Raw genomic sequence first — 68,369 nt, forward strand, 5'->3', positions numbered from 1 at the left:
ACCTCTCGCTCCCGGCGCAGGACACTCTCCCTCTCCCTTTCCAGCAGGTCAGATGACTGGGACTTCTGCAGCCTCAAGGCCGGGGCCCCGGCCACCTCCCAGCCCCAGCCACGGGGAACTTGGGCCTGCTGGGGCTCGTCTGGGGCCCTGAACTGCAGAGGACGCAGGCGGAAGTACTCCCATCTCACAACACCCCTGTTGGCTTGCAGGGATCCCCGAGGAGGCTTCGATGGCTCTTGCTTTGTGCTCAGGGGTTTTCCGGAGGATTCTGAGAGGTGCCTCGGGGACGTCGTGGCCTTTGGTGAAGTCGTAGCCTTGGCCTCCACTGTGGAGAAGCTGCTGGGCTTGCCGAATGCTCCGAAGGCTGAGAATTCTAGCTGGGGGGTCCCGGGGCTCAGGTATGGCTGGTAGGCATCAGGTGGGATACGGTTTACCTTCCTCACTTCTGGAGCTGGGTCAGCCGCACGGGCATCTGGGGCCGGACCGAGGATGGAGTCCGAGCTGAGGGCTCTCCGGAGTCCGGGCTGGGGATTCTCCAAGACCCCGTCGGGTGTGGACGCCCGGCCCACCTGCAGGCCCTCCCGCCGGTGGTCTTCCTCGCGCTGTGTCTCCTGTACCATGTCCCGCTGCACATAGAGGGATGGGCGCCCTCTCTCCCGCCGTGGGGTTGTGATCAGGCTCACCTTGGTCAGCAGTGGCCTGGCTGGGATTTCCACCAGCTCCTGGTGGTCGGTTCCCCGCCGAAGCCCCCGCTGCTTTCGCAGGTCTGCCTCACGCTCCTGAGCCAGTCGGATCTCCCGCTCGATGGGCGTCTCCTTGGGGGTCTCCGGGGACTCCACTGGGGCCAGGGAGCCAGGGTCATCCACAACTTGGACACTGGCCCAGGTGGGCACGGCACGCACCTTGTTCTCTTCCCTGACCACCCCCTTCACCTGGGGCCTGATGGGGACTACGTGCCCGTTGGCCAGGTGGGGCTTGTCGAAGGCCTTGGGGGCCTGGCTGACCCCTGGGGATGTGCCTGCGGGGGCCCCCCTGGCCGGGGAGCTATGAGGGACCTCCTTGTTCGCCTGCTCCAGACTCAGGAACTGCTGTCTCGCTGCCAGGAAGTCAATCTGCTCCCTGTCAACTGCGTTCTCCTCCAGGGGCGTGGACCGAGGTGGGCCGGGGGTCCTGGGGTCTCCGTGGTCAGGGGCGCCCTGGAGTGTGGCCACGGTGCCACTCTTCCTGACTGCCTGGCCCTGGATGACGGCCCAGCGCTCCCGCTCCAGGTCGCATGGCCTCCTGGGGACGGTGTCCCCAGCATCCAGGTGGTACATCTTCATCTCCTCGTCCTCCTCGTCCTCCGGGTGGAGGGTCCGTGTTGAACGTCCCTGGTGGGCATCCCTGGCGCCCAGGCGGTAAACCTTCGAACCCTCATCCTCCCCGTCCTCCGAGTGGAGTCCCCATGGGGACGGCTGGCCAGGGTAGGCATGCACGCTGTAGGACACCCCCCCGCCTCCCCACGCCCTGCTGGGCCTTGTGGTCAGTGGACCATGTCTGCGGCTCATCCTGGCCCCAGCCGCTGGCCTCAGGGCCCGTGCACACCAGATGGTATGTGTAGCTGGTGTCTCCATCCAGCACCAGGCCAGTGGCACGGTGTGTCTGCGGGATGCCCAGGATGGGGTATCTGGTCACACGGTCCATCTTCTCCAGGGTCTTGGCCTCTACCTTCCTCCCGTGGGCTGGAGACCTCTGGGCTCACTGAGGGAGGAGAAGGAAATCATGGCCATCAAGTCAGAGCACCTGGGGAGAGGAACAGTTTCCAGTCCCCCAAAGGGCAAAGTGTCCATCAAATGGCCTTTGTGATTGGTTCAGGGGTGGGTGACACAGTCCAGCCAGTCGCAGCCGCCCATTCTCTAACCTCTGTGATTGGCTCAGGTATGAGGAAGTAACCCAGCCTGGCCAATCAGAGCATCCCACCTTCTGACCTCTGTGATTGGTTCAAGGATGGATAAATGACTCCTCCTGACCAATCAGAGCAGCCCACCCTCTGGCTTCTGTGATTGGTTCCAAGATGGGTAAGTTACCTGGTCCAGCCAGTGAGCGCATTTCACCCTCTGGCCTCTGTAATTGGTTCAGAGATGAGCATGTGACCCAGTCTAGCCAATGACATGAGACCCTGGGACTTTACACTTAATGCGGAAGATGGGAACCTCTTCCCGCTGGTCTTGTTAGGCTGATGGGATGAGACCGTGAATTGCTGGGGGGCAGAAGTGCCCCCCAACGGGTACAGCTTGCTTGAGAGCAAGCCCAACACCAACAAAGCATCCTGAAAACTTTTAAGCTCCCTGATTCCGACCGTACCTGAATCTCTGAACGCCCCTGTTACTACCCCAACAACTCACGTTATATGTATCTAACATTTGCAGCCCAATAAAATCAGGGTGCCCTGCCCACCTTATCTCCCAGAGACACACCCTTGCCATGTGGAGTCCAGCTCAGCCTTGAGTTTTTTGTTTTTGTTTTTGTTTTTTGAGAAAGAGTCTCGCTCTGTCACCCAGGCTGGAGTGCAGTGGTGCCATCCCGGCTCACTGCAACCTCTACCTTCTGGGTTCAAGTGATTCTCCTGCCTCAGCCTCCCAAGTAGCTGGGACTAAAGGTGCACACCCCCACACCCAGATAATTTTTGTGTTTTTAGTAGAGATGGGGTTTCGCCATGTTGACCAGGCTGGTCTTGAACTCCTGACCTTGTGATCCGCCTGCCTCGGCCTCCTTTTTTTTTTTTTTTTTTTTTTTGAGACGGAGTCTTGCTTTGTCGCCCAGGGTGGAGTGCAGTGGCCGGATCTCAGCTCACTGCAAGCTCCGCCTCCCGGGTTTACGCCATTCTCCTGCCTCAGCCTCCCAAGTAGCTGGGACTACAGGCGCCCGCCACCTCGCCCGGCTAGTTTTTTGTATTTTTTGGTAGAGACGGGGTTTCACCGAGTTAGCCAGGATGGTCTCGATCTCCTGACCTCGTGATCCGCCCGTCTCAGCCTCCCAAAGTGCTGGGATTACAGGCTTGAGCCACCGCGCCCGGCTCACTCGGCCTCCTAAAGTGTTGGGATTACAGGCGTGAGCCACCGCACCCAGACTTTTACAATTTTTATTTATTATTTTATTTAGAGACCGAGTTTTGCTCTTGTTGCCAGGCTGGAGTGCAGTGGCGCAATCTCAGCTCACTGCAAACTCCACCTCCCGGGTTCAAGTGAGTCTCATACCTCAGCCTCCCGAGTAGCTAGGATTACAGGCGTCCGCCACCATGCTTGGCTAATTTTTTTTTTTTTTGGATTTTTAGTAGAGATGGGGTTTGGTCATGCTGGCCAGGCTGGTCTCGAACACCCAACCTCAGGTGATCCACCCGCCTCGGCCTCCCAAAGTGCTGGGATTACAGACATGAGCCACCACATCTGGCCATTTTTATTTTTTGAGACTGAGTTTCGCTCTTGTTGCCCAGGCTGGAGTGCAGTGGCGCGATCTTGGCTCACTGCAACCTCCACCTCCTGGGTTCAAGCAATTTTCCTGCCTCAGCCTCCCAAGTAGCTGGGATTACAGGCATGCGCCACCATGCCCAGATAATTTTGTATTTTTAGTAGAGACGGGGTTTCTCGATGTTGGTCAGCCTGGTCTCGAACTCCCGACCTCAGGTGATCCACCCACCTCAGCCTTCCAAAATGCTGGGATTACAGGCGTGAGCCACTGTGCCGGACTGATTTTTATTTTTATTTATTTATTTTTGAGGTGATGTCTCACTCTGTCACCCAGGCTGGAGTACAGTGGCACGATTTCAACTCACTGCAACCTTTGCCTCCCAGGTTCAAACAATTCTCCTACCTCAGCCTCCTGGGGAGCTGGGATTACAGGTGCCTGCCACCACACCCAGCTAATTTTTGTATTTTGAGTAGAGATGAGGTCTCACCATGTTGACCAGGCTGGTCTTGAACTGCTGACCTCAGGTGATCCACCCTCCTTGGCCTCCCAAAGTGCTGGGATTACAGGTGTGAACTATGGTGCCTGGCCTGATTTTTATTTATTTATTTATTTATTTATTTATTTATTAATTATTAGTTTTAAAGACAGGGTCTCCCTCTGTTGCATAGGCTGGAGTGCAGTGGCACAATGTCGGCTTACTGCAACCTCTGCTTCCCAGGTTCAAGCAATTCTCGTGCCTCAGCCTCCTGAGTAGCTGGGATTACAGGCGCCCACCTCCATGCCTCGCTAATTTTTTGTATTTTTAGTAGAGACAGGGTTTCACCATGTTGGCCAGGCTGGTCTCGAACTCCTGACCTCAGGTGATCTGCCCGCCTCAGCCTCCCAGAGTGCTGGGATGACAGGCGTGAGCCACCGCGCCTGGCCTCAGCCTTAATCTTCGAAGCCTCCCTGGGCTGTGCCATGTTTATCTGCGTCTCCTGTGCACAGACCCTTTCCACCCTGAGCTCACTCTGAGACTCCTGGTGCGGGATTTTTCCGTCTGACAATGATAGATGGTCCCTTGCTGAGGGATGTCAAATGGAGAAACTGAGGCCCAGAGAGGAGAAGGACTGACAGCAACTCCAGTTTCCCGGCTCCCACATCCTGGTTCTCCACCCTGCCCTGCCCAACTGGACACCTTGTCCCATCTGAGACACCACCCCCGCCTGGGTATTATCGCCATAAAGCCAGGATGGGCAACGGAACGCCGTGGACCTTGTCCTGCTGGGCCCGGGTGGGGCCGTGGAGCCTGCGGGTGACACCCTGACCCAGTGCCCTCGGGCTCTCGGCCCTCTCCCAAGGGTCCAGGTTGCTTCGGGGCTCAGTTCCAGGAGCCTTCCCGAAGGTCACACACTGCTCGCACGCTTCTGTGGCTCCTGGCATCTGCAGGGCACAGTTCTTACACTGTGCTCCTGGCCTTAGCACAAAACCCCCAATTCTATGGGCACCTCCACCCGAAACCAGATCCTCCTCTTGTACCCCAAACCAGGCCCTCTTCCTCCACCCCAAACCTCGCCCTCCTCCTCCACCTGCAGCTCTCTCTGCCTCGAGGCCCCGTTTCTGCTTCTCCACAGCCTCCTCTGCTGAAGCCCATGGACACCTCCTCCAGGAAGTAGCCCAGATTGCCCCTCCCTCAGAGCCATCATCTGAGCACCTCCTTCATGTCAGGCCTTGTACCGAGCACCCATCTTAGGCATCGTCTTTTTTTTGAGACGGAGTCTCACTCACTCTGCTGACCAGGCTGGAGTGCAGTGATGTGATCTCGGCTCACTGCAACCTCCACCTCCCAGGTTCAAGCAATTCACCTGCCTCAGCCTCCCGAGTAGCTGGGACTACAGGCGCCCGCCACCACACCCGGCTAATTTTTGTATTTTTAGTAGACACGGGTTTCACTATATTGGCCAGGTTGGTCTCGAACTCCTGACCTCAGGTGATCTGCCCGCCTCGGCCTCCCAAAGTGCTGGGGTTACAGGCGTGAGCCACCGCGCCCGGCTGGCATCGTCTTTTATAGGTGAGGAAAGCAAGGCTCACCTGAGGACACAGGGACCTCAAAAGCTTGAGCTTCTCCTGACTTAAAAAAAGCACTGTTGGCCAGGCACAGCAGCTCACGCCTGTAAACCCAGTACTTTGGGAGGCCGAGGTGGGTGGATCACCTGAAGTCAGGAGTTTGAGACTAGCCTGACCAACTTGGTGAATTTTAGTCTCTACTAAAAATACAAAAATTAGCTGGGCATGGTGGTGGGCACCGGTGATCCCAGCTACTTGGTAGGCTGAGGTGGGAGAATCACTTGAACCTGGGAGGCGGAGGTTGCAGTGAGCCGAGATTGTGCCACTGCACTCCAGCCTAGGTGACAGCAAGACCCTGTCTCAAAAGTAAAGCAAACAAACCCCCCAAAAGCAGGACTGTTGCTCCCAGGCCCACCAAGGCTATTATTTCGATCGGTTGCCTTCATACCAACCAGCAGAATTTTTTTTTTAAGAGACAGGGCGGCCGGGCGCGGTGGCTCACACCTGTAATCCCAGCACTTTGGGAGGCCAAGATGGGCGGATCACGAGGTCAGGAGATCGAGACCATCCTGGCTAACATGGTGAAACCCCATCTCTACTAAAAATACAAAAAAAATTAGCCAGGCGTGGTGGCAGGCGCCTGTAGTCCCAGCTACTCGGGAGGCTGAGGCAGGAGAATGGCATGAAACCAGGAGGCGGAGCTTGCAGTGAGCTGAGATGCACCACTGCCCTCCAGCCTGGGCAACAGAGTGAGACTCCGTCTCCAAAAAAAAAAAAAAAAAAAAAAAAGAGAGGGGGGCTTGCTGTGTCGCCCAGGCTGGGGTGCAGTGGCATAATCTTGGCTCACTGCAGCCTTGACCCCCTGGGCTCAAGCAGTCCTCCTGCGTCAACCTCCCTCATAGCTGGGACCACAGGCATACACCACCATGCCTGGCTCGTTTTTTAGTTTTTTGTAAAGATGGGGGTCTCACTATGTTGCCCAGGCTGGTCTGGAACTCCTGGGCTCAAGTGGCCCTCCCGCCTCGGCCTCCCAAAGTTTGCTGGGATTACAGGTGTGAGCCACCATACCTGGCCCCTCGATGTAGTTCCAAAAGAAAAACCCAGCCCCTCTCTGAACTGGAAAGTGGCATCAAACAGCATAAAGTGGAGAGATTGTGGGGAGCTGTGTTTTAACCAACACGCAATGTGTCATGCAGTCTCCCGCACGTATCAAATGTCAGAAACGAAAATAGGGGAAACATTGAAAACCAGGCAGCGTTGGTGAATAAATCCCACACAAACGGAACTGGGCTTTCCTCCCAAAGCGTGACGCACAGACGGCTCCCCTGACCTGAGGCCTCCTCCCCCATGGACGCTGCCTGCCCGGCTCACTGAAGGCCTTGCCTTCTCCCACCCGAAACCGTCAGCCCAGGCCTCGCCCTCTCCTGCTGCGGTCACAGGTCAGCATACTTCCTGCAGCCCAAAGTCTGGAATACAGCAGGCGCCTAATACCGGCTGAGCAAACACCACTCACCCCAGCTGCTCAGACACGGGGGTCAGGCTCACTGCGGAATGCGGATCAGCCCCGTCATGCCTTCTGGCCCTGAAGGGCTGGGCAGGTCCATGCCCTGCACCCTGGGGCTCCCCGAGGAGGGCGGGTACAGGAATGTTTGCCAACTGAGTGGACAGAGGTTTACAGAGCGGGATTTATAACCCACATCAGACGTCAACTCCGGGAGAAAGGGAGCCGTCCGCCCAGCCTAGCGCAGGTGCCGGGTCTTCTGGTGGGGTGGGGTAGGGTGGGGATGAAGGCACAGCATCCTTTGCTCATTCCTCCCCAGTGATTCACTGACGCCAGCAGGTGGGGCCTGGGGTCCGGCTCTTGGGTTCAAGGCCACTGAGCCCACTCCCCGGCTGCCTGTGCCTCCGTGCTACCCCCCCCCCTCCTTTTTTCTGAGACAGAGTCTTGCTGTGTCACCCAGGCTGGAGTGCAGTGGCGCGATCTCCGTTCACTGCAACCTCTGCCTCCCAGGTTCACGCCATTCTCCTGCCTCAGCCTCCCGAGTAGCTGGGACTACAGGTGCCCGCCAGCACACCCTGCTAATTTTTGTATATTTAGTAGAGACGGGGTTTCACCACGTCAGCCAAAAAAACCCTGGATCCACGGTGGCTCTCGTGGCCGGCATTCCCCGCTGGAAAGCCCTTGGGGAGTGGCGCTGCCCCTCCAGGGGAAAAGCCCCAGGACGGAAGATGGCCCTGCAAGGCCCCGCGGTGGTTAAGGACCTCGGCGTCCTGTGACTCCTCCTGCAATATCTTGGAACCGTTTTTGACTCCGGTTTTCGGGAGAGGGAGCTGAGACCCAGAGAGGAGAACCTGCTCATCTGAGGTCACACAGTGATGACACAGCAAGTGTCTGAAGCCAGTGTTCAGACTTTGCTCCAAATCACCTCCTCCTACAGGAAGCCCCCTGAGTTGCTCCTCCCAGCCCCACCCCGCACCCTGCTGATACCAGAATGAAACTGGGTTTGTGGACCCTGGTGCCGCACCTCCTTCCTCATCAGCCAGTTGGCCTCCATCCGAGGGGCAAAGGTTCCCAAGCATGGAGGCCATGCAGCCGGGAGGGGCGGTTCCTCTTCCCATCCCTCAGGGTTGCAGTCATCCCTGAGTCATCTCGTCTCCTTGGGCTCCTGGGCGGAGCTCCACGGCAGACGCTGGGCTGAGTCCCTGCTGGCCGCCCGGCATTCCAGGCTAGAACCTGGCCCCCACTCAAGGACCCAGGCCAAGTCCCCAGCCCCGGCCTGCGGCTGCCTCCACCTGCACTCAGCCACCCCTCCTCCGTGTCCCCAAACCACCACCCCAGCCCCACGGGGGGTGTTTACTGCCCAGAACCTTCCAGTCAGGGGCCCGGCAGGACGGATAAGCATCTCTCCAGAAGCTTCTGGAATTCCCAGAACCACACAGGGGCCCCTTCGACCTCTGACCATGGGGGTGCCAACTCGGCCCCTCCCTCGGAGGGTTCTGGGATTTGGGGTTCAAAAGCCCCAGCAGAGTTCAGGGACAAGGGCCTCTCCTCTCCCAGTGGGTGCCCTTGAGGCCCCAGAGCACCTGGCGGGGGGAGCAGAGGGAAGGCACCCCCGGGAGGCTCCAGGGGCGATGGCCTCTCTGGACCCCAAGTACCCCCAGGTGAGCAGATCCCGCCCACAGACACACAACGCCCCCACGCCAAATGTGGGTCAAACCACCTCACACAGGACCCCCGCCCGGCCTGGCCCGGGGCGCCCCCAGGCTCACCCGCCGGCTCCTGGCTCCACAGCCTGCAGCCTCAGCTCTGGGGCCTGGATGGGCACAGAGGCCTCCCAGCTCCGCCCTGCCCGCCGGGTTGCCAGGGGACAGAGGCACCACCCAGGGAAGGCAGGTGTGCCCCCTCCCCCCAGCCCCACCTGGGCTCAGGAAACAAAGTCCAGAGAAGGAGGAGGGAGAAAGACGATACCAGTCTGGGCGAGGGCGGGTACCGTGCCCGCTGCCCGCTGCCCTTCCGCCCCCAGGGCCTCCACACGGCCCCGAGGAGCCAGAACTCAGCTGAACCTCCCTCGGCTGCCTGGCCCTCCCGCCGCCTCTCAGCACCGCTCAGAGAGGGTCAGCAGGTGCCCAGGGTCACACAGCAGCTCAGCGGCGACAATGGCCTGTGTCTCCCGGAGGCTCGGAGGGGCTGAGTCCCGATCCCATCCGTGCCTTCCGGCCCAGCCCACCCCTTGGGGCAACTCCCCTAGACGGCCTCCTTCTTGCATAAACCAGGCTCGGCAGACTCTGGAGGCAGACTCTCGGTGTAGTCTGGGTTCTGATCCCACCTGACGTCTCTTGGCCCTGTTTTCTCCTCTGGGACATGGGGGAACATCACGTCCAGGCTCCCTCACGGCTGCTGGGGGGAATTCCCCAGACCCCATCCACATAAAAATAAAAAACTGTACGAGGGGGCTGGGTGCGGTGACTCATGCCTGTAATCCCAGCACTTTGGGAGGCCGAGGTGGGCGGATCACCTGAGGTCAGGAGTTCGAGACCAGCCTGGCCAACATGGTGAAACCCCGTCTCTACTAAAAATACAAAAATTAGCCAGGCGTGGTGGCGGGCACCTATAGTCCCAGCTACTCAGGAGGCTGAGGCAGGAGAATCGCTTGAACCCAGGAGGTGGAGGTTGCAGTGAGCCTAGATCACGCCACTGCACTCCAGGCTGAGCAACAAGAGTGAAACTCCAACTCAAAAGAAAAAAAAAAAAAGAACCGCACGAGGCCATCAAAAGACGCAGGCCCCCCTGAGAGATGGGGACGTGGAGCTCTCAAGGCGCCCGTGGTCCTCCTGGATTCTTGATCAAGGCGCAGAGGCCTTGCGGGGACTGTGGGGAGCCCAGCATCTGTGGGGAAGTCAGGCCACTGGGCCTAGCGCCGTCTATGAGGGCGGCGAACACGGCCGAGCGGGCGGGGGACCCAGTTCCCCAGCCTGGGGCTCTGTCCTGACCTACCCGCTGGCTGCTTGTGGAGCCGCTCTGAACCTCGGTCTCTTCTTCCAGTAAAAAGGCCCCAGCTCTGAATCCAGCAGGGCTGCTGGATAGGGACGCTTTGTTTGTTTTTTTTTTTTTTTTGAGATGGACTCTCGCTCTTGTCGCCCAGGCTGGAATGCAGTGGCCCGATCTCAGCTCACTGCAACCTCCCCTGTTCAAGCGATTCTCCTGCCTCAGCCTCAGGAGATTACAGGCACCCGCCCCCACGTGCAGCTAATTTTGTATTTTTAGTAGAGACGGGGTTTTGCCATGTTGGCCAGGCTGGTCTCGAACTCCTGGCCTCAGGTGATCCGCCCGCCTCGGCAGCCCAAAGTGCTGGGATTACCAGTGTGAGCCACTGTGCCCGGCCAGGATGGGGGTGTTTAAGGACAGATCTGGATAAAGGACCCACCCCAAAGGACAGCATGTCACCTAATGCTGCTGGGTGTGTGAAAGCCCAGGGTGTGCGGCCTCCCACCGCTGCCCCCCACCACCGCCTCCCACGACCCCTTCATGTCCTTTCCTCCCTGGCTTGTAGATGGGGAAACTGAGGCACAGAATGCGTAAAATCGCGCCCCAGGAATGGCCCGGGGTTAGGCTGCAATTGGAACCTGAGTTCCCTCATTGATGCCCTCCACCATACTCACCACCTCACTGGGGAAAACTGAGGCCTCAACAGGGTGGAGGCTGGCAGAGGCTGGATCCCCCATGAGCTGGGGGCACTGTGGAGACGTCCCACACCCAGGCTGAGGCTGGCCTCCCACTCAGGGCTCCGAAGGCCTATTTTATTTTATTTGAGACAGTCTCGCTCTGCCGCCCAGGCTGGAGTGCAGTGGCCGGATCGCAGCTCACTGCAGCCTCCACCTCCCGGGTTCACGCCATTCTCCTGCCTCAGCCTCCCGAGTAGCTGGGACTACAGGCGCCCGCCACCGCGCCCGGCTAGTTTTTTGTATTCTTGGTAGAGATGGGGTTTCAATATGTGGCCAGGCTGGTCTCGATCTCTTGACCTTGTGATCCGCCCACCACGGCCTCCCAAAGTACTAGGATTGCAGGTGTGAGCCACCGTGCCCGGCCATGAAGGCTTATTTTACAGATGGAAAAATTGAGGCCCAGAGGAGGAGGCAGGGACTTCTCCAAGACCTCAGTGGGAGACAGAGCGGGGCTGGGGTGGGGGACACCTTCCCCTGAGTACGACGCTGGTCTCCACAGACACCTCCTCCCCAGGCCTCCCGTGTATTTCCCAGGGGCCGGCTTCTCTGCAGAGCTTGTAGGTGTCCAGGGGACCCTCTGTCATCACCCAGGGGCTGTGAGCCCAGTAAAGGGAGGAACCAAAGGACAGGATGGGGCGGCCGCAGAACCCAAGGGCTCCCCAGGAAGCCAGGCCTGCCCCCCACATCAGCCCCTTACCGCCAGGCCTTACCTGCACAGTGGGGATTCCAACTCCTCCCACCACCACCCCTCGGCGCCCAGGGGGAGCCCAGCAGATGAGCAGGTGCAGGCAGGTGAAGCCAGCTCACCGGAACCCTGTTCAGCCTCCCCTTTATGGCTCAAAGGCCGGCAGGCCCCACCCCCTGGCCTGGTCACGCCTTCCTCGCCGGGTTGAAAGCCAAGAACTCTAGGAACTGGGGCTGTTCACGCTGTTTATTTGCTTCTCTGGGAAAATCAAGAACATCGGGGACCTCGTCACACACCAAAAGCAGAGGGGGCAGCAAGGGCACTTCAGCGAAGGCTCGCGGCTCGAGGGACTCGGGCAGACTCGAGGGAGGAGGAGGGGGTCCCACGGCTGACGCCCAGGTCACCCCCGAGAGGGCCTCTCCTCCCAGCCACCCAGGAGCAGAGCGGAGGCAGGGACCCAGGCTCCCATCCGAGGTGGCCCCTGTACCTGGAGGTGGCCTGAGCACTGGGCACCAGGCTGGAGGCCCCTTGGGGAGGGACCAAGTTGGGGCCTGGTTGTCCAAAGCCAACGCGTGAGAAGGTGTCTGTGAGAATGTGCACGAATGTGCCTCTGGGGACAAGTGTAGCTGCCCCCAGGAGCGAAGCCCCTTGCCACTTCCAGTAAGAGGGGGCTGGGGGCAGGCTCACATTGGTCTGGGTGGCAAATGAGGGTCCCCTGCTCCAACCAAGAGGCTTCCTGTTCCAGGCTGTGTCCCTCTCTCCACTGCCCAGACATGCTCCAAGCCCAGCAGAGCTGGCAGGTGGGGCCTGATCTCTGGGGTGTGGTTGGGAAGACCCAGGACCCTCGTCCAGGCAGGTTGGAGAAGAGGCCGGGGGCGGCCCCTGGGGTCCCCAAATTAGCACCAGGAGGAAGGAGGGCCCAGTGGGGGCGGGAGCTCGGGACAAGGAGTGGCTCACTCAGTCCCTGCCCCGTGCAGGGGACAGGTCGATGACCCCTGGTTCGCCCCCTCTAGAAGACAGCCCAGGGTTTGCCGGCCCCTCCCGGGTGGGGGCATGTCCCCGGGTTCCCCCTCCCCCAGACTCCGCTGTCCACTGGTTGGGCCCATACAGGGCATGGGGGGCACAGCGGAGGGGCCTGTCCTCCACCCAACACTTTGAGCCCCAAAGAGGCACGGCCTCACCCCAACTGCCTGAGATTGGGGGGCCAGCGCCTTGGCTAGGGAACCCCGTGGAGCCCCACATCCCGCCCCCGGCTCCCGGGGCCCTCTCTGGTAGGGTGTCCCCTCAGAGAAAGGCACAGGCGGGAGGCCCAGAGGGTGGCAGGCTGGCCTGGGCCACGTGGAGGCCGCGGGTCCCACCCGCCAGGACCCCGGTGGGCGCGAGCCGCGTCTGTGAAGCTGCCGTGACATGGGAGGGTCCTCGTCTCGGGAAAAGCGGGTCTGTCCTGTCTCTCTCCTACCAGGCACGAGTGCACGGCTCTGGTTTCGGGGGGAGCGTTGGGGCGTGGTGACGGGTGGGGGGCCCCCGTCCCTCTTTCCAGTGAAAGAAAACTCAGAAGGAACATGTAACAACACGCCAAGTCCTGGACCCGTGAGGCCGTGGGTGGAGGGTGGGCAGGCGCCGGGAGGGGCCGGGCTGGTGGGTGTCTGTGGTGTGGGGTGGGGGCCGGGGTCTCAGGGGCCGGCTCACATGATCAAGCAGCATTTGCAACGCTGCTTCTTCATGTCGAGGTCCTGGGGGTCGCTGGTGGTGGCCTCGGGCCCGGCCTGATTCTCTTCCCTGGAGCCAGCCTCTGTGGGAGGCTCGGCGGCACTGCCGTTGGGCGGCGCGGGCTCCTTGGGCTCGGCCGCGTCTTCGATGACCACCAGCTCTGCCGTGATGGTGTCTTGAAGGCCCAGCACCTTCTTGGTCTCGGCCTCATCCTCTACGTTCTGGTAACCCATGAAGATCATTGTGACCGGGGGCTCCTGGCCGGGCTGGATCCCCGGTGGGCCGGACGTGGCCTCGCCTGGCTGTGCCTGCACGCCGGTGATCTCTCGTCTGGAGGGTGTGGTCCGGGCTGCCTCTTCCCCAGCGCCCCGGGTGTCTGCCGCCCCGGCCGTGGACCCTGCCTCGCTCAGTGTGACCTCGTCTGCTTTGTGGATGAGTTCGTCCACCTCAGAGGAGCTCAGGGGGTGGATCCCGTTCTCGGCCGTGCCGTCCACAGCATGGACCACTGTACAAGGAGACACAGAGAGTGACCTGGCTCGAGGCAGGAGGGAAACCTGGGCAAGGCTCGTATCCTCCTCGAGGCTAAACAGGAAATCACAAACTAGATTACACCTTCAGAACTGACAATTAAAACCCCTGTTGGCATCTGCAGATGCAGCCAAAGCGGTACAATGAGGAAAAAAAAATTTTTTTTTGAGATGGAGTCTCTGTCGCCAGGCTGGAGTGCAGTGGTGCAATCTCGGCTCACTGCAAGCTCCACCTCCTGGGTTCAAGTGATTCTCCTACCTCAGCCTCCCAAGTAGCTGGGACTACAGGCGCCCGCCACCATGCCCGGCTAATTTTGTATTTTTAGTAGAGACAGGGTGTCTCCATGTTGGCCAGGCTGTTCTCGAACTCCCGACCTTAGGTGATCCACCTGTCTCGGCCTCCCAAAGTGCTGGGATTATAGGTGTGAGCCACTGCACCCAGTCGATGATGAGGAAAATTTATAGGCACAAAAGTATTTATTAGGAACCAAGAAAGAGTGGAAAGGAATGAATTAGGATTTTTAAAAATTTTCTGAGATGGAGTTGCCCAGGCTGGAGTGCAGTGGTACAATCTCAGCTCACCACAACCTCTGCCTCCCTAGTTCAAGCAATTCTCCTGCCTCAGCCTCCTGAGTAGCTGGGATTACAGGCGTGAGCCAACATGCTTGGCTCATTTTTTGTATTTTTAGTAGAGACAGGCTGGTCTCAAACTCCTGACCTCAAGTGATCTGCCCACCTCCCCCTCCCAAAATGCTGGGATGACAGGCGTGAGCCACCGTGCCCGGGCTGTAATTCCATATCCTTTAGCCAGCTAGCTCCCATGTGATCACCCTGAAAAGTAAAGGTTCTTTTCCATCGTAAAGATAGCAAAAATGAAAGTTCAAAGAAGGGGCACGACTGGGCCAAGGTCACAGAGCTAAACCCCTGTTCCTTCCCCGCGTCGAGGCCTGTTTCTCTTATACAAGACAGGATCACCCACCCTGGGGAACTGGAGGTTACACGTTACAGGGATTCTTTTTCTTTCTTTTCTTTTTTCTTTATTTGAGACGAGTCTTGTTCTGTCGCCCAGGCTGGAGTGCAGCGGTGCAATCTCGGCTCACTGCAACCTCCACCTCCCTAGTTCACGCAATTCTCCTGCCTCAGCCTCCTGAGTAGCTGGGATTACAGGCGCCCGCCACCACATCCGGCTAATTTTGTGTGTATTATTTTTAGTAGAGACGGGGTTTCACTATGTTGGCCAGACTGGTCTCAAACTCCTGATCTTGTGATCCACCCGCCTCGGCCTCCCAAAGTGCTGGGATTACAGGCATGAGCCACTGCACCCAGTGTTTTTTTTTTTTTTTGAGACAGGGTTTTGCTCTTGCTAACCAGGCTGGAGTGCAGTGGTGCGATCTCAGTTCACTGCAACCTCCACCTCCCAGGTTCAAGCAATCCTCCTGCCTCAGTCTCTAGGGTAGCTGGGATTACAGGTACCTGCCACTACACCCAGCTGATCCTTGTATGTTTAGTAGAGATGGGGTTTCACCACGTTGGCCAGGCTGGTCTCGAACTCCAGACCTCAGGTGATCTGCCTGCCTTGGCTTCCCAAGGTGCTGGGATTACAGGTGTGAGCCACCATGCCCGGCCTTTACAGGGATTCTGATTTTTTCCATCTATGGGTGTATTTGATTGACCTTAAATTAACATTTTCATTCATTTTAACTCGAGTTAAAGTTTCATTCATTTCTTTTTTGTATTCTAGGAACTGCCTTAAAGGCTACGCATTTTCCTCTGAGTTCTGCTTTGGCTGTATCCTACGAGCTAGATGTTACTCACTTTCAAGTGTAAATAGTTTTTAATTCCCAGTTTGATTGATTGCCATGGGAAGCCACAATTTACTTAGGAGGGTGTTTTTAAATTTCAGGGAGTAGAGGAAGACAGAGCAGAAGATACAAACTCTGTAACAGTCCTAAAACCTCCTTGGCAGCCTGGGTCATGGTGGTCACTTTCTGACAGTGTTCCGTGTTTGAAAAGAACGTGTATTCTCCACTGGTAGCATTTTATATATATAATCACTCTTGCTAAATGTGCTTGCCAAGTCTTTCCAAATTTCCTTATCTGTGTCTGACTTGACACTTTTTGAGCTCTGTTGGACTCTCCAAGGGCCAGAGTTCAGCACCCCACGACTCCCTGCTATGATCTGATGCCAACCCTAGCTCAGAGCCCTGCAAATTCCTTCTAGAATCATGTCTGCCTGGGCCACGCTGGGAGTTGGAAGGGACGCAATGGGGGGCCCCAGGGACTCGCCTCCTCCCGGCCAAGGGTCAGGGCTCCCGTTCCTGGCTACAGGTCAGAAAGAAAGTGTTCTCCACTTTCAGTTTTGAAGTCCCCAGGGAGGGGAGTCCATGCTTCAAGGCCTCTCAGTGACTTTGGGCTGGAGGCCCGGAGGGTGGGGTGTGTCTGGATCAGGCGAAACTGGATTCAGTGTCTCCCACTGGCCGCTGTCCCAAGACAGGAATCGGAGCCCTCGGCTGCCATGGAAACAGATCACCTGCCCGTGGCTAAGCAACCAGTGTCCAGCCTGGCAGGTCTGGAATCCCCACGGGCCAGGCTGAGGAGGTTGGAGTGACCGGGAGTGAGGACCTCGTCTGGAAGACGAGGCATGGGGACTTCCCAAGGCCACACAGCTGGGGAGGGCTGGAGCTGAGATGCCGCCAGGGCCACACCCCAAGGCCACCCCAGAGCTGGGCTGTGCGGGCCCCTCTGACAGCATCTGGGGCACTGCAGAGGCCAAGGTGCCTGAGAACAGAAGGCTTTGGGAATGCAAACCACAGGGAGGCCCCTGTTCACGGCACCAGGACACCACGAGAATGGGCTACAGGCGTTGGTGAGGACGTGGGGAAACTGGACCCTTGTCTGTGACCTATGGGAACGGGACGGTGCAGCCGCCGTGGCAAATGGCAGGTCCTCACTGAGCTCAACACAGTCACCTCAGGACCCAGACGTTCGCTCCCAGGTGTACACCCAAAGGCCTCGGAAGCAGGGGCGGAAACAAATACTTGCACACAGATTTCCCAGCATGCTACTCACAGTAGCCAAAGGGTAGCAACAGCCCGAATGTCTACAGATGGAAGAAGGTCCACCCAACCCGTGGAATAGTATTCAGCCATGAAAAGGAGCCAGCTCCAACCCAGACCACAGTGCCGATGCACCTTGGGGATGTCACGCCAGACACAGAAGGCCACGTGCAGTGTGTGACCCCATTTCTTTTCTTTTTTTTTTTTTTGAGACACAGTTTCACTCGTCACCCAGGCTGGAGCGCAGTGGCACGATCACGGCTCACTGCAACCTCCGCCTCCCGGGTTCAAGTGATTCTCCTGCTTCAGCCTCCCAAGTATCTGGGATTACAGGCGTGTGCCCCCACATCCAGCTACTTTTTGTATTTTTAGCAGAGACGGGGTTTCTCCATGTTGGCCAGGCTGGTCTTGAATTCCTGACCTCAGTTGATCCACCCACCTCGGCCTCCCAAAGTGCTGGGATTACAGACGTGAGCCACCGTACCCGGCCGTGTGATCCCATTTCTATGAAATGTCGAGGACAGGCCAATCCAGAGAGACAGGAGGGGATGTGTGGGCGCCAGTGCTGGGGAGGGGACGGGGGGTGACAGCTGATGGGGACGCGGCTTCTGTCCTGTTTTTTTTGGGACAAGGTCTTGGTGTGTTGCCCAGGCTGAGTGCAGGGGTGCCATCTCAGCTCATTGCAGTGTCCCGGGCCCAGGTGAGTCTCCCAAAAAGGTGGAATTTTATGGTCTGCGAATTATATCTCACGAAGAAAAAGAGGCCGGGTGTGGTGACTCATGCCTGTGGTCTCAGCATTTTGGGAGGCTGAGGCAGGAGGATCACTTGAGCCCAGGAGCTGGAGGCTGCAGGGAGCCGCGATGGCGCTGTAGCACTGCGGCCCGGCCGACAGAGTGAAACTCTTCCTCCAGAAAATAAATCAATAAAAAGAAAAGAGAGAGAATGAGACTGGGGTTTTGTGTGGAGCTTCCCTCCTCCTCCCAGGATCCCTGGCATCTCCCACAGCGTGTCTGCCTCTTGACCGGGAAGAGCCCTTAAAACCACATCAGACCTCAGCACCGTCGGGACCCAACCCACCCAAGGCTTCCCAAAGCCCTCAGGACACGGCCCTGCCTGTCCCTGTCCCCCTGCCTCCAGGCAAAGTACCCTTCTCCTGCATGAGACCAGTTCCTCAACTCCCCGATCAACCTGGTTCCCCTCACCCCTGCAGCCCGGCTCCCCTCACCCCTGCAGCCCGGCTCCCCTCACCCCTGCAGCCCAGCACCCCTCACCCCTGCAGCTCAGTTCCCCTCACCCCTGCAGCCCAGTTCTCCTCACCCCTGCAGCCCATCACCCCTCACTCCTGTAGCCCGTCTCCCCTCACCCCTGCAGCTCAGTTCCCCTCACCCCTGCAGCCCATCTCCCTTTCCTCTTGCAACCCGTCTCCCTTCACCCCCGCAGACTGACTCCTCTCACCCCTGCAGCCTGTCTCCTCTCACCCCTGCACACTGGTTCCTCTCACCCCAGGAGCCCGGCTCCCCTCACCCCTCCAGTCCAGCAAACTCCATCCTACTTCAGGGCCTTTGCAGGGGCTGCGGCTCTGCCAGGTTTGGTTCCCATGCACTGAGTGCCTCTGATGAGCGCCTGCTTGCCTCCTCTGGGAAGCCTCCCCACACCCCATCCTCGTCCTGTGAGACCCTCTCACAGCCCCCTGGATGTGCATTTTCTGTAGCTTTTATCACACTAGCAATTCTTTTTTTCTTTTTCTTTTTATATTGTTAAGAGACAGGGTCTCACTCTGTTGCCCAGGCTGGAGTGCAGTGTTGTGATCATGGCTCACTACAGCCTCAACCTCCTGGGCCCAAGGGATCCTCCCATCTCAGCCTCCCAAGTAGCTGGGACCACAGGCACGCACCACCATGCCAGGGTATTTTTTTTTTTTTTTTTTTGGTAGAGACGGGGCCTTGCTATGCTGCCCAGGCTGGTCTCAAACTTCTGGGCTCAAGCAATCCTCCTGCCTCAGCCTCCCAAAGTGCTGGGACTAAAGGCGTGAACCCCTGTGCTAGCAGTAATTTAAATGAATTCTTTTGAGCTCCAAATGGAAGGGCCTGGGTTGCCACCCGGCGAGGACAGAAGCTGAATCTACCTCCAGATTTCCCTCCAGAGCCCGGCTGGGTACCTGGCACCCGGCTCAGCTTTCAGGAGTGGACGAATGATTGGGCAGTGGGCGTGGGGCTGAACGACCTCCGAGCCCAGCCGTGGGCCGCAGGGGGGTGAGGCCCTGGCCTGAAAGCGTCATCTGCTTCAGGTCCCAACTCTGGGGCGACGCTGGGCCCATGTGCCAGGAGCACACTCGTTCAGGGTTCCGGCCCGGGCGGAGGGAGGGCAGGGGCCGGGGTGCTCATACCTTTGGTTTCGTCCTCGTAGACTTTGATGCCCTGAGGGAGCGGCTGCCGAGGGAGCAGCGTGGTGCTGGACAGCACCCTGGTCTCCCCTGTCACCTTGTCCTTCTCCACAGTGATCTCAACCGAGTACATGGCTGGCACGAGAGTCACGGGGTTACGCCACAGCCCGCCCGCCCCCGCGCCCCCCGCCGGGCTGCGGCCAAGCCAGGGAGGGGGAGCCAGCAGCACAGAGCCAAGCAGCGATGGGGCAGGAGGAGCTGGGGATGCCAGGGCACCTTCTCCACGCGGCCCTCCCCAGTTCTACATCCCTCCATAGCTCCCCAGTACCCGGGGCGACCAGTCTGAACACCTCTGCTTGGCGTTCGAGGCCCCATCCTGCTGTCCACCCAGATGGTCCTCATCCCTGTCCTCTGCAGTGTCCTCTGTTTGGCCACCAAACTCTTTTTCAAGCTCAGGTTCCAGCCCAGCCCATCTGGAAAGGCTTCACTGTTCCCAGATCGTTTTAATTTTTTTGAGATGGAGCCTCACTCTGTCGCCCAGGCTGGAGCGCGGTGGTGTGATCTAGGTTCACCTCCCGGGTTAAAGCGATTCTCCTGCCTCAGCCTCCTGAGTAGCTGGGATTACAGGTGTGCACCACCACGCCTGGCTAATTTTTGTATTTTTAGTAGAGACCGGGTTTCTCTATGTTGGTCAGGCTGGTCTCAAACTCCTGACCTCAGGTGATCCGCCTGCCTTGGCCTCCCAAGTGCTGGGATTACAGGCGTGGGCCACCACGCCTGGCCTATTATTTAAATCGATAGAGGGTCTCCCTCTGTAGGCCAGGCTGGAGTGCGGTGCCACGATCACAGCTCACTGCAGTCAGGACCTTCCTGGCTCAAGTCATTCTCCCACCTCAGCCTCCTGGGTAGCTGGGACCACAGGTGTGTGCCACCACGCCCGGCTAATTTATCTTTTCTGGAAATGGGGGTCTCACTATATTGCCCAGGCTGGTCTCAAACTCCTGGGCTCAAGCAATCCTCCCACCTCGGCCTCCCAAAGCGCTGGGATTATAGACGTGAGCCCTCAAGCCCCGCCATTCCTGGTTTCTCAGAGGGGCAGGTGAGTCTCAGGGAGACCCTGCCTTGCCTGGGGTCATGGCCAAGATTGGGGCTCAGTCTGCAGACTCACAGTCCCCAGCCCGACCTCTGCCCCGCCCCAACCACCCAAACTCCCAGGACTCAACGTCTCCTTCCAGCTGACCACCTTTTTTTTTTTTTTTTTTTTTTTGAGACGGAGTCTCACTCTGTCGCCCAGGCTGGAGTGCAGTGGCCGGATCTCAGCTCACTGCAAGCTCCGCCTCCCGGGTTCACGCCACTCTCCTGCCTCAGCCTCCCAAGTAGCTGGGACTACAGGCGCCCACCACCTCGCCCGGCTAGTTTTTTGTATTTTTTAGTAGAGACGGGGTTTCACCGTGTTAGCCAGGATGGTCTCGATCTCCTGACCTCGTGATCCGCCCGCCTCGGCCTCCCAAAGTGCTGGGATTACAGGCTTGAGCCACTGCGCCCGGCTGCCTCCTTCTAGCTGACTCTTGGATGTGCCATCATCTATTCAGACTCAGAGAATGAAGGAGACCCTCGAGAGATAGCTGAACATTGCTACTCATCAGGGCCCTAACTCCACACTCAGCTCCCCGTCCCCTGCTCTGTAAAAGTGATTCCCACAGAAGCCACACAGAGCCTGCATCCTAACAGCGACTGGTGGCTGCCCGCCACCCCAGGCCTGCTCGACGATGCTGAGCACCGGGGGTCATCAAGCACCTCCCAGAGATCCTGCCCTGCAGTGGGAGCTGAACAGGGCTGCCAGGACAACTGGCCTGACCCGTGACACTGCACCCCAGGTGTGGCCCGGCCTCAGGGCCTCTGCACGGGCTGTTCCCAATGCCTGGCACACCCTTCCCCCAGATAGCTGCGTGACCTGCTCCCTCGCCACTTCTGAGAGCCCGTCGGTCCCCACTGTGGGCAGCCCTGCCATCGCCCAGCCCCTCAGCCCCCACAGCCACCTCGTTTCCCTCCTCCCACCCCACCTCGACGCTCAGGCCCAGCTGCGGCCCTGGACTCTGCTCCGGGGACCTCGTCCAGGCACCAGGCTCCAATCTCCTGCACGTCCATCCCCACCAGGACCTCGGCCTGGATTCAGCCTCTATCCACAGAAGCCCCACGCTCACATTCCATAACACCACTCCCCCTCTGCCCCTACGCCTGCCCCTACGCCTGCCCCGACCCTGGCTCTTCCCACCCGCTGGGGGCAGCTCAGTCCTCCCTGACTTTTTTTTTTTGAGACAAAGTTTTGCTCTTGTTGCCCAGGCTGGAGTGCAGGGGTCTGATCTCGGCTTGCTGCAACCTCTGCCTCCTGGGTTCAACCGATTCTCCTGTCTACGGCTCCCAAGCAACTGGGATTACAGGCGCCCGCCACCGTGCCCAGCTAATTTTTTGTATTTCTAGTAGAGAAGGGGTTTCACTGTGTTAGCCAGGATGGTCTCGATCTCCTGACCTCATGATCCGTCCGCCTCGGCCTCCCAAAGTGCTGGGATGACAGGCATGAGCCACTGCACCCGGCCAGTCCTCCCTGCCTCTTATCCCCACGCCCCGTTTGTTTCTCCTCAAACCCTGGGGGCTCCACCTTCAGAACACAGGGAACCGCCCACTGCTCGCCCCTCCACGGCCCATCCCAGCCTCCTTCCCCAGCAGCCCTGTCCCTCCGCCTGGCACTGTCCACGGTCTGTTCTCCCTGCAGTCACCAGAGGGCGTGAGTGACCACGGAGTCGGGGCGGTCCCGGCTTTGCCTACAGCCCCCCATGGTTCCCGCCTCTCTCCGGGAAAAAGCCCAGGTCCTCTCCCATCCCACCACAAGACCCTGAACAACCTCTCCATCATCTCCCCTCCGCCCTCTCCCCCTCCTCACGCTGCTCCAGCCACACCGGCCTCCTGGCTGTTCCTCTAACACCCCAGGCGCTGTCCTGCCCCGGGGCCTTTGTACTGGCCGTGCCCTCTGCCTGGAACATCTTCCTCCAGATAGCTGCCTGCCTTGCTCCCCCGGCACCTTCGGGTCTTTACTCAGACGTCACCTCTTTTTTTTTTTTTTTTTTTTTTTGAGACGGAGTCTCGCTCTGTCGCCCAGGCTGGAGTGCAGTGGCCGGATCTCAGCTCACTGCAAGCTCCGCCTCTCGGGTTCACGCCATTCTCCCGCCTCAGCCTCCCGAGTAGCTGGGACTACAGGCGCCTGCCATCTCGCCCGGCTAGTTTTTTTGTATTTTTTTAGTAGAGACGGGGTTTCACCGGGTTAGCCAGGATGGTCTCGATCTCCTGACCTCGTGATCCGCCCGTCTCGGCCTCCCAAAGTGCTGGGATTACAGGCTTGAGCCACCGCGCCCGGCCCAGACGTCACCTCTTAAATGTTGTACGCTCCCCTCCCAAGCCCTGTGGTTCAAATCCTCCTTCCTCCAGCTCAATGTCCTTGGCCTCACTTTTCTACTGTAGCAGAGGCTGTGGCCCTCATTAGAACACCTGCTCCCCTAATGCCTGGCACACAGCAGGCGCTTGATAAGCATGTCCAGTGAAGGGACGACTGTTTCAACCCTATATCCCTGCACAGCCTCAGCCCTCCACCCCAGACAGCTAGTCCAGAGCTGCCCACACTGTTGAGCAGGTTGCGCACTGCACAAAGTCAGTGGCCGTGGGGACCAGTGGGGGACCTGGTCCTCGGTGTCTGCCAGGGCTGGTCTCACTGGCACAGAGGCCTACAGGCACCACCTGCTCTGACACATTAATGCCTCTGTCTGCTGCATCCTGGGGCAACCCCCACCCTGGACCGTGCTGGAGACCTGGGCCTCTGGGTGGCTCTCCTTCCTTCCAGCCCTGTCCTGTCCTGGTCAGCCACCCCAGAGTCCTTTTTCACCTCCCTGCCTTGCTGCTTTTTCTAAGACAGGGTCTTGCTCCTGTCGCCCAGGCTGGAGCGCAGTGAGACGATCTCAGCTCACTACAAACTCTGCCTCCTGGGTTCAAGCATTTCCCCTGCCTCAGCCTCCCGAGTAGCTGGGATTACAGGCGTGCACCACCACGCCCGGCTAATTTTTGTATTTTAGCAGAGACCGGGTATCATGTTGGCCAGGCTGGTTTTGAACTCCTGACTTCAGGCAATCCACCCACCCCGGCCTCCTAAAGTGCTGGGGTTACAGGTGTGAGCCACCACGCCGGGCCCTCTGTCTTGCTCCTATGCTGTTCCAGCTCACTCACACCGCAGCGGTTTTGCTGACTGCAATGATTTTCCATTACTGGGCTCCTGTCCTGTGCCAGGCCCCAGAATGGCGTACCGAGGTTCCACCCCTCTGGCAGGTGGAGAAATTCAAGACACCGGCACCACGTGGCATACCAGGGGTTCGAGCCTGACTTGAGCACCGTGTGGCACTCGGCGTCAACCCCGAGCTTCCCCTGCTTCTTCGAAGCACAGCAGTGCTGGGGACCTGGCTTGGTTGCCTCCAGGGACGGGGCGCTCACTCTCCCGGGGCAGCCGGTCCTACTGCCCAAGGACCGGAGCAGGTAAGATTTGCAGCGAGCGTGTTCAGGCGTGTTCAGGCGTGAGCACCACCCCCCGTGGGCCCCAGGAGGGAGCCGTGAGGTTAGGGTGGAATGAAAGCCGTGGGGTTGCGTCGGTTAGAGCCGCCATGCGTGGGGCCCGTCTTCTCAGGGAAGCATGGGCCGGCGTGGGACGAGGACACAAAGCACAGGGGGCCCCACCCCAGGCTCAGAGCCTCGGCCGTGGTCCAGCCGCCACCCCTACAACCACAGCCCCGCCAGACGCTCCGGAGAGCAGGTCGGTGTCGCCCCCCACCCCACCCGGCCCTCCAGGACCGAGACTTGACCCGATGGCGGCTGGATCTGGGGCCCAGAGCCTGGGGGACCAACCCACCTGCCTTCATCATGGGGGAGCCGTCAACCGTCCTCACGGGCGTGTTGGAGACTCGCTTGTCTGCACAGGAGGGGAGGTGGAGAGAGAGACGCGGGTTAGAGGAGAGGCCACGCGGACCCCCCAGACAGCCCAACACCCCCTCACACAAGTGCATCCGGACCCCCACATGCACCGGGGCCCCTGACCCCACCCAGACCCCACACAGACACAGGCACCTGGGCCCCCTAGACCCCCAGACCCCACACAGACACAGGTACCTGGGCCCCCTAGATCCCCAGACCCCACACAGATACAGGTACCTGGGACCCCTAGACCCTCGGACCCCACACAGACCCAGGCACCTGGGCCCCCCGACACCCAGACCCCGCACAGACACAGGCACCCGGACCCCTCCAGACCCCTAGAAAATCCCACAGCCACCCCCACAGTTCAATCCTCATCCTCAGTCCAGTGATTTTCACAAAATCCCTGAGAGGCCTGCCTAGATTTTTTTAGTGATTAATTTTTAATTCTACAGTAAGACAAGGAGACACTAACTTATGAATAATTAACACACAAACCAGGCCAGAGGCACTTCAGACGCCAGCGTCAACCCTGGCTGCTGGCTGTCCAGCTATCGATATGGAAGCGGACACCTTCCGTGAAATGCATTTTATAGACAGGGTCTTGCTCTGTCGCCCAGGCTGGGGTGCAGTGGTGCGATCACAGCTGACCGCCGTCTCAACCTCCTGGGCTCAAGCGATCCTCCCACCTCAGCCTCCCCAGCAGCTGGGACTACAGGCGCGCAACACACCCGGCTAATTTTTTTTTTTTTTTTTTTTTTTTTTTTGAGACGGAGTCTTGCTCTGTAGCCCGGGCTGGAGCGCAGTGGCCGGATCTCAGCTCACTGCAAGCTCTGCCTCCCGGGTTTACGCCATTCTCCTGCCTCAGCCTCCCGAGTAGCTGGGACTACAGGCGCCCGCCACCTCGCCCGGCTAGTTTTTTGTATTTTTAGTAGAGACGGGGTTTCACCGTGTTAGCCAGGATGGTCTCGATCTCCTGACCTCGTGATCCGCCCGTCTCGGCCTCCCAAAGTGCTGGGATTACAGGCTTGAGCCACCGCGCCCGGCAGCCACCGCGCCCGGCTAATTTTTTTGTATTTTTAGTAGAGATGGGGTTTCACTATGTTGGCCAGGCTGGTCTTGAACTCCTGACCTCAAGGGATCCACCTGTCTCAGCCATCCAGAGGGCTGGGGTCACAGGCCTGAGCCACTGGGCCCGGCTGGCAGCTAATTTTTTTATGTTTGGCAGAGACAGGGTCTCTCTGTGTTGCCCAGGCTGTTCTTGAACTCCTGGGTTCAAGCGATCCTCCTGCCTCAGCCTCCCAACGTGCTAGGATTACAGGCATGAGCCACCACACCCGGCTAATTGTTTTTATATTTTTTCACTAGACACTGAGTTTCACCATGTTGGCCAGGCTGGTCTCGAACTCCTGACCTCAGGTGATCCACCCGCCTTGGCCTCCCAAAGCGCTGGGATCACAGGCCTGAGGCCCCCCGAGCACCTGCTACTTTGTAGCTGCACTCCCCGCCCTGCCATCCCCTCTCTGGCCACCAGAGAGCGCCCAGGCCCCACGAGTTCCTTCCAGAAGCCCTACCTTTGGGTGTGCCCACCGGGGTCTGCAAGAAAGGAGAGAGAGGGGTCAGGGGTGTCAGCATCCCCGGGAAGAGGAAGGGGAGCCCCGGGGTCAGGAGCCTGGGAAGGGCTGGCACAGTGGGTGAGGTCACATGCGCCCGCTTCTCATCCCATCCTCTTGGGACTCTGGCCAGAAACGCGGAGGTCATCTTTCTTTTTTCTTTTTTTTAAGACGGAGTTTTGCTCTTGTCGACCAGGCTGGAGTGCAACGGGGCAATCTTGGCTCACTGCAGCCTCCGCCTCCTGGGTTCAAGCGATTCTCGTGCCTCAGCCTCCCCAGTAGCTGGGATTACAGGCCTGCGTCATCACACGCGGCTAATTTTGTATTTTTAGTAGAGATGGGGTTTCTCCACGTTGGCCAGGCTGTTTCGATTCCCTGACCTCAGGTGATCCACCCACCTCGGCCTCCCAAAGTGCCGGGATTACAGGCATGAGCCACCCCTCATTTCTCATTTCTTTTCCCCTCCCCTCATGCCCCCGCATCAGCGGCTCCCGCAGGCCGCCCTGAATCCAGCTGGCTCCTCCATGCCCCTTCAGTCCGGTCTTGAACTCCTGCTCTCAAGTGATCCTCCTGCCTTGGCCTCCTGGGAGCCACTGCGTGAGGCCCAGGGTCTAGCATCTCCTGCCTGAGCCGGTTCTACCCTGCGTGGTCAGACCCTGCACACAGGCCCCTCTCCCTGAACGGTGCCCAGGCCTCCCTGGTCTTCCTGCTGTTTCTGGGACACACTCTTGACTCACGGCCGTGGTGTCTGATGTTCCCTCACTCCACTCTTCCCCATCACGTCACCGGGTGTGCCCCTCAGGAAGGCAGGGACCGTGCACGTGCACTGCTGGGCCTCCCACGCCAGCTCAATCACCCTTCAGGGAAAAAAGTGCCTGGAGAACTCCTATTCAACCTTCAAAACCCACTTCCTTGGCCAGGCGCAGTGGTTCATGCCTGTAATCCCAGCACTTTGGGAGGCTGAGGTGGGCAGATCACCTGAGGTCAGGAGTTCAAGACCAGTGTGACCAACATGGCGAAACCCCGTCTCTACTAAAAACTAAAATTAGCCAGGCGTGGTGGCGCGTGCCTGTAATCCCAGATACTTGAGAGGCTGAGGCAGGAGAATCACTTGAACCCGGGAGGCAGAGGTTGCAGTGAGCCAAGATCATGCCATTGCACTCCAGCCTGGGTAACAAGAGTGAAACTCTGTCTCAAAAAAAAAGCCACAAAGAAAATACCCCACGTCCTCCAGGACGCCCGCCCAGCCCTCCCACGAATGAGGAACTTCCTTGGGGATTCCACAGCGCCTTGGGCTTCCCACCTCTTCTGAATAATTAACACACAAACCAGGCCAGAGGCACTTCAGACGCCAGCGTCAACCCTGGCTGGTGGGCTTGACCACCCTCCCTGGGTGGTTCTTGACTCATGGCCATCTTCCCACCTGACATGAGCTCAGTGAGGTCCGGGACTGTGCCCAGAACCAGGTCTTTTTTATTTGTTTTTGAGACAGGATCTCGCTCTGTCGCCCAAGCTGGAGTGTCGTGGCGGGATCTCGGCTCACTGCAACCTCTGCCTCCAGAGTTCAAGCGATTCTCAGCCTCCTGACCAGCTGAGATCACAGGTGCCCGCCACGACATCCGGTGAATTTTTGTATTTTTAGTAGATACGGGGTTTCATCATGTTGGTCAGGTTGGTCTTGTTGAACTCCTGACCTCAAATGATGTGCCCGCCTCTGCCTCCCAAAGTGCTGGGATTACAGGCGTGAGCTGCCAAGCCCGGCCAAGGGTCTGTTTTTTTTTTTTTTTTTTGAGATGGAATCTTGCTCTGTCGCCCAGGCTGGAGGGCAGTGGCCGGATCTCAGCTCACTGCAAGCTCCGCCTCCCGGGTTCCCGCCATTCTTCTGCCTCAGCCTCCCGAGTAGCTGGGACTACAGGCGCCCGCCACCTCGCCCGGCTAATATTTTGTATTTTTAGTGGAGACGGGGTTTCACCATGTTAGCCAGGATGGTCTCGATCTCCTGACCTCGTGATCTGCCCGTCTTGGCCTCCCAAAGTGCTGGGATTACAGGCGTGAGCTGCCAAGCCCAGCCGAGGGTCTGGTTTTAACATAGTCTGGCTTAGATGGCAGATGCCAGATTCAACAGCTGAGACCACTAAGGACCACTCAGCTGTGGGGCATCGAGCCAGCCTCTCCACCTCTGTGGGCCGGGGGTTTTACTCCCATCAAACGGAGATGCTGTTCCCATGGGAACGGCTTGCTGGAGGCTCAGCCACACGAAACAATGCAGGGGTTCAACAGAAACCATGACAACCCCAGCCCGGCCAGCAGAGGGAGACCCCGTTTCTACCAAAAAGACAGAAATTAGCCGGGCGTGGTGGCGTGCACCCGTGGTCCCAGCTACTCGGGAGGCGGAGGCAGGAGAATTGCTTGAACCTGGGAGGCGGAGGTTGCGAGATCGCACCACTGCACTCCCGCCTGGGCAACGGAACGAGACTCTGTCTCAAAAACCAACAAAAACAAAAACCAAAAAACACTATGGCCAAAGCCATCAGCACCCACCAGCACCGGGTCTCCTGCCGTTCCCTGAGCCCTCCGATGCCCCCAGTGGTGGTTGCTCCCATTACTCCCCCGTCTTACAGATGGGGAAACCGAGGCCCAGCAAGGCGAAACCACGTGTCCCGGCTCACACAGCCGGGAAGTGGCTCCGGTGAGCTTGAAATCGAGGGCCTGCCTCTAGTCTGTGCCTGTCCCCTCAGCCGCCCTGACATGGAAGAGCTGGGGTCTCGCTCTGGGGCCAGCGGGAGTGGGGGCCTGGGGATCCGCCCCCCGGTCACCCCCTTACCTGCTGTGAATTCATCACCACCTCTGTCTTGCGCTCCTCCTTGGCTGGACTCGGGGCCGGGGCCCGGACCGGGCTCGGGGCCACCGCGTTCTCCTTGGCCGCGGCTGGGGCGGAGTCTCCATGCTCCAGCACCTCAATTTCCTTCTCCAACCTGGGGAGAGGGTGTGCGTGAGGGTGACTCCTGTATGCCCCGCAGGGTTCTGGGCACCTTTTGTACGACAGCTCCCAAATTTCTTCTTTTTGAGACAGATTCTCGCTCTTTTGCCCAGGCTGGAGTGCAGTAGCTTGATCTTGGCTCACTGCAACCTCCACCTCCCGGGTTTAAGGGATTCTCCTGCCTCAGCCTCCCGAGTAGCTGGGATGACAGGCATGCACCACTACACCCGACTAATCTTTGTATTTTTAGTAGAAATGGGGTTTCACCATGTTGGCCAGGCTGGTCTTGAACTCCTGACCTCAGGTGATCCGCCCGCCTCGTCCTCCCAAAGTGCTGGGATTACAGGTGTGAGCCACCACGCCCGGCCCAGCTCTCCCAGGCAACCCCATGGTGTTCATGGTGGGGGAAACTGAGGCACGGAGTGCAAAAGCCTCACAGCCAGCAGGTAGCAGAGGTGGAATTCAAACCAGGGCTGGCTCCCCGTGTCCCCAGACCCCCGGACTGTGCTGTTTATGTCACTATCTGTATCAAACGAACTCTCCTTTCCCGCTCAAAGTTGTGTATTTTAACAGGAAACTTTATCTCACCGGGAAACTGGAAAAACCATGTCACTTTCCAAGTGTTAGAAGATAACGGGACAAATAGATCCAGGAAAACAAAACCGGGATATGAAATCCCAGCCCCGGGCTTTGGCAAGGGCGGGCGGCACTCACAGCAGCTCAGCCCCAGCCCCAGGACAGGGCAGATGGAGGCTGAGTCCGTAGGTCTAACAAGGTGGGCTCAGGCTGGCAGGCTGGACACAGAGCCAGACCCGCATCCCCCGCTGCACTGGAAGAGGGGTCCAGCCCACAGTCAGCCTGGAGGGCTTCCTGCAGGAGGTGTCTGGGCAGAGCCCGAGCTGGCAGAAGGTAGTGGAGACCCAGAGCAGCTCAGTTTCAGCACCTGAGAAGTGGGTTTCCCCGGGGAGGGGTGAAGCCGAGGCCTCTGAAAGCAAACTAGGCCTCAAGCCAGGTCTTCACCCTCCATCGAGGGGCCTGAGCCTGCGCCCACTAGGGCTGCGTGAAAAGAATCCCAACGTGCCCAGCCCCCATGGCCAGTAACTCCCACTGCCTTCGCCCAGGTGTCTGACCGTCCACCTCTCTGCAAACAGGGCCAGGCCCGTCTCAGCCCCACCTGTCTGAACATCCCGTTCAGCCCAGGGACACAGCTGGTGCTTAATGTTTGCTGGAATTAAGATGCACAGTGGGGCCGGTTGCGGTGGCTCACGCCTGTAATTCCAGCACTTTGGGAGGCCAAAGCGGGCAGATGACCTAAGGTCAGGAGTTCGAGACCTGCCTGACCAACATGGAGAAACTCTGTTTCTACTAAAAATGCAAAATTAGCCAGGGGTGGTGGCGGGCACCTGTAGTCCCAGCTACTTGGGAGGCTGAGGAAGGAGAATCGCTTGAATCCAGGAGGCGGAGGTTGCAGTGAGCAGTGATCATGCCACTGCACTCCAGCCTTGGTGACAGAGCAAGACTCCATCTCAAAAAAAGAAAAAAAAAAAAAAAAGACACACCGTGGGATTTTTGCCTCCCTGGTCCATAGGTAAGGAAACTGAGGCCCAGGAAGTCAGTAACACTCAGCTCATTCCAAGGCCCCAAACCCACCAGAACTGCCCCACCCTGTCCATACCTTCCATTTTTCTTTTTTCTTTTTTTTTAGATGGAGTCTCGCTCTATCTCCCAGGCTGCGAGATCTTGGCTCAAGGCAACCTCCGCCTCCCGGGTTCAAGCGATTCTCCTGCCTCAGCCTCTCGAGTAGCTGGGATTACAGGCGCCTGCCACCACGCCTAGCTAATTTTTGTATTTTTAGTAGAGACGGGGTTTCACCATGTTGGCCAGGCTGGTCTCAAATTTCTGACCTCAGGTGATCCACCCACCTTGGCCTCCTAGAGTGCTGGGATTACAGGTGTGAGCCCCCACCCATGCCCAGCATGTCCACGCCTTTATTGATGTTTTATTTATTTATTTATTTATTTATTTATTTATTTATTTGTTTGTTTGTTTATTTACTGAGACAGAGTCTTGCTCTGTCGCCCAGGCTGGAGTGCAGTGACGTGATCTCGGCTCACTGCAAGCTCCGCCTCCCGGGTTTACGCCATTCTCCTGCCTCAGCCTCCCGAGTAGCTGGGACTACAGGCGCCCGACACCATGCCTGGAGTGTATTTTTAGTAGAGACGGGGTTTCATCGTGTTAGCCAGGATAGTCTCGATCTCCTGACCTCGTGATCCACCCACCTCGGCTTCCCAAAGTGCTGGAATTACAGGCTTGAGCCACTGCGCCCGGCTTATTTATTTTTATTGAGACTGCTGTTGCCCAGGCTGGAGTGCAGTGGTGTAATCTCGGCTCGCTGCAACCTTTGCTTCCCGGGTTCAAGCCAGTCTCCTGCCTCAGCCTCCCGAGTAGCTGGGATTACAGGTGCCCGCCACCACGCCCGGCTAATTTTATATTTTTAATAGAGACGGGGTTTCTCCAGGCTGGTCTCAAGCTCCTGATCTCAAGTGATCCTACCTGCTCGGCTTCCCAAGTGCTGGGATTACAGGCGTGAGCCACTGTGCCCGGCCTGTCCATGCCTTTGAACGCCCTGCCAGGGAGGGAAGTCCATCCCGAACACCCCCAACATGCTTTCTTCAAAGCAAATGGGCAGAACTGGGCAGGGAGGGGCCCCCACGGGGGTCAGAACCCAGCGTCCAGGCAGGGCCTGCGAGGTCCGAGTGACCCGGCCGGCCGGCCTCCCGCCTCTGGGCCCTTCCCTGGCCAGGGCAGACTCTGGAATCCTGGTTGTCACTTCCCTCCGCCCTGACCCTGCTGCCCCGAGCAGAGCCTGGGCCTCCCGCCCGCCGGAAACTCCAGGCCTTTGGTCCCAGCCCCCACAGGGATGGCCCCTTTCCCTATCCTGTCCCCATCCTGCCCCCGCCCGGGCTTCCTGCGGGCCCAGCTGCTCTGTGTCCCTGTTCGCACCGAGGGAGAGCTCGCCCGCCAGCTGGGCTGGCGCCAGGAAGCCCCCGGGGAGGCCAGTGCCGGCAACACCCAGCCCCAGGGACCCGCCAGCTCCATCCCGTATCCCTGGCTCGAATGGGGGCGGCGGGAGGGGAAAGGGGTGACTCCCTGCCCGAGGTCACGCAGCCAGCCTCTGCCCCCAGTAAGCTGCCCCAGGCCCAGGTGGATGCCCCGGCCTGCCCCGGCCCACGTCCCCCTCAAAGCACGTTGGGTCCTGGCCTGCCCCGTTCACACATCCCCCTCAAAGCACACAGACGACTCTTCCCACACCCTCCCGGGAGCCTGTGGTCCCCGAGGCCCCTTCAAGCCGGTCGCACCCACGCTGTGGCCCTCACCTGGACACCGAGTCCTCCAGCAGCCCCCGAGGCCCCTTCAAGCTGGTCGCACCCACGCTGTGGCCCTCACCTGGACACCGAGTCCTCCAGCAGCCGTGTCTTCTGCTCATCCTCCTGCATCTGCCTCCTCAGGTCCTCGTCCCCCTCCGAGGCCGAGGACGGCGTCCCCTCCAGCAGCCAGCGCTCCCGCAGTGCCTTGGACTGGGCAGCAGGGGTCCAGGTCAGAGTCGGGGGCAGGACCAGGGTCAGGGTTGGGGTCAGGATTAAGATCGAGGTCAGGATCAGGGTCAGAATCAAGGTCGGGGTTGGGGTCAGGACCAAGGTTGGGGTCAGGGTTATGGTTGGGGTCAGGTCAGGGTCAGAGTCAGAACTGAGGTCAGGGTCAGGGTTGGGGTCAGGGTTGGCGTCGGGGTCAGGGTTAGGTTTGGGGTCAGGGTTGGCGTCGGGGTCAGGGTTGAGGTCAGGGTCAGGTTTGGGGTCGGGGTCAGGGTTGGGGTCGGGGTCAGGGTTGGGCAGGGGTCCGGGGCTGGGTCACCTCCGCCTCACTGCCACCCACGCTCCCTAACCCTGGGTCCCGGCCCCGCCCGTACCTTCAGGTGCTGCAGCTGCCTCCGCTCGTCCTCCAGCTGCCGGCGCTTATTCTCGATCTCCGCCTGCCGCTTCCGCTTCTCCTGTGGGGAGAGCCGGGTGAGGTCGGGGCTGGGCCTGGGGGCCCTGGAGACCCCCCAACACCCGCGCAAGGCTCTGCCCAGCCCGACCCTGCTTCCTCTGTCCGTGGATCCGCGTGGCCCACTGGCTCCCAGGTGACAGCGGTTCGCACCACTGTACTCCAGCCCGGGGCCGCAGCGCGAGACCCTGTCTTGAAAAGGAATGATTGGCCGGGCGCGGCGGCTCACGCCTGTCATCCTAACACTTTGGGAGGCCGAGGCAGGAGGATCACTTGAGTTCAGGACTTCAAGACCAGCCTGGCCAACATGGAAAAACCCCATCTCTACCAAAAATACAAAAGTTAGCCGGGCGTGGTGGCGCGTGCCTGTCATCCCAGCTACTCGAGAGGCTGAGGCAAGAGAATGACTTGAAGCTGGGAAACAGGCCACATCCCGGGAGGGTTGGGCCACGGAGAGGGTCTTCAGACCCCAAGGGGGTCTTCTTGGGCTGGAGACCACCAAGACGGCACCAGAGCACATCTGTGCTCCCCCCACCAAAGCTTATCTTCCTGCAGGACGAGGGCAAGGCTCCAAGGAAGGCCAGGCTCAGTTTCCCCGCTGACCCATCAGGCAGAGGGAGGCCGGGGGTCCAGGAGCTACACACTCAGGGGGTCTCCGCTTCCATTCTCTGCAGGTTAGCAGGACTCAAGCTGCCCAAATAACTCACCATCCCCCATGCCCAGGTTCCAGGTCCTAGAACAGGTCCAGGGCCCGAGACCCCGGGTCCCCCCACCTCCCCACCCCGACCACACCGTCTGCGGGGACTCACTGCGATGGCCTGCAGCCGCTCCTGCTGGGACGTGGTCTCTGCCACCAGGACCCTGTGGGAGGGAGATAAGGTCAAGCTCTGGTTCACGGAGCTGGGCCGCCCGTCAAACGTGGTTCAAATCCCAGCTCTGCCTCTTCCCCTAGGGGTAACCAGGGCAAATGATTTCATCTCTGAACCCCAGTTTCCCCTTCTGTAAAGTGGGACCTTCCCTGTCCCCTCAGCAGCCAGGACAGGAGGGGACGAGGCTCTGCCTAGTGACCAGGAAGGGTTTGGGGAGAAGGGGACATTGAGGCAGGGCCGCCAAGGATGCACAGGCATTCACCAGGCATCAAAGGCCAGAGAAGGGTGTTTCAGGAAGAAGGAAGTGTATTACCTCCTGGCACAGACCAGAAGACGGAGCGGGACAGTCCTCTCCGTACCCTCCTGCCCACCTAGACCCAGGAGGGGCAAATAGGGTGAAAGACCCACCAGCCCCACCTCCTAAGCCTGGGCTTGCAAAAGCCCAGAGAGGGAGATAAGCCTCTTGAGGACACACAGCAAAGAAACCAAGTCCGGATTCAACCCCAGACTCGCTCTCATCCAATCGTTGTTGTTTGTTTTTTTGAGACGGAGTCTCGCTCTGTCGCCCAGGCTGGAGTGCAGAGGTGCGATCTCAGCTCACTGCAGCCTTCGCTTCCCAGGTTCAAGCGATTCTCCTGCCTCAGCCTCCTGGGTAGCTGGGATTACAGGCACCTACCACCATGCCCAGCTAATTTTTGTTTTTTGTTTTTTTGAGACAGAGTCTCGCTCTGGTGCCCAGGCTGGAGAGCAGTGGCATGATCCCCACTCACTGCAAACTCTGCCGCCTCCCGGGTTCCCACCATTCTCCTGCCTCAGCCTCCCTAGAAACTGGGACTACAGGCGCCGCCACCACGACCGGCTAATTTTTTTGTATTTTTAGTAGAGACAGGGTTTCACCATGTTTGCCAGGATGGTCTTGATCTCTTGACCTCATGATCTGCCCGCCTTGGCCTCCCAAAGCGTTGGGATGACAGGCGTGAGCCACCGCGCCCGACCAGTTTTTGTTTTTTTAATAAAGACGGGGTTTCACCATGTTGGCCAGGCTGGTCTCGAACTCCTGACCTCAGGTGATCCACCTGCCTGGGCCTCCCAAAGTGTTGGGATTACAGGCGTGAGCCACCCTGCCGGGCCCAATCATTGTCTTTTGACAAGAGCCCACCGAGTGCTGCTGTAGCCTCACTTCCCAGGGCTGGTATGCAGTAGGCACTTAACAAATATCGGGGCAGCTGAGGCAGGCAGATCACTTGAGGTCAGGAGTTCAAGACCAGCCTGGCCAACATGGTAAAACCCCGTCTCTACCAAAAATACAAAAATTAGCTGGGCATGGAGGCTGAGGCACAAGAATTGCTCCCAGCTACCCAGGAGGCTGAGGTGGGAGAATTGCTTGAACCTGGGAGGTCGAGGCTGCATTGAGCCAAGATCACGCCACTGCACTCCAGCCTGGGTAACAGAGTTAGACCCTGTCACAAATCAAAACAAAACCAGAACCACAGCTGCTCACGCCTGTAGTTTTAGCACTTTGGGAGGCCAAGGTGGGAGGATTTCTCCAGCCCAGGAGTTTGAGACCAGCCTAGGCAATCTGGTAAGACCCCATCTCTACCAAAAATAAAAAAAATAAATTATCCAGGTGTGGCGGTGTGCGCCTGTAGTCCCAGCCACTCGGGAGGCTAAGGCGGGAGGATCGCTTGAGCCTGGGAGGTCCAGGGGGCAGTGAACTGTGATCCCACCACTGTACTCCAGCCTGGGCAGCAGCACGAGACTCTGTCTCAAAAAATGAATGAATGAATTGCCGGGCGCGGTGGCTCACGCTTGTAATCCCAACACTTTGGGAGGCCGAGGTGGGCCAATCACCTGAGGTCAGGAGTTCTAGATCAGCCAGGCCAACGTGGTGAAATCCCGTGTCTACTAAAAATACAAAAATTAGCCGGGCGTGGTGGCGGGTGCCTGTAATCCCAGCTATTCGGAGGCCGAGACAGGAGAATCGCTTGAACCCGGGAAGTGTTGGAGCGAGCTGAGATCGCACCACTGCACTCCAGCCTGGGAGACAGAGCGAGACTCTGCCTCAAACAAACGAACGAAATGAATGAATGAATGAATGAATGAATGAATGAATGAATGAATACCAGTGCTGCCGGACACACCTGAAGGGACAGGGCTTCCCGCCTCAAAGATACAGGACCCTTTGCAGTGTGGGAAGGAGATCCAGGAACCGAAGCCCTCGCCACCCCCACCAGGCACCCACCACACGCTCACTCGCCCCGAAGGAACCGAGGAATTCCGTGGTTCTCTGACCTCCCCACAGCAACCTCACCCTGCAGCTCCAAAAGCTGCGGCAGAATCCCCCTCCTCACCCCTCTGCAGGCCCACGGTCCACACCCCGAGTTCAGGGTACCCCGCCCCCCTGCTTTCTCGCTTCCCCTCCCACCTCCCAGAAGAGGAGCTTTGCCACCCAACCCCTCCCGTCCCTGGTCTGCGGGCCCTTGGAGAGCTCCTCGTAGCAGGTGCTTAGTAAAATGCAAGGAGCAGGCCGGGCGCGGTGGCTCACGCCTGTAATCCCAGCACTTCGGGAGGCTGAGGCAGGCGGATCACCTGAGGTCAGAAGTTCGAGACCAGCCTGGCCAGCATGATGAAACCCTGCCTCTACCAAAAATATAAAAATTAGCCGATCGTGATGGCAGGCACCTGTAAAATGAGCTACTCAGCCGGGCGCGGTGGCTCACGCCTGTAATCCCAGCACTTTGGGAGGCCAAGGCGGGCAGATCACGAGGTCAGGAGATCAAGACCATCCTGGCTAACATGGTGAAACCCCGTCTCTACTAAAAAATACAAAAAATTAGCCGGGCGAGGTGGCGGGCGCCTATAGTCCCAGCTACTGGGGAGGCTGAGGCAGGAGAATGGCGGGAACCCGGGAGGCGGAGCTTGCAGTGAGCTGAGATCCGGCCACAGCACTCCAGCCTGGGCGACAGAGCGAGACTCCGAGACTCCGTCTCAAAAAACAAACAAACAAACAAACAAACAAACAAACAAACAAAAGAACAGCTACTTGAGCTAAGGCAGGAGAATTGATTGAACCCAGGAGGCAGCTGCAGTGAGCAGAGATCACGCCACTGCCCTCCAGCCAGGGCAACAAAACGAGACTCCATCAAAGGAAAACAAACACAACAAAAACGCAAGCAGCACCGAAGCCCTAGACTGGGGCTGGGCTCAGCCTTGACTGCCAGCGACCCTCAGGCTTCCAGAGCTGGTGCAGTGAGGCAGGGAGAGGACGGCAGGGGTTGGCGGTGGGTGTCCCAGACTCAAGTAGGGGATTTCTGGAGAATTGGCCCCATGTCCCGAACAATGCCAGGGCTCTGGGCAGCATCCACAGGGGGAGGCCGGGGCTGACAGGCAGGGCCTGGCAGGAACCAGGGCTGTGGGGGTGGGAGACAGGTTACCCCAGTCCCCCGTCTTATCTTCCCAGAGACTGAAATTACAGCCCGCCCTTCATGCCCGCCGCCACCCACAGCCCTCTCAGCCTGGTGTCAGGGCCCAGAGAAGAGCCTCCGAAGAGCCCCCATGCCTCTCTGGGCCTCAGTTTCCCCATCCGCACAAACACGGAGGCACAGATACCTGCAGCTCCAAGGCCTCCTATGACGTCCCCCTTGTGCTGCCGTCCCCTCCCCCTGTTCAGCAGAGAAAATGAAACTGCACAGTGCACTGGCTCACCACCCAGCCCCGGCCCTGGAGGCTGCTCTGGGTCAAGACCTCCCTGGAGCCCGAGGCACCCCGCCTGCCTACCCCACTCGGGTTTGGTTTCCTGGCCCTGCTGAGGCCTGTGAAGTTGTCCAGCTCCCATGCCCCAGAGGTGACCCCACCGGCTCCTCCCTTCCTGGCAGGTGACACCTACCCTTCCCAGTGCCTCCCAGGGGCCCAGGAGCACGAGCTGCGCTCTCTGGCTTCCCCTTCTCCCTCCTCAGGGAGGCTGGGTTCAGCTGCGTCCACCGGGTGGGGTTCAGGAAAGGCTTGATCCAGCTTTCTGGCTTGGGGTCCTTCCTGAATGGCCAGATCAGCTGGAGTTCTGAGTCAGTCCCACATCAATGGGTGAAGCAGGCAGTGAACCATCCACTGTGCATTCGCCTGAGGCCCGGGCCCTTGCTTCCTGCCCACCCCACATTCCCCACCCAAGCCCAGGCATCTAGTGTTCCCTGACAACTCCCTGCTCTCTCACAGCTCCCTCTCCACCTGCCAGCCAGAGGCAGCTTCTCAAAAAGAGAATCAGACCCTAGGCCAGGTGTGGTGGCTCAAGCCTGTAATACCAGCACTTTGGGAGGCCAAGGCCAGTGGATTGCTTGAGCCCAGGAGTTCGAGACCAGCCTGGACAACATAGCAAGATCCTGTCTCCACATAAATAAATAAATGCATGCCAGGAGTGGCGGTGTGTCCCTGTGGTCCCAGCTACTTGGGAGGCTGAGGTGGGAGGGTCACTTGAGCCCAGGAGGTTGAGGCTGGGTTCAGCTGTGATTGTGCCACTGTCTCTGGCCTGGGTGATAGAGCAAGACCTTGCCTCAAAAATAAAAATTTAACGCCGGGCGCGGTGACTCATGCCTGTAATCCCAGCACTTTGGGAGGCTGAGGCGGGTGGATCTCGAGGTCAGGAGATCAAGACCATCCTGGCTAACATGGTGAAACCCCATCTCTACTAAAAATACAAAAAATTAGCCAGGTGTGGTGGCGGGCGCCTGTAGTCCCAGCTACTCGGGAGGCTGAGGCAGGAGAATGGCGTGAACTCGGGAGGCGGAACTTGCAATGAGCTGGGATCGTGCCATTGCACTCCAGCCTGGGTGACAGAGCAAGATTCCGTCTCAAAAAATAAATAAATAAATAAAATAAAAATAAATAAATATTTTAAAAAATGGGCCAGGCACAGTGGCTTACACCTAGAATCGAGCACTTTGGGAGGTCAAGGTGGGTGGATCACCTGAGGTTGGGAGTTCGAGACCAGCCTGACCAACATGGAGAAACCCTGTCTCTACTAAAAATACAAAATTAGCCGGGTGTGGTGGTGGGCACCTGTAATCCCAGCTACTCAGGAGGCCAAGGCAGGAGAATCGCTTGAACCCGGGAGGCGGAGGTTGCGGTGAGCCAAGATCACTCCATTGCACTCTAGCCTGGGCAACACAACAGAAACTCCGTCTCAAAAAACAAAACAAAAAAATTTTTTTAAATTTTTGAAAAGAAGGCCAAGTACGGTGGCTCATGCCTGTAATCCTAGCACTTCGGGAGGCCAAGGTGGGTGGGTCACTTGAGGTCAAGAGTTCGAGACCAGCCTGGCCAACATGGCAAAACTCTATCTCTACTAAAAATACAAAAATTAGCTGGGGGTGGGGGCGCGTGCTTGTAATCTCAGCTACTTGGGAGGCTGAGGCAGGAGAATTCCTTGAACCCAGGAGGCGGACGTTGTAGTCAGCCCAGATAGTGCCACTGCACTCCAGCCTGTTCATCAGAGTGAAACCCTATCTTAAAATAATCATAAATCAGACCCTGTCCTCCTCCTGCTCTAGACGCTCCTTGGCTCCCACCAGCCCTTGAAGGAACCCCCAGGTCGGCCCCTTCACTTCCCCCTTGGTCGGTCTGTTCCTGCAGGGTCTCCCTGGCTGTGCACAAGCCCCTCTACCCCAGGGCCTCTAGCACACGGTTCCCCCTGCCCGGCACCCTCTTCCCATGGCTGTAAGCCGCGTCCAGGGAGGGCACAGGCACAGACGGGAACAACCGACCAACCCCGGGCCACCCGACAGTCCTGGTTTCCAGCTGTAAGCGGGCTCGGGGCCAACCCGGAGGGAGCAGAGCTGGGGCAGGAGGTCTGCAAAACGGCGGGACCCCTGGGTCCCAGGATCAGGCTGGACGCCGCCCGCCCAGGGCCCGTCCCCATCCGTCCCCATCCGGCAGGCAGGTGGCCGCTCGGACCAGACCCGGGGACAGAGTGTGGCTGTGTGGCCGCCTCCCAGGCTGGAGACAAGGCGGTAGTGTCTGTCCTCGGGCAGCTTGTCCCTGCCGGGCCGGCCAGGGCGGGGAATGTCAGGCGGGCGGGCAGGGGACGCGCGGGAAGCAGCCTCAGGGCGCAGGCCCCTCCCCAGGAGAAACAGGATGCGCCCCCCTCGCCCCTCCCCAGTCACAGGCGCTCCCCTCGCCCCTCCCCAGGCCCAGACACCTCCCTCGTTCCTCCCCCTTCCCCAGGCCCGGGCGCCCCCCTCGCCCCTCCCTAGGCCCGGGCGCCCCCCTCACCCCTTCCCAGAACACGCAGGATGCGTCCCCCTTGCCCCCCCCAGGCCCCTGCGCCCCCCTTACCCCTTCCCAGAACACGCAGGATGCGCCCCTCTCGCCCCTCCCCAGGCCCGGGCGCACCCCTCACCCCTTCCCAGAACACGCAGGATGCGCCCCCCTCGCCCCTCCCCAGGCCCGGGCACCTCACTCGCTCCTCCCCCCTCCCCAGGCCCGGGCGCCCCCCCTCGCCCCTCCCCAGGCCCAGACACCTCCCTCGTTCCTCCCCCTTCCCCAGGCCAGGGCGCCCCCCTCGCCCCTTCCCAGTCACAGGCGCTCCCCTCGCCCCTCCCCAGGCCCAGACACCTCCCTCGTTCCTCCCCCTTCCCCAGGCCCGGGCGCCCCCCTCGCCCCTCCCCAGGCCCGGGCGCCCCCCTCACCCCTTCCCTGAACACGCAGGATGCGCCCCCCTTGCCCCCCCAGGCCCGTGCGCCCCCCTCACCCCTTCCCAGAACACGCAGGATGCGCCCCTCTCGCCCCTCCCCAGGCCCGGGCGCACCCTTCGCCCCTTCCCAGAACACGCAGGATGCGCCCCCCTCGCCCCTCCCCAAGCCCGGGCGCCGCCGCCCCGGGTGATGGATGGCGGGGCCCGCGGGAGGCGGTCGCCGTGGCAACCGCGCGGTCCCCATGGCAACGCCGAGGCCCGGCGCGCGGGGGTGGGGCCGGCGCAGCATCTCCCGCCCCCGCCCCTTGGGGGGGTTGGGGGGGCCCGAGGCTTCGGGCCTGGGGCGGCCTAGAGGGGCGGGAGGGGTCGGGCATTCCCCCCCCCCCGCGCTGCGGCTGGGGGAGGGGAGAGGGGTCCCGTCTGGGCGTCCGGGGGGCGCCCGCCCAGGAAGGGGCTTCCATCCGGGAGGGGTGTGGACCCGCCCCCGACGCCGGGTAGCCAAGGTCAGGCCGACAGAACGCTCCACGTCACAGATCCGAAAAACCAAGCGAAATAGGACCACGACTCACGGATCAAAACGGCCACAAACCGAGAACGCCTCCCCCGGCGCTCACTCCCTCCTGCGGCCCAGTTCGCAGATGGGGAAACTGAGGAAACGGCCACAAACCGAGAACGCCTCCCCCGGCGCTCACTCCCTCCTGCGGTCGGGTCCGCCCCATTTCACCGACGGGGAAACAGGCCGAGCAGGGCGGTCTGCAGATGGCCTTCGCCAGGCGTTCATCCTCCTGCGGGCGGGGCCCGCCAGGCGCGGGGGAGTCTCGTTCCCGTTTGATCAGCGAGGCCGGGACCAGGACCCCGGAGCAGGGGCTTCCCGGGGTCGGCGGGACGGCGGAGGCTCAGGCTCCCCTGGGCTCACGGAGGGAAGCAGAGGTCAGATCACAAAAGGTCTTACATGCTGGGCGGAGGAGCTGAGTCCGGGGCAAAGGCGTGGAAAGGCTCGGGGCGGCGGCGGTCCTGGTGCTGCCGGGGGTCCCGGGGCAGGTGCTGGGTCTCGGAGCTTCCCTGGCTCCCGGCAGCCGCGAAGAGCCCCTGGAGCGCCACACCCCCCGCCCGACGCCCACCCCGGCGCGCACAGGCCTCCCGTCCCCGCGATGCTTTTTACGGCGCGTGGCGGTGTGGGCGGCTCGGGGCCCGGCGAGGGCGTCGTCTGGAGCGCGTGAGATAATCCGGCTCCAGGAGATGAGCTACTGAGGCCCAAACCCCACGAGAGAGCCCCGCAGAGGCCTCCGCGATGCGGGGCGTTGGTGCTGGAAGGGTCCAGAGAGGTTACGCAACGGCCAAGGTCACCCAGCGAGCAGGGCGGGCCCCGTCTGGGGCGGGAGGGGCGTGTGTGGGATGGGGGCGTCGCACTTGTCCTTCCAGAACCCACGCCCGGGCAGCTCCAGCCAGAACGAGGGGGTCCCTGCCCGGGCAGGCGCCGAGCCCAGCGCCGGGAACATTCCTGCTGCTAATTGAAAGGAAAGAGCTGACGGTGACCTTGGCCATGGTGGGGGGTGGGGGAGTCACGCGGGGCTGCGAGGTGTGGGGTGAAGGGGGAGCAGGGCGGCCCCTTCCCCCACTGGGCAGGGGATGGAGTTCGGGGAGTCTGGACCCCAGCTGCTTCCCGGTCCAGGTGATACTCGGTCCTCAGAGCCTGTGTCTGCCCTGAGCGCTGGCGCCCCCGGCCCTGCTTCCTCCACCGCCCTGCCCTGCTCCAAGCCCTAGTGTCAGCCCCTCGCTCTTCATCAGCTCCCAGCTTCCCCTTTCCCTTCTCCACTGCCAAGATCAGATCCAGCACAGCCACCTCCTCCAGGCAGCCTTCCAGGAAGGAACCTCCTCCCAGCCCTCCCAGGACACAGCACGGAGACCAGCCCTGTCTCTGGGGCACCAAGAACCCTAAATGGGTCAAGGCAGAGACGCATCACCCCGTGGGGAGAGGAGAAGACGGAGGTCAAAGCAGGCCACAGATGCACAGAGGCAGACCTGTTGCCTATTAACCTGGGGTAGGAAGGGAGAAAAGCTGGACCCTGCCCAGGCCCTCACAGGAAGATGGGGCAGTGAGGCGTGAACCAGGCCTTCCCTGGCTTTCGGCAGGGTCTCAGGGCAAACCCTGCTGCAGGGACCCCATGGTCCCTCCCCACCCGACAGCACTGCAGCCACACTGCTGAGACACCCCACAGAGCTCCCGCCGCAGGGCCACGGCGCTGGCTGCACCCCGGCCTGGTGCACAGTCACCCAGACCTCCACAGGCCTCACGCCCAAGGCCTTTCTGCAGACGTCACCTCCTCATTTAGGCCTCTTCCGGCCTAATTTTCAGCCCCAAGCACCCCCTGCAGCCATCTCCACCCGGATCACTTTACTTATCTTTTTCTTTTTTTTGAGATGGACTCTCCCTCTGTCGCCCAGGCTGGAGTGAGGTGGCACGATCTCGGCCCACTGCAACCTCCGCCTCCCGGGTTCAAGTGATTCTCCTGCCTCAGCCTCCTGAGCAGCTGGGATTACAGGAGCCCACCACCACGCCCAGCTAATTTTTGTATTTTTAGTAGAGACAGGGTTTCATCATGTTGGCAGGGCTGGTCTTGAACTCCTGACCTCAGGTGATTCACCCGCCTCGGCCTCCCAAAGCGCTGGGATTACAGGTGTGATCTTGTCTTCCCACCAGGACAGCAACTGTGCCATTTTTGTCCCTGCCGCATCCCTGGGACCAGGCATACAGTAGGTGCTCAGTAAATGCTCGCTGCCCCAGGGAGTCAATGAGGGTCTTTCCATCTTCAGAGGAAGCCCCCAGCCCCCCCTCTTCTCACGCTCCCGCCACTCCCAGGGCCACCTGTCATCTGATCACTTCCTCTTCTTTTTAAAGGAACTCACTGTCACGATTTCTGTAAAGCAGGACCCGGACTCCTCAGTGTGAACGGAGCAGAAGCTCCAACCACCTCGGGCGGGGGAACCACAGATTCACAGATAAACCAACCCGGGTGTCCATCCACAGATGCTTTGGTAAACGCAACGTGGCTGTCCACACACTGAAACACGACTCAGCCGTGAACAGGAGCGAGGCTCTGGCCCAGGCCACGACGCAGATGCACCTTGAGGACGTCACGCTCAGTGAGAGACGCCAGACACACAAGGCCGCGCAGTGTGTGATCCCTTGTCTATGAAATGTCCAGGACCTGCTGATCCAGAGACAGGAAGGGGATTGGCTCCCCGGGGGCCGGGGAAGGGGATGGGAGGGGACACCTAATGGGAACAGGGTTTGTTTTGGGGGTGATGAAAGCGTTCTAAAATTGCGGTGAAAGATACACAACCCTGCTGGGCGTGGTGGCTCACACTGGAATCCCAGCACTTTGGGAGGCCAAGGCAGGTGGATCACAAGGTCAAGAGATCGAGACCATCCTGGTCAATATGGTGAAACCCCGTCTCTACTAAAAATACAAAAATTAGCCGGGCGTGGTGGCATGTGCACCTGTAATTTCAGCTACCCAGGAGGCTGAGGCAGGAGAATGGCTTGAACCCGGGAGGTGGAGGTTGCAGTGAGCCAGGATGACACCACTGCACTCCAGCCTGGGTGACAGAGAGAGACTCCATCTCAAAAAAAAAAGAAAGAAAGATATACAACCATCAGCATACTAAAAACGACTGAGCTGTACACTTTAAACAGCCAGACTGTGTGGCATGTGAATTATATTTTAATAAAGCTGTTAAGAATTATATACATAGAGACGTGTGTATACATATCTGTGTGCGTGTGTAATGGGAATGCCAGCCTTCTCAACAAGGGCCAGGCCAGGGCAGGGGCTGAGGTCCTTCTCAATCCCCATGGGGTGTTGAAGCCCCTGCTGGTCCTGCCCTGAGACTTTCCATGGTTGGAAGCATTTGAATACAAACCGATGAGGACATCAGCTTCTTGCTCCCTGATGGGGTTCCTGAAGCACCCCAGGCCTCTGTCCCGCCCTGGCCTTCAGGGTCCCACATCACTGCCTCCATTGCCCACAGCCTCTGCCCACCCAGGCGGGGCTCCCAGGCCTGTCCCTGTCCCACCACCAGTGTTGACCATGCAGTGCCTCCCGCTCAGCGGGTCTCACTTTGGTCCTAATCTAAGTCTTTTTTTTTTTTTTTTTTTTTGAGAGAGAGAGTCTCGCTCTGTCACCCAGGCTGGAGTGTAGTGGCACAATCTTGGCTCACTGCAACCTCCGCCTCCTGGGTTCAAGCGATTCCCCTGCCTCTTTCTCCCAAGTAGCTGGGACTACAGGCGCCCACCACCACGCCTGGCTAATTTTTGTTATTTTTAGTAGAGACAGGGTTTCACCATGTTGGCCAGGCTGGTCTCCAACACCTGACCTCAAGTGATCCACCTGCCTCAGCCTCCCAAAGTGCTGGGATTACAGGTGTGAACCACCGCGACTGGCCCTAATCTAAGTCTTGCTCATCCCAAGGCCTAGCTCCTCTGGCTGGCTCCCCTTTCCTCTCCCCACCCAGTCCAGGCTCTGTCCCAGCTCTGACTGTCCCTGAATTCCTGTTTAAAACCCTGGGGCAGGAGACAGCCACTCTGGCCTGATTTTACACTCCTCAGACACCAAGACGTCCACTCAGCCATCCTCCCAGAGGGCCCCCTCCATCCCCTCATGTATCCAGGGTCCAGGCCACCTCTCCCTGGCCAGGGTGCCCTGTCCCTGTGGGCATCGCTGACCACACACAGTTCTGGAATCCTGTGTTTGCCCTCCTAGACATAGGGTCCTGCTCCCTCTGCCTCTGCCATTTCTCTCCATGCGGCCCCAGTGGCCACAATCAAGGCTTGGCCATGACTTGCTCCTCCCTGGTCTCACCCCTCAGCTGCCAGAGTCTTTTTTTAATGACCAGGTCAGCCATTGCTCCTCCCCTGCCCACACACTATCCATGACTCCCCCTCCTGGCACTCAAGGCCCAGCAAGAACAAACACCAAAGAGTATTCTCTTCTTCCAACGCTTTCCCACCTCGTCCCTCCACAAGGTGCATCCTTCTGCCTGCCTGGATGAACCCTGAAACATCCTTCTCAGAAAAGGTTCACGGACTGGATCAGGAAGCCCTTCTCACACTTCAGGAAGACCCTCTATGGCCTTCCAGACCCTTCTGATCCTGCACAGCACGAGGATGGTGAGGAGGGAGCATTTGTTCGATAAACAAATGCCAGGTTTCCTAAATCAAGAAAGGATGAGAAGAAACAGGGGCCCACACTCAGAAAAAGGTGATACAATTTTTTTTTTTTTGAGACAGTCTCGCTCTGTCGCCCAGGCTGGAGTGCAACGGTGCAATCTTGGCTCACCAAAATCTCTGCCTCCCGGGTTCAAGCAATTCTCCTGCCTCAGCCTCCCGAGTAGCTGGGACTACAGGCGCCCGCCACCACACCCGGCTAATGTTTTGTATTTTTAGTAGAGACGGGATTTCACCGTGTTAGCCAGGATGGTCTCGATCTCCTGACCTTGTGATCCTCCCGCCTTGGCCTCCCAAAGTTCTGGCATTACAGGCATGAGCTACCGCGCCCAGCGGAGATGAAGCTTTTTTTTTTTTTTTTTTTTTGAGACGGAGTCTTGCTCTGTCGCCCGGGCTGGAGTGCAGTGGCCGGATCTCAGCTCGCTGCAAGCTCCGCCTCCCAGGTTTACGCCATTCTCCTGCCTCAGCCTCCCGAGTAGCGAGGACTACAGGCGCCCGCCACCTCGCCCGGCTAGTTTTTTTTGTGTTTTTAGTAGAGACGGGGTTTCACCGTGTTAGCCAGGATGGTCTCGATCTCCTGACCTCGTGATCCACCCGTGTCGGCCTCCCAAAGTGCTGGGATTACAGGCTTGAGCCACCGCGCCCGGCCGGAGATGAAGCTTTTAAAGAACATCAGGTTGGGTGCAGTGGCTCACACGTGTATAATCCCAGCACTTTGGGAGGCTGAGGTGGGAGGACTGCTTAAGCCCAGGAGTTTGAGACCAGCCTGGGCAACACAGGGAGACCCTGTCTCTACAAAAACAAAACAAAATAATTAGCTGGGTGTGGTGGTGGCACCTGTCGTCCCAGCTACTCAAGATGCTGGGTGCAGGATCACGTGAGCCCGGGATGTTGAGGCTGCAGTGAGCTATGATCACACCTCTGCACTCCAGCCTGGGGGAAACAGGGAGACTCAGTCTAATAAAAAGAAGGCCAGGCACAGTGGCTCATGTCTGTAATCCCAGCAGCTTGGGAGGCTGAGGCGGGAGGATCACAAGGTCAGGAGATGAAGACCATCCTGGCTAACACGGTGAAATCCTGTCTCTACTAAAAACACACAAAAAAAATTAGCTGGGCGAGGTGGCGGGCGCCTGTATTCCCAGCTACTCGGGAGGCTAAGGCAGGAGAATGGCGTGAACCTTGGAGGCAGAGCTTGCAGTGAGCCGAGATCACGCCACTGTACTCCAGCCTGGGCGACAGAGCGAGACTCCATCTCAAAAAAAAAAAAAAAGAAGGCCAGGTGCGGTGGCTCACGCATTTAATCCCAGCACTTTGGGAGGCTGAGGAGGGCATATCACGAGGTGAGGAGATTGAGACCATCCTGGCTAACACAGTGAAACCCCATCTCTACTAAAAATACAAGAGTTAGCTGGGCGTGGTGGTGTGCGCCTGTAGTCTCAGCTACTCAGGAGGCTAAGGCAGGAGAATCACTTGAACCAGGGAGGCAGACATTGCAGTGAGCTGAGATCGCGCCACTGTACTCCAGCCTAGGCGACAGAGCAAGACGCCGTCTCAAAAATGAAAGAAAAAGAGAGAGAGACAAAGAAAGGAAGGAAGGAAAGGAAGGAAGGAAAGGAAGGAAAGGAAGGAAAGGAAGGAAGGAAGGAAGGAAGCAAGGAAGGAAGGAAGGGAGGGCATGGTGGCTCATGCCTGTAATCCCAGCACTTTGTGAGGCCGAGGCAGACAGATCACTTGAGGCCAGGAGTTCGAGGCCAGCCCGGCCAACATGGTGAAATCCTGTCTCTACTAAGAAACATACAAAAAATTAGCCAGGCGTGGTGGCGCGTGCCTGGAGTCCCAGCCGCTTGAGAGGCTGAGGCATGAGAATCGTGTGAACCCAGGAGGCAGAGGTTGTAATGAGCCGAGATAGCACCACTGTGCTCCAGCCTGGGTGACAGCGAGACTCCGTCTCAAACAAACAAACAAACAAACAAAAAGAACATAAGCCCATTTCCAAGCTTCAAAATCCGAGGCCCTTGAGAACGAACCTGGCTAAGGGGGTAGAGGCAGAGATGCCCCCACTGTGTGGTGCTCAGAGGGTACAGGCCCATAAAACACCTGCCACTCCTCTAACCCTGCCTCCCCCAAGAATGGCAGTCACATCCCCATTCGCCAGATGAGAATAGTGAGGCCCAGAGGAGACTGACATGCCAGGGCGCGACGGGGAGTCGGGACACCCCCTCTCCACACTCCTCTCCCAAATCACAGAACAGCGTGGGTGGGCTCAGAAGCAGGGCAGGTGCCCCAGGAGCCAAGACCACTGACAAGGCCAACTTCTGTGTTTCTCAGTAAACACACCACGATCGAAAGCCGACACCAGGATGTCTGATATCCAGAACCATGCCCCACAAGACCACAACCCCCAGACACAGGTACCAAAAACCCTCCCCCATCCCCAACCTCGGCGGCTTAGAGGGAGCATGCTCGGACCACCCAGCAGCGAACTCCCATCCACGCCTCTGCAGCTGTGTGTCCTTACACGTGCCACTGGACCGCCCTGTACCTCAGTTTCCCTCTCGCACAGGGCTTCCGTAAGGATCAAGGGAGCGGCTGTGCACGGTGCCTCACACCTGTAATCCCAGCATTTTGGGAGGCCCAGGTGGGCGGATCACCTGCGGTCAGAAGTTTGAGACCCGCCTGCCCAACATGGCAAAACCTCATCTCTACTAAAAATACAGAGGTTAGCTGGGCGTGTTAGCGGGAGCCTGTAGTCCCAGCTACTCAGGAGGCTGAGTCAGGAGAATCGCTTGAACCCAGGAAGTGGAGGTTGCAGTGAGCTGAGATCGCACCACTGCACTTCAGCCTGGTCGACAGAAAGAGACTCTGTCTCAAAAAACAAAAAAAAGTCAGGCATGGTGGCTCACGCCTGTAATCCCAGCATTTTGGGAGGCCAAGGCGGGCGGATCACATGGTCAGGAGATGAGACCATCCTGGCTAACACGGTGAAACCCCATCTCTACTAAAAATACAAAAAATTAGCCAGGCATGATGGCATGAACCTGTAATCACAGCTACTCGGGAGGCTGAGGCAGGAGAATCACTTGAACCCGGGAGGCAGATGTTGCAGTGAGCCGAGATTGCGCCACTGCGCTCCAGCCTGGGCGACAGAGCAAGACTCTGTCTCAAAAAAAAGGATCAAGGGTCAAGGGAGTTTTCACACATAAAGCACTCGGAACAGGGCCGTGGAAAAAGCAAGTGCCGGCCGGGCGCGTGGCTCACGTCGTCATCCCAGCACTTTGGGGAGGCCCAGGCGGGCGGATCACCTGAGGTCAGGAGTTCAAGACCATCCTGGGCAACATGGTGAAACCCTGCCTCTACTAAAAATACAAAAATTAGCTGGGCGTGGTGGTGGGCGCCTGTAGTCATGGCTACTCGGGAGGCTGAGGCAGGAGAATTGCTTGAACCCAGGAGGCGGAGGTTGCAGTGACTGGAGATCCTACCGCTGCACTCCAGCGTGGACAACAGAGAGATACTCTGTCTCCAAAAGAAAAAAAAAAAAAAAAAGCATCAAAGGAATTCACACGTAGAGCACTCAGAACAGGGCTGTGGAAAAGGTAGGTACCCACTTAATGGCTGCTGAGTGAACAAATCACATAAATTATGCCTACACTTCTCAAACCGCCTTCCCGTGCAATGACGCGCACCTGTCGTCGAAGCTACTTGGGAGGTTGAGGCCAGGAAGTCCCTTGAGGCCAGGAGTTCCAGACCGGCCTGGGCAACATGGAAAAAAGAAAGAAACCACGTTCCCAAGTTCCACTGCCTCCCGGACAGTATCTGTCTATTCCTTGTCTTCAAAGCCACTCAAATTTAAATCAGATCACCTTGTTTTAGAAAGAAACATTATACTGTGATCAAGACTGAGCAAACCAGAACCACAAGCCACGTCCATAAACAAGAAAACACGGAGGAAGAAACAGATACAATGAAAATAAAAGCTTGCTATTAAATTCAATTATCACTAGATACTGTTACCTTTTAACAGGCTCTGCCTCTCAATAAAAAGGGGGATTAGCAAGTGTGAAGGAGCATTAAGGACCCAGTCAGCACCCAACACGGAGAATTTCCTCTTGAAAATTTCCAGGTCTGTGAGCAGGGAGGAGTCTGGGCTGGTCTTGATCATCTGTCCAGGCCCAGGTCTGTTCTCCTCCCCATTCTGGGGGTTTGAGCCTTGCCTTTACCCAGGACGGGGCTGTGCGTGCTGGAGAATGGCTGCTCCAAGCCCAATTATCTTTATTTTACCAGCCAGACCATGTGTCACTCAGGGGCCACACAAACCTTCCCAGACCACAGAGATTCTCCCCAACTCCTTCCCGGACGGTGTCCTCACCCCAGCACCCTGGCAGCATCAGCCCTGTGGTTAGCAACCCGCTAGTTTTCCTTAAACCCTCACCTTAACAAAAAAATTACTTAACCTGTTCTTGAATGACATTTACAATTCTTTAAATTCTTAAATTCATTTGTGAAACTTTCCAGCGAGACAGGCACCACCATAAACCACAGCCAGCTCCGTGTCTTCGACTGGAAAATCTGTGGATAGGGAGGAGGCAAGCCACCACGTTCTAGCCGACGGGGCCTTCGTGCCTGAAGCCCGCTCGGGAGAAGAACGAAGGGGCAGGTGTCCAAGACGGGCCAGCACCAGATGGGCCTGTCCCCACCCATTGTCAGCCCGGGAACCGGGGAGAGAGGCGTCCTCGCATGGCGGCTCACAGCCGGTTAACGCTGGGTGCCTGTCCCATATGTGTGTCCCCAAAAGCAGTGATGACCCAATGGGGACCTGTGGGCCACCTCTGACGCAGGACGGAGAAGTCGTGGGCAGAGCAGAAGGCATCGAGCCCCCCACCACCAGGCGCTGTGTGACCGGGTGGGGGGGCAGCAGCTCCTTTCTGGGCCTCAGTATCCCCCGTGGGAAAACGAAGGGGTGACAGGATGGAAACAATGGGCCCGACCTGGAGTGTTCCCTGACACCCCTCCTCTGGGTGGGAGATCTCCGTAGTCCTCCTAGGCAGCCCCCTCCCCACAGCCACACCCTTCCCAGGCCTGGCTGTGGGAGGCCCAGAGGCTCCCCCGGGGCCTGGAGAGCAGGGCAAATAAACAAGGCTGCGGGGTGGGGGTGTGGACCAGGCAAGTCTGGGCCCTGGCTCCCCTGAGCCCCTGGCTGAGCTCCCGGGGCGGGGTGACTGGGAGCGGGGTCAGGCCTTTGTCTGGGTTTTCAAAGGCGGAGGACACTGGGTGTCTCGCTTTCCCAGGGAGGGAGGGAGGCAGCAGCCCCCACCCAGCCGCGGGCGTGGCGGGTCAGGGGTGAGTCCCCCGGGGAAAGTTGGCGGCTTAGAAAACACGCCCAGTGGGAAGGGCAGGGGGCCACAGGCGGCCTCCAGATCCGGTCTTGTGTCCTCCGGTTGGGGTGGGGACCCGGGCCCCAGCAGGGCAGTTGGCCCCCCTGTCCTGAAGTGGGCAGGTGGGTGACCCCAGGAGGCGCCTCCTGACCCCTGCCCGTGCAGTGCCCACCTGTGGGAGTGAGGGGCAGGGGGGCACCCGAGCACCGGGAGGAGGGGACCGGTCCCCGAAATGACCATGCGCCCTCGCTTGGTACCTGCTGTGCAAAGGAACCCTCCACTGCCCAGCACTCCCGACCCCACACAGGCGCAGGCATGCGGGGGTCCAGGGATCCCAGCCCGGGGCCAGCCCACTCCTGGAGCTACACCATTGGAGCCCCAGCTCCGAGACACTTCCCCGAGAGGGCATCCGACCCACGCGCCCCGCTGGAAAGCGCCGGTTCCTCTCCCCTCTCACACATCCCGGAAACCCGGGAAGCCGAGGGCAGCCCCTCTCCCTCCAGCGGTAACTCGGGACCTGGGCAGTGGCGGGGGGCTCGGGACACCCCTGGAGGCCTTTGGGAAGGGCGGGGGTGGGGGAGGACCGGCCCGCGCGCGCGTCCAGGGCGCCAGGAGCGGTGCGCTCAGGCTGGGGCGGGGGAAGGGTGCGTGAGCGCGAGGCCGGACCGCTGCAATCCGGGGAGGGGTCGCTCCATCTCCCCGGGGCCACCCACAGGTGGCCGAGAGCCGAGGCTCGCCCTGGAGACGCGGGCGGGGCGCGGGCGGAGACTCGAGCCTCCCCCTCCCCGAGTCCTGGACTGGCCCGAGTCGCCGCTGCCCGGGTCCCCCCGCGCCGGTGGGTGGGCAGCCGGGGTCGGGGAGCGGGGAGGCCTCCCGGCAGGCGCGGCCCAGCCCGAGTCTCTTCCCGGCTGAGCTGCGGCCCCAGCAGCTCCGCGCCGCCTCCTGCTCCTCGCGGGGGCCGCGACGCCCCCAGTGGGGGCGCGAGAGAGGGGGCCACCCCCTCCCCGGCTCCCGGCGCTCCGGACCCCCAGCCCCGCGACCCGAGCGCGCCTACTCACTCCATCTCCCCGCCGAGGTCCGGGTGGGTCCGCGGTGCCGGGCGGGGGCGGGCGCGGGAGGCGCGCGGGGGAGGGGAGGGGGACGCGGACGGGCGGGGGCCGGGGAGGGCTAAGGCCTGGCGGCCGGGGCTGCGCGGCGCGGGGGCGGCGGCACCGGCTCGGGCATCGCCCCGCGCAAAGCGGCTGTTTATTGTCCGGGCGGCGGCGGGCGCGGGGGGTGGGCTGGGCGCGCGCGTCTCCGGCGCGCTCCCCTCTCCCTCCCGCCCGCCCCGCTCCCCGCCCCGCTCCCCGCCCCGCTCCCCTCCCACCTCCCCGCGCTGCGAGCGGGCGCTGCGCCTCCTGCCGGCCGTGCCGCCGCCCCCCCGCCTCGCGCGCCCCGCGCGCCCCGCCCTGGGGCACCCCTGAGAAGGGCCTAGGTCTGGGCGCGGCGCTGGGACCCGGCTGTCACCAAGTCCCGCCCCTCCCCAGCTCCCGGGCCCGAGCCGGGACCCTCGAGAAGTCAGACAACAAGCAAAGGCCTTTCCCGAGAGCCCAGGCGCCGAGGGGGACACATATTTCAGGGCGAGCGAGGGGATCAGGGGGTCCTGACATCTCCCTGCACCCCAGGCCCCGCCCGCAGGGTCCCCAGGCCTCCTTTGCGGGAGTATCTGGTGGAGGGCTCTGTGCCTGCAGAGGCCGGCGGTTGGGATGGAGACAACCGCAGGTACTGATGTGTCTGGGCCCCGGCTGGAAGCTGAGCCTGGTCCGGGGCTGGAAGTAGGCCGATGAATTTAATCGGCCCCAGGGCTCCCATGGCACACTCAGTGAAGGCCCAGAGACCAGACGACCAGAGTGAGTGAGAGGGACGATGGAGGATCAGGGAGAGCTCAGGCTTTGTCCTCAGAGCACTGGGGAGGCACAGCAGGAGACAGGCAGGACCCGTCTTCCCCAACATGTAGGTCGTGGGCCCAGCTTCCCGGTTTCCCATGAGAACACCGCAGCCCAGCCCCAGCACACCTACTCCTGGGGGTCCAGGGTGGGCAGGAAGGAAAGATTCTTCCAAACTCCTTAGTTTTCTTATAAAACGGTTCTCCTCTGTCGATGTTTGCTGAATGGCTGTAGATTTAAAGGAAAGTAACCCTGGATGAGCTGTGGAGAAGCATGTACCCCAGACTGAAGAGGGCCATCAACACCTTTTCCATAGTCCTCTCTTTTTACAGTGAATGTGTATTCCTTTTAGCATTTAAGACAATAAATTAGCAAAGGTAAACAAAGGAAAGATCCTATGGAATATCAGGGGTCCTGGGTCTGATTCTCAGCTCACCCACCTCCAAGCTGTGTGACCCTGGGTCTGTTTCTTAACCTCTCGGAGCGTCATTTCCCGCCCCCCACTTAGGACTGTGGGAGGGTTAACTGAGTGAGTACACACAAAGGGCTTGGCACAGGGCCCAGCACACACTCGCTCAGGGCTTGGCAAACTTTTTCTGTAAAGGGCCAGAGAGTAAATATTTTCAGCATTGCAGGCCACAGTCTCTGCGGCAATGACTGTGCTCTGCCATTGCAGTGAGAAAGTAGCCAGAGGCAATATGTAAAACCATGGGCACGGTTAGGTGCCTATAAAACTTTATTTACAAAAACAGGTAGTGGGCCAGAGCTGATCCGAGGGCCATAGTTGACTGACTCCTAAACTAGGCACCCAATAAAACTGACCTGTGAATCATTTCTTCACTGCCCCTTGGCCTCTGTGTTCTTTTAGTCCAAAGTGATTTATTGAACATCTACTGTATGCCTGGCACCGTTAGTCACCTGTGATGCAGAAGTTCTGTTTTTGCGGCCAGGCGCAGTGGCTCACGCCTATAATCCCAGCACTTTGGGAGGCTGAGGCGGGTGGATCACGAGGTCAAAAGTTTGAGACCAGCCTGGCTAACATGGCAAACCCCTTCTTTCTTTTTTTTGGGGGGGAGGGGTGGGGGACAGAGTTTCACTCTTGTTGCCTAGGTCGGAGTGCAATGGCGCGATCTCAGCTCACTGCAACCTCCATCTCCTCGGTTCAAGCGATTCTCCTGCCTCAGCCTCCCCAGTAGCTGGGATTACAGGCATGTGCCACCACGCCCGGCTACTTTTGTATTTTTAGTAGAGATGGGGTTTCTCCATGTTGGTCAGGCTGGTCTCAAACTCCTGACCTCAGGTGATCGCCCCGCCTCAGCCTCCCAAAGTGCTGGGATTACAGAATGAGCCATCGCGCCCAGGCGGTGAAACCCCTTCTCTACTAAAATACAAAAGTTAGCTGGGCATGGTTGTGTGCACCTGTAATCCCAGTTACTCGGGAGGCTGAGGCAGGAGAATGGCTTGAACCCGGGAGGCAAAAGTTGCAGTGAGCAGAGATTGCGCCACTGCACTCCAACCTGGGCAACAGAACAAGACTCCATCTCAAAAAAAAAAAAAAAAAAAAAAAAAGAAGTTCCATCCTTGGAGAAACAGTGTTTTTTGTTCCCTACATAAATGATTCAGGGTGAATGAAGTGACTCTTACCTGTAATCCCAACACTTCAGGAGACTGAAGCAGGAGGATCACTTGAATCCAGGAGTTCAAGACCCTGGGCTACATAGTGAGACTCCCATTTCTACAAAAGGTTAAAAATTAGTTGGGCATGGGCCGGGCGCGGTGGCTCAAGCCTGTAATCCCAGCACTTTGGGAGGCCGAGGCGGGTGGATCACGAGGTCAGGAGATCGAGACCATCCTGGCTAACACAGTGAAACCCCGTCTGTACTAAAAAATACAAAAAAAAATTAGCCGGGCGTGGTGGCGGGCGCCTGTAGTCCCAGCTACTGGGAGGCTGAGGCCGGAGAATGGCGTAAACCCGGGAAGCGGAGCTTGCAGTGAGCCGAGATCTGGCCACTACACTCCAGCCTGGGTGACACAGCAAGACTCCGTCTCAAAAAAAAAAAAAAAAAAAAAAAAAAAAAAAAAAAAATTAGTTGGGCATGGTGGTGTGCGCCTGTAGTCCCAGCTACTTGGGAAGCTAAGGTGGGAGGATCGCATGAGCCTCCAATGAGCTGTGATCATGCCACTGCACTCCAGCCTGGGCAACAGAGCCAGACCCCGGCTCAAAATAAAATAAATGATTCAGGGCCAGGCACAGTGGCTTACACCTGTAATCCCAGCACTTTGGAGGCTGAGAAGGGAGGATCACTTGATCCCAGGACTTTGAGATCAGTCTGGGCATCATAGCAAGACCCCATCTCTACAAAAAATTTTTAAAAATTAGCCAGGTGAGGTGTCATGCCCCTGTAGTTCCAGTTTCTCACAGGCTGAGGTAGGAAGATCAGTTGAACCCGGGAGATCGAGGCTGCAGTGAGCTGTGATAGCACCACTGCACCCCAGCCTGGGTGACAGAGCCAGACCCTATCTCAAAAATGAAATTTAAAAAAATTAAAAATAAATGATTCAGGATTTGAAGGTGGTGGATGCATTTTGTGTAAAAATAAGAGGACGTGGAGGAGGCCGTGGGGAGGCAAAGGGACTGCTGGGATCATTTCTCCCACCATCCCAGCTGTAAACCTCCAGGGCTCACACCTCCCTCCAAGCAAAAGCCAAAGTTCTGCTGGCACTCTCAAGGCCCAGCACGAAAAACACGCGCCGCCCACACCTCCAGACTCAAGCACACGGAGGTCTGGAGGTGGGGAGGGAGGCATTCCGGGTGGCCGGAACGGCCTGGGCAAAGGTGTGGAGGTAGGACAAGGTGGGGTGTGGAGGTGGGACAAGGTGAGGTGTGCAGTGGACCCGAGAGAAGCTGCCTCGAGTTGACCTCCACACCCTCACTTCCACCGCCTCACTGCGCTCACCCACCCACAGGCACTGCAGCGCCCATCCGCGTCCTGGGGGGAGCAGTCACTGCACTAAGGCTCAATCCCCTGCACCTCGGACGCCCCTCCCAGCTCCCGAAGCAATGTCGGCCCCGCCCCCAGGACGCTGGCCCCGCCCCTGAACCTCGGACCCGCCTCCCGGACAATCTCGGCTCCGCACCCCGCCCCTGGCTCCGCCCTCTGCACCCTGGTCCCGCCTCTTAGCAGCCTAGGCCATCTCGGCCCCGCCCCGGCCCCGCCCCATGCCCCATGCCCCCGCCCCCGACATCGGCCCCACCTCCCAGCATCCCCGGCAATGTCGGCCCCGCCCCCTGCGCCTCGGCTCCGCCTCCCAGGCAATGTCGGCCCCGCCCCTGCACCTCGGCCCCGCCTCCAGGCTTCCAGTGTTGTTGGCCCGATCCCTTCCTGGACTCAGGGACAGGGGAGGATTGAGGTTTCCCGGAGGGCGCCCCTGCCCTTCCTACTTCCCTAGAGCTCCACCCCAGGGCTCCGCCCCCCACACTCCCCCACTCCTGGCAGATCTGGCCACCCTCTGGAGGCTTGGACAACCGGAAGCTCTAGGGGGGCCCCAAAACCTCACTCCGCCCCTGTCCCTGAGTCAGAGAACCCCTCGCCTCTCCCCAGTCGTGACTTTAGCTGAGGCCTTGGGGCCCCCACCGCAACCCTGAGCCGTGTCACCTCCAGGTCTCCCCACCTCCTCTCCCCACTCCACTCTTTCTCCAAAGAAATATGCCCTGGCCTGCCCCAGCTCAAACACCATCTATGGCTCCCCAGTGCCCTGCAGCCCCACAAGGCAGAGCTGAGACCAGACAATCCCGTCTCTTCCCTGTTCACCTCTCCTTGCCCCACAACCAGCTTGGGCTTCAACCGTCCGGACACCTGCTGTTAGACGCCTTGTGTGTTCCTCTGGGAAGAACTTCCCCAGCTTCCCCATTGTCGCTGGGTTCCCTCGGTACCTTTTTTATTTTTGGTTTTTTGAATAAGGGTCTCACTCTGTCACCCAAGCTGGAGTGCAGTGACATGATCTTGGCTCACTGCAGCCTCGACTTCCCACATCAGGTAATCCTCCCACCCCAGCCTCCTGGGTATCTGGGACTGCAGGCATGCACCACCACACATGGCAATTTTTTTTTTTTTTTTTAAGATAGACTCTTGCTCTGTCGCCCAGGCTGGAGTGCGGTGGTACAATCTTGGCTCACTGCAACCTCCACCTCCTGGGTTTAAGCCATCCTTCCACCTTAGCCTCCCGAGTAGCTGGGATTACAGGCGCCCACCACCACGTCTGGCTAATTTTTGTATTTTTAGTAGAGACGGGGTTTCACCATGTTGGCCAGGCTGGTCTGGAGCTTCTGATCTCAGGTGTTCTGCCTCCCTTGACCTCCCAAGGTGCTGGGATTACAGGCGGGAGCCACCGTGCCCGGCCAGCCTTGCTGAATTCTCCCCAGCAATCTCGGTGTTGCCCCAGAGAGCTCTGGGGAGCAGGGCCTTTAGGCAGCTCAGGGACCCCAACAGCAGCCAAGCCAGCCCTCTCCAGTCTGGCTGGAAGGCAGACAGTGTTGGGTTGTGCTATGTGTATTTTTTTTTTTTTTTTGAGACAGAGTCGAACTCCTGTCCCCTTGGTATCCGCCTGCCTCGGTCTCCCAAAGTGCTGAGATTACAGGCATGAGCCACTGTGCCCAGCAGTGCTATGTGTATTTTTTTTTTTTTTTTTTTTTTGAGACGGAGTCTTGCTCTGTCGCCCAGGCTGGAGTGCAATGGCCAAATCTCAGTTCTCTGCAAGCTCCGCCTCCCGGGTTTATGCCATTCTCCTGCCTCAGCCTCCCGAGTAGCTGCGACTACAGGCGCCACCACCACACCTAGCTAATTTTTTGTATTTTTAGTAGAGACGGGGTTTCACCGTGTTAGGCAGGATGGTCTCGATCTCCTGACCACGTGATCTGCCCGTCTCGGCCTCCCAAAGTGCTGGGATTACAGGCGTGAGCCACCGCGCCCGGCTTTTTTTTTTTTTTTTATTACCCTGGTAGTTTTGTGAGCCTGTGGTCCCAGCTACGGGGAAGGCGGAGGCAGGAGGGAGAGGCTGCAGTGACCTGTGATTGCACCACTGCATTTCTGTCTCAGCGACCAGGCAATATCTTGTTTTGAAAAACAATTTTTTCACCCCAGCACTTTTGGAGGCCGAGGCAGGTGGATCGCCTGCTGTCAGGAGTTCAAGACCAGCCTGACCAACATGGTGAAACCCCATCTCTACTAAAAATACAAAAAATTAGCCGGGCATGGTGATGGGCACCTGCAATCCCAGGTTCTCGGGTGGCTGAGGCAGGAGAATCACTTGAATCCGGGAGGCGGAGCTTGCAGTGAGTTGAGATGGTGCCACTGCACTCCATCCTGGGTGACAGAGCGAGATTCCGTCTCAAAAAAATAAAATAGGCTGGGCGCGGTGGCTCACGTCTGTAATCCCAGCACTTTGGGAGGCCGAGGCAGGTGGATCACGAGGTCGGGAGATGAAGACCATCCTGGCTCACACGGTAAAACCCCATCTCTACTAAAAATACGAAAAATTAGCCGGGTGTGGTGGCGGGCGCCTGTAATCCCAACTACTTGGGAGGCAGGAGAATGGCGTGAACCCTTGAGGCAGAGCTTGCAGTGAGCCGAGATCGGGCCACCACACTCCAGCCTGGGCGACAGAGCGAGACTCCAACTCAAAAAAAATTATAATAAAATAAAATAAAATGAATATTTAAAATTAAATACAATAAATGAAGCCATTGTCACCACTGCTGTTGACTCCTTGCAGTGGCTGGTGTCTGAACTCCTGAAGCGTCCCCCAAATCCGCCATGGAGAGGCCCTCCGGGAGAATCCCAGTCCAGCAGTTCATGCACCAACACCCTGTGCTGTGTGGCCCCAGACAAACCGGCTCCCCTCTCTGGGCCTCAGTTTGGGAAGTGGGAACAACGGCTCACTCAGCCCCCTCCTCAGAGCTGCTAGGAGCTCGGTTTTCTCAGATGCCGGAGGACGGTTATTTATTTCACAACTATTCACCAAAAGGGAAGGAAACGGCCCAGCTCTGGGTAGAATCGGCCCTGACAGGCAGTGGGAGATCCTCTGAGGCTGCAGCCCTGGCCCCCTGGCTCCTGACTGTGTGGAGGGGCTAAGGCGCTTACCCTCTCTGTACCGTGTCCCCATCAGCGACCGGGAGAGGGACAGCACCCTGGGGGCACGGAGTTCCACACTCCTGCAGCTTCGGGCAATTCTCCTTCTGAGGCCCCTGGAGCTGGGGCCGTTTTCCAGGTCTCTGCCTCGGTGCTCTCCAACAGAGGGCAGCAGGAGAGGTAGGAGCAAGCCCAGGGGACCCACTAGTGCTGACGTGATGACCTGGAGACCAGAGCGCCGGCTGTCCAGTTCTTCAACCGTATTGACGGACGGCCGGGTGCGGTGGCTCATGCCTGTAATCCCAGCACTTTGGGAGGCCGAGGCAGGCAGATCACTTGAGCTCAGGAGTTTGAGACCAGCCTGGGCAATATGGTGAAACCCCATCTCTGCCAACAAAACCAAACAACACAAAAATTAGCCGGGCGGGGTGGCAGGCACCTGTAATCCCAGCTACTCAGGAGGCTGAGGCAGAAGGAATCGCTTTAACCCAGGAGGCAGAGGCTGCAGTGAGCCGAGATCGAACCACTGCACTCCAGCCTGGGCAACAGAAAGAGACTCTGTCTCTAAAAGATATAAACAGGGCCAGGCACAGTGGCTCATGCCTGTAATCCCAGCACTTTGGGAGGCTGAGGCAGATGAATCACCTGAGATCAGGAGTTCAAGACCAGCCTGGCCAACATGGCGAAACTCCGACTCTACTAAAAAGTACAAAAATTAGGTCGGGCGTGGTGGCTCACGCCTGTAATCCCAGCACTTTGAGAGGCCGAGGCTGGTGGATCACGAGGTCAGGAGATCGAGACCATCCTGGCTAACATGGTGAAACCCCGTCTCTACTAAAAATACAAAAAATTAGCCGGGTGAGGTGGCGGGCGCCTATAGTCCCAGCTACTGAGGAGGCTGAGGCAAGAGAATGGCGTGAACCCGGGAGGCGGAGCTTGCTGTGAGCCGAGATCGCACCACTGCACTCCAGCCTGGGCAACAGAGCGAGACATCTCAAAAATAAATAAATAAATAAATAAATAAATAAAAAGAAACAGAAAAAAAAAGAAACAAAAACCAGTATTAGGCCGGGCGCGGTGGCTCACATCTGTAGTTCCAGCACTTTGGGAGACTGAGGCAGGCAGATCATGAGGTCAGGAGATCAAGACCAGCCTGGCCAACGTGGTGAAATCCTGTCTCTACTAAAAATACAATAATTAGCTGGGCGTGGTGGCAGGCGCCTGTAGTCCCAGCTACTCGGGAGGCTGAGGAGGGAGAATCACTTGAACTGGGGAGGCAGAGGTTGCAGTGACTGAGATCACTCCAGCTGGGGGAACAGAGCAATACTCTGTCTCAAAAAAAAAAAAATATATATATATATATATATATATGTATAGATAGATAGATAGATGGAGCACAGCCCATGCAGTCACAGCAGTGCCAGACAGCCTAGTACACCAGAGCAGAGCAGGAAATGGTCCCCAAGTACACAGACCCTGAGCAGGGGTCCCACCTGTCCCCAAGCCCTGGAAACAGCTTCCTATTTTCCTCTTTCCTGTAGCTGTTGTAACAAACTCCCAGAAACATAGTTGTTTAAAATGACACCAATTTAGGCCAGACACGGTGGCTCACACCTGTAATCCCAGCACTTTGGGAGGCCAAGGCTGGAGGATCGCTTGAGGCCAGGAGTTCAAGACCAGCCTGGGCAACACGGCGAAACTCTGTTTCTACAAAAAGTGAAATAATGAACCGGGCGTGGTGGCGGCAGTTGCCTGTGCTCCTAGCTACGTGGGAGGCTGAGGTGGGAGGATCGCTTGAGCCTAGGAGGTCGAGGCTGCAGTGAGCTATGCTTGCACCACTGTACTCCAGCCTGGGCGGCAGAGCAAGACCCTGTCTGCCTATCTCAAAATAAATATATAAATAAGAAATGAAATGGCACCAGTTGGCTGGGCGCGGTGGTGCAAGCCTGTAATCCCAGCACTTTTGGAGGCTGAGAGGGGCGGATCATGAGGTCAGGAGATGGAGACCATCCTGGCTAACACGGTGAAACCCTGTGTCTACTAAAAAATACAAAAAACTAGCCGGGCAAGGTGGCGGGCGCCCGTAGTCCCAGCTACTCGGGAGGCTGAGGCAGGAGAATGGTGTGAACCCAGGAGGCGGAGCTTGCACTGAGCTGAGATCCGGCCACTGCACTCCAGCCTGGGTGACAGCCGAGACTCCATCTCAAAAAAAAACAAAAAAAAAACAAAAAGAAGAAATGGCACCAGTTTATTCTCTGACAGTGCTGGAGGTCAGAAGCCCACACAGGCCTCACTGAGCTGGTGAAGACATCAGTAGGGCCGGCTTTTCCCGGAGGCTCCAGGGGAAAACTCTTTTCCTGCCTGCATCTCGCAGATCCCGAGTTCTTTGTGGGACCTTTATATACCTTCCTTTCGATGTGTTTCCTGTTGCTTCATTTCACTTCCTTCTTTATTGGGAACACTTTACATTTGGTAAAACACAGATCTGGCACGTTCACCGGTGGCTTCTTTCTTTTTTTTTGAGATGGACCTCAGGTGATCCACCTTTTTTTTGAGACTCTGTTTCCCAGGCTGGAGTGCAGAAGCACGATCTCGGCTCACTGCCACCTCCATCTCCCGGTTCAAGCGATTCTCCTGCCTCAGCCTCCCAAGTAGCGGGGATTACAGGCGCGCACCACCACGCCCTGCTAATTTTTATATTTTTAGTAGAGACGGGGTTTCACCAAGTTGGCCAGGCTGGTCTCAAACTCCCGACCTCAGGTGACCCACCCACCTCGGCCTCCCAAAGTGCTGGGATTACAGGTGTGAGCCACCACGCCCTGCCCCAGCCTGTCCACTGTTAAACACTGACAAGCACCGCACTGCCAGCCACCACTGTGAACGCCATCACCCAGCTGTGTGAGCTGCACTTTACAACCTGAGCTTTGCCACTAACAACACTCCCAGTGAAAGGTGAAGACCTGCCAGGCCGGGCGCACTGCCAGGCCGGGCGCAGTGGCTCACGCCTTTAATCCCAGCACTTTGGGAGGCTGAGGTGGGTGGATCACCTGAGGTCAGGAGTTCGAGACCAGCCTGACCAACATGCTGAAACCCTGTCTCTACTAAATACAAAATTAGCCAGGCGTGGTGTCAGGCGCTGGTAATGCCAGCTACTAGGGAGGCTGAGGAAGGCGAATCGCTTGAACCCAGGAGGCAGAGGTTGCGGTGAGCCAAGATCATGCCATTGCACTCCAGCTTGGGCAACAAGAGCGAGACTCCTTCCCAAAAAAAAAAAAAGAAAGAAAGAAAAAGAGGCCAAGCACGGTGCGGTGGCTCACACCTGTAATCCCAGCACTTTGGAAGGCCAAGGCGGGCGGATCTCGAGGTCAGGAGATCGAGACCATCCTGGCTAACACGGTGAAACCCCGTCTCTACTGAAAATACAAAAACAAAATTAGCCGGACGTGGTGGCAGGTACCTGTAGTCCCAGCTACCCGGGAGGCTGAGGAAGGAGAATCACGTGAACCCGGGAGGTGGAGGTTACAGCTGAGATTGCGCCACTGCACTGCAGCCAGGGCAATAGAGTGAGACTCCATCTCAAAAAAAAAAAAAAGAAAGAAAGGTGAAGACCCCCACATACAGCCATGTCCCACTGGACTCCGGACCCCACAGAATGTCAGCGCTACAGGTTGGACTGTTTTGAAGGCCTCAGAAGGGCAAGGTGAGGACGTTGCGGTCACTGTCACATCCTCACCTCGTAGCATGAGGTCTGGTATACACTAGGCACTCAATAACTGCTGAATAAACGCAGAAATCTGCCAGGTGCAGTGACTGTCTCCTGTGATCTCAGCACGTTGGATGGCCGAGGACGAGGAGGGAGGATCGCTGGAGCCCAGGAATTCGAGACCAGCCTGGGCAACATAGCAAAACCCCATCTCTAAAAAAAAATAAAAGAATGCCGGGTGCGGTGGCTCACGCCTGTAATCCCAGCACTTTGGGAGGCTGAGGCGGGCGGATCACGAGGTCAGGAGATCGAGACCATCCTGGCTAACACGGTGAAACCCCGTCTCTACTAAAAACACAAAAAATTAGCCGGGCGTGGTGGCGGGTGCCTGTAGTCCCAGCTACCAGGAGGCTGAGGCAGGAGAATGGCGTGAACCCGGGAGGCGGAGCTTGCAGTGAGCCAAGATCGTGCCACTGCACTCCAGCCTGGGTGACAGAGTGAGACTCTGTCTCAAAAAAATAATAATAATAAAATAAAGGCAGAAATCATCAGAGCTTCCCAGGAGACCCACCTTCCTCATTGTCCCCGCAGTCCTGAGGTGGGCACTAGGGTTGGAGATGGGAAGACTGGGGTTTGGGGGGTGGGGACCGGAGGGGAGCTGCAGGGTCTCCAGTGCCGCTGTGACCTCGGCTCTTCAGAAAGCTCCCCACACATGCTGAGCTGTGTTGAGGCTGGGTAAACTGAGGTACAGAGGGGTCAAGCGCCTTGCTGAGGTCACTTGCAGCCCCAGAGCTATCTCCCCCACCCCCGTTTCCGGCCCCAGGCGGCAGTGATTATTATCAACATGATTATTATCAGCCACCACCTGAGACCATCGATTTCCCAGAAACGACCGGCTGGGGTTCAGGCGTTGCTGGTGGGGCCTCCTGACCACAGGCCACAGTCAGGCTCCCCCTTTCCGGCCGTTGGCTGAGGGTGGGAGCCACGGACCGAAGACCTCTACAGGGAGACACCAGCCCGCGTCTGCCATGGGGCCTGGGTCGGGGGCCTGGGGACGTCCGCTGCTGACCGTGGCCACTGCCCTGATGCTGCCCATGAAGCCCCCCGGTGAGGAGCCCCCCGGATCCCCACCCAGGCCCCCGCCAAGTCCCCGTAGGGCAGCCACACCCAGGAGCCCCCAGTCCCCGGAGAACCCTGAGGAGAGCTCCACCTGCTCCATCTGCCAGGCCCCCGTGGCCGCCTCTGCTGGAAATGGGTGCAAATCCGATGGGGATCTCGGGCCGGCTCGCCCTGGATCTCCCGGTCTCGGGAGCTCCCCCTAGCACAACTGGGGGAGCTTGTCTGGGCTCTGTCTCCAGCTCTCTCTGTCTCTCCGTCTCGCATCTCACCCGTCTGTGTCTCGGCCGCTCCTTCTCCCCCTGCCCTGACCCCAGCCTGTCAGCCCTTCCTCCTGCCTCGTCCCTGACTCGGGCTGTCCCTCCAGCAGGCTCCTGGGGGGCCCAGATCATCGGCGGCCACGAGGTGACCCCCCACTCCAGGCCCTACATGGCATCCGTGCGCTTCGGGGGCCAGCACCACTGTGGAGGCTTCCTGCTTCGAGCCCGCTGGGTGGTCTCGGCCGCCCACTGCTTCGGCCACAGGTGAGCTCACCTGTCGGGCCCCTTCTCTGTGGACACCGTGTCCCAACATGAGGGGAACTCCAGGCTGGTGGGGGAGCTGGAGGTGCGGCAACCCGGGACCCACCCATCCCTTGCCTGTGGGGGCTCCTGCAGGAGGGGGCGCCTCAGTGGGGGTCGGATTTAAGGGGCAACAAAGGGAAAACAGGAGGAGAAGTCAGGGAGGCAGAGGAAGCACAGAAGAAGCACCAGGGGCAACAAGTATCTATTCTGTGACTGTAACTGTTACTATGTTCTTTTTTTTCTTTTTTTTCTTTGAGACAGTCTCTGTCCCCCAGGCTGGAGTGCAGTGGCGAAATCTCAGCTCACTGCAGCCTCTGCCTCTCGGGTTCAAGCGATTCTCCTGCCTCAGCCTCCCGAGTAGCCGGGATTACAGGCGCCCGCCACCACGCCTGGTGAATTTTTGTTATTTTTAGTAGAGATGGGATTTCACCATGTTGGCCAGGCTGGTCTGGAACTCCTGACCTCAAATGATCCACCTGCCTCTGCCTCCCAAAGTGCTGGGATTGCAGGTGGGAGCCACCGCGCCCGGCCTCATTTTAAATATGTTGTTATAATAACTATTAAGATGAATATTGGGGCCAAGGTGGGTGGGCCCCCTCCTGCCGGAGCCCCCACCAGGCAAGAGATGGGTTGGTCCTGGACTGCGGTGTCCCCAGCTCCCCCGCCAGCCTGGAGTCCCCCTCACGTTGGGACATGGTGGGTTGTTTGAGGTCAGGAGTTCGAGACCAGCCTGGCCAACATGGTGAAACTCTATCTGTATTAAAAATACAAAAATTAGTCAGGCGTGGTGGTGAGTGGCTGTAACCCCAGCTACTCGGGAGGCTGAGGCAGGAGAATCACTTGAACCCGGGAGGCGGAGGTTGCAGTGAGCTGAGATGGTGCCACTGCCCTCCAGCCTGAGTGGCAGAGCCAGACTCCGTCTCAAAGGAAGGAAAAAAGAAAGGAATATTGGGGCTGGGCGCAGACAGTCACATCTGCAATCCCAGGGCTTCAGGAGGCCAAGGCAGGAGGATCACTTGCCTCCAGGAGTTCAAGATCAGCCTGGGCAACAAAATGAAACCCCCCGTCTCTACAAAAAATACAAAAATTAGTCAGGAGTAGTGGTGTGCTTCTGTGGTCCCAGCTACTCAGGAGTTCAAGACCAGCCTGGCCAACATGCTGAAACCTCGTCTCTGCTAAAAATACAAAAATTAGCGGGCGTGGTGGTGCGTGCCTGTAGTCCCAGCTGCTTGAAGGGCTGAGGCAGGAGAATCACTGGAACTCGGGAGGGAGAGGTTGCGGTGAGCCAAGATCACACTCCAGCCTGGGGGGACAGAGTGAGACTCCGTTTAAAAAAGAAAAAAAAGAAAAAGAAAAAGAATATTAAGTTGGTGCAAAAGTAATTGTTTGTTGTTGTTGTTGTTGAGACGGAGTCTCGCTCTGTGGCCCAGGCTGGAGTTCAGTGGCGTGATCTTGGCTCACTGCAAGCTCCGCCTCCCGGGTTCACGCCATTCTCCTGCCTCAGCCTCCCAAGTAGCTGGGACTACAGGTGCCCGCCACCTCGCCCGGCTAATTTTTTGTATTTTTAGTAGAGACGGTGTTTCACCGTGTTAGCCAGGATGGTCTCAATCTCCTGACCTCATGATCCACCCGCCTCGGCCTCCCAAAGTGCTGGGATTACAGACGTGAGCCACTGCGCCTGGCAAAGTAATTTTTTTTGAGACAGAGTTTTGCTCTGTCACCCAGACTGGAGTGCAGTAGGGTGATCTCGGCTCACTGCAACCTCTGCCTCCCGGCTTCAAGCGATTCTCCTGCCTCAGCCTCCTGAGTAGCTGGGATTACAGGCACCTGCCACCATGCTCTGCTAATTTTGTATTTTTGGTAGAGACAGGGTTTCACCATGTTGGCCAGGCTGGTCTCGAACTCCTGACCTCATGATCCGCCCGCCTTGGCCTCCCAAAGTGCTGGGATGACAGGCGTGAGCCACCGCGCCCGGCCTGGGTCTCTGTTTCATAGATGAGTGGACTGAGGCCCAGGACAGGCAGCCCCTCACCCCCGTCTCGCCTACCCCTTCCTCCCCGCAGAGACCTCCGAACTGGCCTGGTGGTGCTGGGCGCCCATGCCCTGCGTACCACAGAGCCCACCCAGCAGGTGTTTGGCATCAGTGCTGTCACCAAGCACCCCGACTTCCACCCTGTGACCCACGTCAACGACATCTGCCTGCTGCGGGTGAGCCCGGGGTGGGGGTGGGGTGGCCCGTAGAAGTGTCTGACACATGGTTGGTTTTTGAGATGGAGTCTCGCTCTGTCACCCAGGCTGGAGGGCAGTGGCGCCATCTCAGCTCACTGCAAGCTCCGCCTCCCGGGCTCAGGCGATTCTCCTGCCTCAGCCTCCCGAGTAGCTGGGATCACAGGCGCCGCCACCACACCCGGCTAATTTTTATACTTTTGGTAGAAATGAGGTTTCACCGCCGGGTGCGGTGGCTCATGCCTGTAATCCCAGCACTTTGGGAGGCCGAGGCGGGTGGATCACCTGAGATCAGGAGTTGGAGACCAGCCTGGCCAACGTGGTGAAACCCCGTTTCTACTAAAATACCAAAATTAGCCAGGTGTGGTGGTGCACGCCTGTAATCCCAGCTACTTGGGAGGCTGAGGCAGGAGAATGGGTTGAACCCGGGAGGCGGAGGTTGCAGCGAGCTGAGATCGCACCACTACAGTCCAGCCTGGACAACAGAGTGAGACTCTCTCAAAAAAAAAGAAAAAAAGAAAGACCCTTTGGGCAGCTGACGGTGACACTGGAGACCCAAGGGGTAGGGGTTTATGTTGGCAGAAGGAACGGGGCCTCCTGACCCGGCCTCATGGTGGCCACCATTGATTTCACTTCACAAGGGCAGAACCAGGGGTCCCATGGATAAACTGAGGCAGGAGCGGGGGTTGGGAGGGAGCCTGGTGGCCTGAACTCATGCTCTCCCTGCAGCTGAACGGCTCTGCTGTCCTGGGCCCTGCAGTGGGGCTGCTGAGGCTGCCAGGGAGACGGGCCAGGCCCCCTACAGCCGGGACACGGTGCCGGGTGGCTGGCTGGGGCTTCGTGTCTGACTTTGAGGATCTGCCGCCTGGACTGATGGAGGCCGAGGTCCGAGTGCTGGACCTGGACGTCTGCAACAGCTCCTGGAAGGGCCACCTGAGCCATACGATGCTCTGCACCCGCAGTGGGGACAGCCACAGGCGAGGCTTCTGCTCGGTAAGATCCCCTCCCCGCTCCACCTACTTACTGTATGGGGAAACCAAGGCCCACAGAGACAGTCAGGGCCAGGAAGGGCCTTGGGAACTGAGTCCCATTGATATTGGACCAGATGGAGAAGTTGAGGCCCAGGAAAGATAGGGAGTTGGCAAGGGTCATGCAGGGCTGTCATGTTCAGTTGCGCAGGTTGTGCACTGCACAAAGAGCCACACACTTGTGTATTTGCACAAGCAGTGTTCAGTAGAGGGTAGTAACAGATTGAGAGAAAGCAGCTCCCACTCCTAAAATCTTGTCAGATAAACGAATCCCCTGGTGCTAAGGGAGACACGGGGCCTGGAAGGTCTTTTGCAGGCAAGAGAGCGACTTGGTTCAGGACACACACTCTGGAACCCGGCAGCCCAAGCCCAGGAGAAACGAGACTGTCCATTTTCCCAATGTGTGACCTTGGAAAAGTCACTTGATTTCTCTGGGCCTGTTCTTCTCCATCTGTAAAACTGCCACCCGAATAGTATCTGGTGTCAGAGTGGATTCCAGATGGCAGTTAGGAGGGTAGGATGAGGGATTTTAGGGTGAGTATTCGGGGAGCCCTCTCCAAGGAGAGCACCTTTGAGCTGAGACTTGAAGCAATCCTTAGAAGATTGGAGGAAACACATGCAAGGCAGAGAGACCCATTACTGGAGGGCGGCCGCGTACAGCTGTGCAGGTTGTGCACTGCCCAGAGCACTGCAGACTCGAATGTTTACACACGCAGCATCCAGCACAGGCCAGGAACAGGCCTCCAGGCTATGCAAAGGCTGGAACACCGAGGAGGCTGGCGGGGGAGGCCGGGTCCTCAGGGCCTGGA

At 58.6% G+C, this 68,369-nt stretch overlaps 3 protein-coding genes across 8 annotated transcripts in view; 1 reads left to right on the plus strand and 2 right to left on the minus strand.

Annotated features, from left to right (window-relative positions):
- The window catches only part of MISP (mitotic spindle positioning), a 14,509-nt gene extending 5,635 nt beyond the window's left edge, over window positions 1–8,874 (minus strand). Inside the window, 3 exon segments of the mRNA XM_007994542.3 lie at window positions 1–1,490; window positions 1,492–1,740; window positions 8,764–8,874. The exon segment at window positions 1–1,490 is cut by the window's left edge and continues 98 nt beyond it. Of these exon segments, the coding sequence (XP_007992733.2) occupies window positions 1–1,490; window positions 1,492–1,683 (1,682 nt within the window). The 5' untranslated portion in view covers window positions 1,684–1,740; window positions 8,764–8,874.
- A 2,755-nt stretch (window positions 8,875–11,629) lies between these two features.
- PALM (paralemmin) lies at window positions 11,630–52,191 on the minus strand. Of its 5 annotated transcripts, none has more exons than XM_007994546.3 (9): window positions 51,930–52,191; window positions 33,531–33,582; window positions 32,645–32,725; window positions 32,125–32,255; window positions 28,522–28,672; window positions 25,659–25,680; window positions 24,023–24,082; window positions 19,081–19,212; window positions 11,630–13,616 (listed from the first exon to the last, which is right to left on the minus strand). In XM_007994546.3, the coding sequence occupies exons 1-9, from the start codon at window positions 51,932–51,934 to the stop codon at window positions 13,087–13,089; spliced, it is 1,164 nt and encodes a 387-aa protein (XP_007992737.2). In that variant the 5' UTR covers window positions 51,935–52,191; the 3' UTR covers window positions 11,630–13,086. The 5 variants fall into 5 exon arrangements, with proteins under 5 accessions (XP_007992737.2, XP_007992736.2, XP_007992738.2 ...); XM_007994545.3 differs by lacking the exon at window positions 51,930–52,191 and adding an exon at window positions 49,951–49,982; XM_007994547.3 differs by lacking the exon at window positions 51,930–52,191 and adding an exon at window positions 41,225–43,302.
- An 11,139-nt stretch (window positions 52,192–63,330) lies between these two features.
- Window positions 63,331–68,369, plus strand: part of PRSS57 (serine protease 57) — a 5,622-nt gene continuing 583 nt past the window's right edge. Inside the window, exons 1-4 of one of the 2 annotated variants that reach the window (XM_007994549.3) lie at window positions 63,331–63,734; window positions 64,111–64,267; window positions 66,370–66,514; window positions 67,262–67,525. In XM_007994549.3, coding sequence (XP_007992740.2) covers window positions 63,656–63,734; window positions 64,111–64,267; window positions 66,370–66,514; window positions 67,262–67,525 — 645 coding nt within the window. In that variant the 5' untranslated portion in view covers window positions 63,331–63,655. The remainder of the gene's footprint in view (window positions 63,735–64,110; window positions 64,268–66,369; window positions 66,515–67,261; window positions 67,526–68,369) is intronic. The other variant, XM_007994550.3, reaches the window with a different exon arrangement.

The sequence above is a fragment of the Chlorocebus sabaeus genome, chromosome 6, assembly GCF_047675955.1.
Source record: "Chlorocebus sabaeus isolate Y175 chromosome 6, mChlSab1.0.hap1, whole genome shotgun sequence".
NCBI classification, from domain to species: Eukaryota; Metazoa; Chordata; class Mammalia; order Primates; family Cercopithecidae; genus Chlorocebus; species Chlorocebus sabaeus.

What these genes read in the sequence shown, in the direction of transcription:
- PALM (XM_007994545.3), bottom strand. An exon ending in TGGTGATGAATTCACAGCAG is followed by an intron (nt 25,681 to 28,521) that starts GTAAGGGGGTGA and finishes CCTTTCTTGCAG; the next exon opens with ACCCCGGTGGGCACACCCAA. An exon ending in CTACGAGGACGAAACCAAAG is followed by an intron (nt 13,617 to 19,080) that starts GTATGAGCACCC and finishes CTCCTTGTACAG; the next exon opens with TGGTCCATGCTGTGGACGGC.